Below are 60,704 nucleotides of genomic sequence, written 5' to 3' on the forward strand. Positions count from 1 at the left end.
AGGGTATATCATAGGATTCTGGTTATATTAAATATCCCGAATAGGCAAATCTACAGAGATGGAAAGAAGATTAATGGTTGTCATGGACTGTGGAGAGGAGGGAATAGGGAATGACTTCTTAATGAGCACATGGTTTTCTGTTTGGGGGGATGAAAAAGTTTTGGAACCAGACAGTGATGATGACTGCACAACATAATGAATGTACATACCACCGCTAAATGGTACACTTTAAAATGATCAAAATGGTAACCATTTTATGTGTAAATCTCAGCTGTAAGTAAAATGAAATGATGGGGAAATAATAAAATGTGCATATATATCTGCTCATTTGAGTATAAAGAACTACAAGAATAATAAATCAGAAACTAATGAGTTTGAAATTGACTCCCCACCCCATTCTTTTGAGTATGCTCTCTTATCTCTTGATGATGGCTCAGGAACTTCTCCTCGCCTTCCTGAGTCTACTCTTTCCTTATCGTCAGAACTTTTAGTTACAAACCCAGAGAAGCTGATTTTAGCAGATGTGGGCATTTCTTCAAATACAGAAAGAGTATTTAAAAGATACAAATATCATATGTTTGCACATACAGGAGGATTGGGAGGAAATTAATGGAGGACCATGGGAGAGAAGAAGGGGAGAAATGGTGGGGGAAAGAGAGAGAGGCACACCATGAGAGACTCTTGCCATCTGGAGTTGGATCCTAGAACATAAAAAAAAAAAAAAAAAAAAAAAAAAAAAAAAAAAAAAAAAAAAAAAAAAAAAAAAAAAAAAAAAAAAAAAAAAAAAAAAAAAAAAAAAAAAAAAAAAAAAAAAAAAAAAAAAAAAAAAGGGCATTAGTGGAAAAACTGGTAAAATCCAAAACAGTTTGTAGTTTAGTTAGTGGTAATCTATCAATGCTAATGTCTTAGTTGTGCTGATATACCATGGACGTGTAAGATGTTAACAACAAGAGAAACTGGGTGAAGCACATAGGAAGTCTCTACTACTTTTGTGACTTTTCTAGGTGTCTAAGGTTATTCCACAATAAAATGTTTACTAAAAATAATAACCTAGTGAGTTTGGTTAGCTACAATGGGTGGGCAGAAATGAGGTGGAAAAGTTGAGAAGATGAGCACACCTGTTTGTATAGTTTTGACTATGCTATCTTTCAATTTCTCAGATAAATAAGCAGGAATGAACAAGGCAAAGTAGAATGAAAATAAAACAATTAATCTAACATTTCAAATGACATGGTCAGACTGAAAGGGAAGATCAAATAACTCAATTAATTCCAGATACAAGCCTATTGGGTGGTTGCTTATGAATGAGCCATCATTTTTATTTTTTTGATGTAGTAGGTACTTTTATTGGTCACAACGTAATTATGAGTACAACATAATTATAAGTTCTCAATTGACATTAGAATTCCATATTTCAAATAATATTTATTAAACTGAAAAAATACTAAGAGTAAGTTACATGTGAGTGGCTTTTTGGGGAGGTAGTAAAATATTAATAAAAATACTACATTTAAAATTATTTAGGAATAATAATTTTACAAGAGAATATCGGAGGAGAGGTAACATGTTTTTGAGTTCTGATTCCTGTTAGGTAGTATGCTACGTAACCCCACAGAAGTATTATATGTGATAGCTCTTAGGTTTATTAAGAAAAATTAGGCTACACATCATAGTACATACAGCTAGTAGGATAATATTGGTCTAAAAGCATGTTGCCATTTTTGCTGATAGGTTATTAATTCTACTCTTTTTTTTTAACTTAATTCCAGAGATACATTAAATCTCTAATGCAAACAATTTAAGGGTCGGGCCTGGTTAGTACTTGGATGGGAGAGCCATCATTTTTAAAGAGAGGGAAAGGGAGAGAGAGACAGAGAGACAAAGAGCAGCCACTGTATGGTGTATGAGGTCTGCATTCCCAAGAATAGTCAGGATATCTCACCAGATCCTAAAATACCACTGCCACTGCCTCTATGGCAATAAAAACCCTGATCCTGAGGGTTATAAAGGAAAATATCCATTGCGTCCCATGGCACAAACAATTATGTAACATGGTCCCGAAGGCCTCTTACCTATTCCCAGAACTTGTTCCTCAAAATACCAGGCCAATATTGAAAGGGCAATGGAAGCCTAATGTAAGGATGCATACAATAAATCTCCTTTGGAATTAGTTTATCTACAAATGATGCCAATATAGCAGCATTTTTTCTGGCTCATTGAGTCCCTCATTTTTCAACTACATTTATACATTTCTGTGAGTCCTCAACCAACAAGGTTTTATGCCTTGAAGTGCTAACGTCAGCCCAAGATAATTGTAAACCCAGTGATATCCATGACCTCACCCTCAACCAATGCCATGACAGCCTGACGGGCCATTGGATGACATCAGACCCACAGCTGGACTCATCCCTGATGATGGCATCAGACCCATAGCTGGACTTACTTGTGATGGTGATCTTGATCTACCCACTGGACTCATCCAGGTGGAAGCTTCCATGAGCTCAAGTCCCTTGCATATCTCCTATGCAATGCTCCCCTCACCCTCTAAACACTGTCCTGCTTTCCATATCCTTTCTTTCCCAATTCAACCTTAACCATCACAAGCTACTCTCCCCTCTCCTTCCATCCTTCCACTCTCTGCTTTTTCTTCAGATGTCTGCACTTCTAGCCCCCATCTCTGATATACAACCAGCACTGAAGGATGCATTATAAAATAATTGTTATGTATGCCTTACTGAGTGAATAGCCATGTTTTAAAGGATACAAATTGTTGGGTATGCCATAAAGCACCCCCTCAACTGCTCGGCCATGTTGTAGACTGTCCAAATGATCTTAAAGAAACCTTCACAATAACACAACCCAGCTCCTATCTATCTGGTGGACCACATCTCTGAACCTAAACCTTGTTTTTCTCCTGGTCTTCCCTTTAAAATACTAACTCAGCTATTCAGAATAGTCCCATATTATGTCTTGATAAAAACGCTTACTGGAAATTTAGTAGTTCTTGGTTGTTCATGCCAAATACTCAGTCTAAGATTCTATCTAGCCCATGAGGGTTATTCTCTTCTTCAATATACCTTACTCCTGTACTAACTTATTCCTCTCTTACTCAGGCTTCTCTACGTAATTTGATTTTTACTATCTGCATTTTGGGCTCATACTCCAAAACAAAACTCACCAATTTTTTTCTCACCACCAGGTGCATTATATTGTTGTCAAGTGTCCTCATTCTGCTGACAATGGAGGTCACTGGTGCTGCCTTGGAAGCCACCATATTATACAACCTAATAAAAGAATTAATGCCAATCAGGAAATGTCTAAAATAATATCCATATATAATTCAAACTGCCACAGCCCTGTAAGCCCTGAATGAGAGACAATCCTCCCCAGCAGCAATGATTGCTAATAATTGCCTAGTCTTAGATTATCTGATGGCCAGCCAAGGGGACATTTGTTCCCATAAGGGCACTTATTGTTGCATGCTGATAAATAACACAGACAAAAGTTCTCAGATAGCACAACACATAGTCTGCTTCTCCAGCATAAACTTTTCTCCATTCCTACCCTTTTACTACTACAAAGTCCCAAACCCTCTCTCTGCTTTGTCCAAGGCAACTTGTAGCTTGTACTCACCCAGCTTCCCCAGGAGTCGTTTGTGGCTCAGTCTTTCTTTTAAATTCTCTTCCTATGTGAAGTGTTATCAGCCCCTGACCTCTGAACCAAAGTATGTGCCCCCTGATAATATGCACTGTGGTGTGCTTATGAAAGGTCTATAGCCAGAATCCCAGAATCTTTAACATACACACACACACACACACACACACACACACACACACACACACACGGTAAAATGTTAATTTTTGTGAAAGACTGTGGGTGAAGGGCATATGAGAATTCATTCTATCATCTTTATAATTTTTTTCTAAGCATGAAGTCAAAGCTGAATCCCACTGGAACCAAGCCCCCAAAAAGTCTGAGCTTGGAACTATGCCCAAGAAAAAATAAGTCCAAGACATCCCTGGCATTAGAGACACTGTCCCTTGTGACTCCAGTCCCCTCTGGTTCCTGGACATGTTGTTCTCTATATGGCAGGAAGAAATTGGCCAATTAACCAACAATGGCTCCTCCTTTATTCTGAAGAGAAGCAGAGAATTTGGCAACAGTCTGGAGGAAGTGTTTGAACTCACCAACGATGAGCACAGGTCAGAAGGAGCTGGAAAGCTGCACTTGGCGATGGATCTGCCTATGTACTTGTGGGTTTGTATATGAGCATCTCTGTCTTCATGAGTGTGTGTGTGTCTGCATGCATTGTATATGCTTGTGTTCCTGTTGTTTGGTAGTTGTGTTTGTATGTGTACTATGTAACTGATTCACAGCCTGATTCTTTTCCCCAGTTAGACCCAATCTGGGCTGAGTTTTAGTGCATGTAGACCAAGTTATCAGCCTCCAACACATGATTAGGGACTTCTGATTCATGTTTATGATCTTTAATATTTGCCTCTGTTGTTATGACAGTGGTATTTCTCCCAATGGGACAAGGGGCATCACAGCTGTGATGAGAGCTCAGCATTAGAGGTAAGACTGTTGTCTCCACTGCTGGGGATAAGGACATCCAACCTCATCAAGGAACCAAAGTCAGAGAGGGCTCAAATCTGTCCTCAGCAGCATGTGGTACTGTGTGTGCAAGCTGCTTGTGAGTGACACACATGAATATAAGAGCAGGAATGTGTGTTGTTTCCTTTTGTCTGTGTGTCTGTTACTATGTGTATGTTGCCATGTGCATGGGTTGGTGGGGTGGTTTAATGACAGTACCTGTCCCTGAATAGGCTTAATTGCCCCTACAATGACTACTTTTGCTGGGAAGGGCCTGAAGCACACTTTTCAGTGATGGGAAGGTGTGTGCTGCTGGTAGGGAGAGTGACTAAGTGTGCATATGTGTGGTTGGTGCCTGTTTCTTGTGAGATTTTGATATTGTGTATGGCCTTCTTTGTTTTTGGTGATGTGTATATATAGTGATGAGTTATGCATATGTGAGCTGTGTATTTTACCAGGTATTATATGCTTGTATTTTAACGGTGCATTGTGAATGTATTTGTGGGTGATACATTATTGCATATTGTGTAGATCCTGCCTTGTGTGTTTTTTATTCATAACTTGTATGTATATTGGTATTTATGAAATAAACCACATACTGGCTATCTTTCCCTTATGGATGGGGCTCAGACACAGGTGATTGAAATCTTCAAATCAGCAGTGTGTGTGTGTGTGTGTGTGTGTGTGTGTGTGTGTGTGTGTGTGGGGTGTGTCTGTATGTGTGTTTGGAGGCTTCTGATTTGCACACGTGACTTAAAATAGTGCCTTAAGTGACCTCCTTCTGGGGTAACATAAACAGAGATAACCAGTTGCTATAAGTGACTATTTCCAAGAAAGGGTCTGTTATCATTTTCATATACCTGAATGACTGAGTGGCTCAGTTTTGCAACTCTTGCACATTGACTTAACGTCCCAGGCAAAAACATGTTAGGCGTGTTGTTGAGAGAAGTTAGAGCACAGAGCTTCACCAAATGGCAGCAAGACCTTGGGAAAGTCACTCAACCTTTTGTCCTCAGTTTACATATCTACAAAATGGAGGCTTACAGGCCCTCAGTATGTTTTTATGACTTGAATAGAAGTTAATGTATGTGAGAGCCTTTTGTCAACTGGAAGATATATAAATATAAATGACAGGAATTATCTAGAGAGGGCACCGAGAAAATTTTGGACANTGTGTGTGTGGTGTGTCTGTATGTGTGTTTGGAGGCTTCTGATTTGCACACGTGACTTAAAATAGTGCCTTAAGTGACCTCCTTCTGGGGTAACATAAACAGAGATAACCAGTTGCTATAAGTGACTATTTCCAAGAAAGGGTCTGTTATCATTTTCATATACCTGAATGACTGAGTGGCTCAGTTTTGCAACTCTTGCACATTGACTTAACGTCCCAGGCAAAAACATGTTAGGCGTGTTGTTGAGAGAAGTTAGAGCACAGAGCTTCACCAAATGGCAGCAAGACCTTGGGAAAGTCACTCAACCTTTTGTCCTCAGTTTACATATCTACAAAATGGAGGCTTACAGGCCCTCAGTATGTTTTTATGACTTGAATAGAAGTTAATGTATGTGAGAGCCTTTTGTCAACTGGAAGATATATAAATATAAATGACAGGAATTATCTAGAGAGGGCACCGAGAAAATTTTGGACAACTTCAGACTCCTTGCAGCCCTAAAATAACATAGTGTGTCTGGCACTCACAACCAGTGAAATGGGAGATTTCCTTGTTAAAAGTATGGATGCTGATCACACAATATTAAGTTGTACTATATGAGCTAACCAATATTTGATCTACAGAAAATGGCAATTATACATATAGGACTATAGTTAAATATGTATTTATTAATAGGGATATATACATGCACAGTATGCATATGGATATCCATACATATGGTGTATATATATATATATATATATGTATGTACACATATATAAATTGGCCTTTAAACTTGGGTTTGAACTGCACAAGTCCACTTATACATGGATATACATGGATTTTTTTTGACAAATGCAATGTACAATATTATAAATGTGCTTTCTCATCCCTATGGTTTTCTTAATAAGTTTCTTTTTTCTAGCTTACTTTATTGTAAAAATACAGTAGATAATACATATACAAAGTATGTATTAACTGACTATGTTATTGGTAAGGTTTCTGGTCAGCAGTAGGCTATTTATTAGTAATTAAGTTTTGGGGGAGTCATAAGTTATATGTAGATTTTTGACTGTGTAGGGGAGTCAGTGTCCCATCCCCCATGTTATTTAAGGGTTAACTGTATATTTCATATATGTGTGTGTATAGATATATCTATATTCCATATGTATGTCTACATATATTCCACCTAAGTATACGTATATGCACAGATGGAATATAGGGATAGACATATATATATGTATATAAACATTCCCATCTGTGTATGTGTGTCTCCCCTTATGTATATATGGACATATATGTATCTTACTTCTAACAGCTACTTGTTACCTATGAAATTTATATAATTTATGTTTCTATTTCCTAATGGCTTAAATGAGAAAATAACCCTAATTCTTAGTGAAACAGCGAAGATTTTATCTGGTAATGGGAGGGTGATGTATATATTTAATTAGGAAACATAAATAAAGCTCTTAAGCATAGTGCCTGGCATATAGTACAATCTCCCAAATGTGTATCATTATTATGGAAGACTGTGAGGTATTCTGGTTTAGGAGTTATTCTGGTATCAGGTGGGTTTTAAATGACCCCCCCATTTCTAGAGTGCTGGCGAGCTTACAGCTATAGGTCAATGCGATTCAGCCAGGTGCACAGGAAGAATGTGATAACACTCCAACAAGGCCACCTCAGTGATGGCATCACATGTCACTTTAAGGCAGAAACAACTGATAGTAGTTTGCCAAGGGTCATCTACTACTTCTGCCACAGCGAACTGTTTGGTTTGGTTCTGTCTCAGTGTCATAAATTATGCCAATATATGCATAAAACACATTCATAGAAAGAAGGAACCTTGCTTTTCCTTTCCACCATTGCATTCTCAGTCCTTAGTAGAGGACCAGGTTCAGTCTCAATGTTCAGCAATTAATGGGCAAATAAAAAGGTGAATGTTGGGGCACCTGGGTGGCTCAGTTGGTTAAGCGTCCGACATCAGCTCAGGTCATGATCTCACAGTTCGTGGGTTCGAGTCCCGCGTTGGGTTCTGTGCTGACAGCTCAGAGCCTGGAGCCTGCTTTAGGTTCTGTGTCTCCTTCTCTCTCTCTGCCCCTTCACCACTCGCGTTCTGTCTCTCTGTGTCGCAAAAATGAATAAACGTAAAAATTTTTAAAAAGAAAAGGAAAGGTGAATGTCCTCTTGCTTCTGTACAATGAGGTCTTGTTGGCTGCTTTTGGTTTTAAGGTTTTCTTACAGCCAGACTGGGAGTGAAGATGCATGTATCCACAGGTGTGAGAAATTAATAGGAATGTAGTTTAAAATGCATTGTCTTCTCAGAATATTACAGTATGGATTGTGTTCCTATCATTCTCCTGATATTCCCAACCCTTCTTTATCCTCAGCATAAAAGTACAGCATGAGGCCTGGGAACCAGAGCAGCGAGTTCCTCCTCCTGGGGCTGCCCATCCGGCCAGAGCAGCAGGGCGTGTTCTTCGCCCTGTTCCTGGGCATGTACCTGACCACGGTGCTGGGGAACCTGCTCATCATCCTGCTCATCAGGCTGGACTCTCGCCTCCACACCCCCATGTACTTCTTCCTCAGCCACTTGGCCTTCTCTGACATTTCCCTTTCATCTGTCACAGTTCCAAAGATGCTCATGAATATGCAGACTCAGCAACATTCCATCCCCTATGTGGGGTGCATTTCACAGGTGTATTTCTTTATATTTTTTGGTTGCCTTGACAGCTTTCTTCTCACAGTGATGGCGTATGACAGGTATGTGGCCATCTGTCACCCTCTCCACTACACCAAAATCATGAGGGAGGAGCTTTGTATCATCCTAGTGGCTGGCTCCTGGTTCTTCTCTTGTGTCCAAGCTCTTTTGCACACCCTCCTGGTGGACCAGTTGTCCTTCTGTGCAGGCACTGTCATCCCACACTTCTTTTGTGATCTTGCTGTTATGCTCAAGTCTTCCTGCTCAGACACCTCCCTCAATGAGCTGCTTATCCTCACTGAAGGAGGATTGATCTTCATTCTGCCATTGAGTGGTATCTTGGGCTCATATATCCACATGGCAGGGATCATTCTAAAGGTCCCCTCTTTCAAAAGAATCTCCAAAGCCTTGTCTACATGTGGCTCCCACCTCTTTGTGGTGTGTTTATACTATGGGACAATTGCATGGGTTTACTTTTTCTCTTCATCAGGCAACTCCAAAGACAAGGAGATAATTGCTTCTGTGATGTACATGGTGGTCACCCCTATGCTGAACCCCTTCATCTACAGCCTGAGGAACAGGGACATGAAACATGCTCTTCAGAAAATTTTTAGAGCCAAGAACCCTCGCTAATATGGTTAATTTAAACCCATTGTCATGAGCACTCGTTGGGCTATAAACATATCTCTTTTAAAAGTTGTGACTTGGGTACCCCAATGTTCATAGCAGCACTCTCAACAATAGCCAAAACATGGAAAGAGCCTAAGTGTCCATCAACGGACGAATGGATCAAGAAGATGTGGTTTATCTATACCATGGAATACTACATGGCAATGAGAAACAATGAAATCTGGCCATGTGTAGCAACATGGATGGACCTTGAGGGTGTTATGCTGAGCGAAATAAGTCAGACAGAGAAGGACNTTCAGATTCTGTGTCTCCCTCTCTCTCTGGCCCTCCCCTGATCATGCTCTCTCTCTCTCTCTCTCTCTCTCGCTCGCTCGCTCGCTCGCTCTCTCTATCTATCTCTATCTCTCAGAAATAAATAAAAAACATTAAAAAATTTTTAATAAAAAAATAAAAATAAAAGTTGTGACTTGGACAGCTCTTACTGCTGACATCATTTTTCATCTTATCTCATTTTATGTTTCCTATCATCTTTTTCTTCACCTGATTTTTCATCTTATCTCATTTTACATTTCCTATCATCTTTCTCTTCACCTGATTTTTCCCCCTACCAGTTCTCTGAATTCTGTGTACTAATGTTTCTATAAGAAAATCCCTATGATATTCACAGCAAGTTTGTGAGACTTTTGAGCCCACTTCACTGGGCTTTAAGAACTTTTCTTATCTTCCATCTTTTTCTTCAGTAAGTCTCTTTATCTGGTACTGATATTGACATATATTTATATGAATTTTCTTAATACCACCATTTTCTTAATGTGTGAAGAATTCAGAAGAATTACCAAACTGCTTAACTACTGAATGGTGTGTATCACAGCTGACATTAATTAAGCATTTAAATATGTCTTTTATTTAATCCTCCCTACAAGCCTCTTATGAGAGCACTAATATTTTATACAGAGAGCAAAACAAAGCCCAGAGAGATCAAGTAAACTACTGCCCTAAGACTTAATACCAGACATGCATGACTTGAAAACGATATCTTTAACCATATTACTTTATTGCCATTATCTTGATCTGTAACACCATTGACCAGTTTGGACATTTTTTATCCTAATATATAGCATACAATAAGTACTCTTTTGTATTCACTTTTTATTCAGTATAGTAATGGTTAAATCATCACATTTGAATATTATAATTTTCAAATGTGTCTATACATTCTTAATATATTCATCCACTCTAGTTTTGACTGACATTTGAGTTGTTTCCATTTTGGGACTTGTGTATATACTAGAGAAAGGGATTTGGGGGCCACAATGTATGTGTATTTTCAGCATTAATAGATAATACCAGAAAGTTAGATAAAGTGCTTGTTTTTTTACAAGTCATTTCTGTAACATATAGAAAACTGTGGTTCACTTCCTCACCAACACTTGTACTATCCATCTTTTCCACTGTACACATTCTTATGGGTATGTAGAAATAGTGTGCAGTGGCTTTAATTTACATTTGTCTGATAACTCATGTAGTTTATATCTTTTGCCTATACTTACCGAATATTTGGCTAGTTTTTCTTGTAAAGAACCTGTTCCCAATGTTTTGCTGATATTTTATTGGGTAGTCTGCTTTTTAACATTGATTTATAAAAAATTCTTTGTATATTCTACATTTTCGTTCCTTGCTAAGTATACATATCAAGGATTTTTTTCATTATGTGGCTTGCTTTTTCAATATATTGTCTATTTTAAGTTAATTTTGTGTATTTAACACACAAAAAAGTCAATGTCATTCATTTGCATGTAGATATTCAGTTTTCCCAGAGCCATTTGTTCAAAAGATTTATTTCTCCTATTGATTTGTCCTGACATCTTACAAAATTTCAGCTGTATACAAATTTGAGGGATTACTTCTGGACTTTCAACTCTGTTCTATTGGCCGATATCTATCTTCATGCCTATATCATACTAGCTTGATTACTGTAGTTTTGTAGTAAGATTTGAAATCAGGACATATGGATCCTAAAACTCTGTTCTTTTTTTTTCCTTTTATATATTTCTTTTTTTAAAAATAGTTTATTGTCAAGTTGGTTTCCATATAACACCCAGCGCTCATCCCCACAAGTGCCTTCCTCCATGCCCATCACCCTGAATGCGCCCGATCTCCTCTGAAACTCTGTTCTATTCCTTCGAGATTGCTTTTGTTAGTTGGGATCCCTTAAATTTCTATAGGTAGTTTAAAATCAGCTTGTCAATTTCTACAAAGACTACAGCTGGGATTTTGGTAGCAATTATGCTGAATATATAGATCAATTTCAAAAGTATTATTATCTTAACAGTATGAAGTATCTCAAGCCATGAATATGGGATGTATTTCCGTTCATTTACATCTGTAATTTCTTTCAACAATATTTTGGTTTTTTTATACTATTAATTTCCACTTATTTTGATGAATTTATTCTTAAGTATGCTATTCTTGACATTATTATAAGTAGAATTGTTAATTTCATTTTCAGATTGTTCCTTTTTAGTGTGTGAAACGCCACTGATTTTTGTATATCGACCTTATACTTTGCCATCTTTGAACCCATTTGTTCATTCTAGTAGTTTGTTTTTTGATTCCTTAATATCTTTTACAGTTGACCCTTGACCAGTCCACTGACTGCCCCCCTCCCACACACATGCAGTTGAAAATCCACGTATAACTTTTGACTCCCCCAAAACTTAACATACTAATAGCCTATTGTTAGGCTTAGATAATTGTTATTGTTGCCAATAACAGAAACAGTTGATTAAAATATATTTTGTATGCTGATGCATAGGAGCACATGTACCCCAATGTTCATAGCAGCACTCTCCACAATAGCCAANTTAAAAAAATATTTTGTATGTTATATGTATCATATATTGTATTCTTACAATAAAGTAAGCTAGAGAGAAGAAAATGTTAAGAAAATCAGAAGGAAGAGAAAATACATTTATAGTACTGTGTTGTGTGTATATATATAACATATAAGTGGACCCATGCAGCTCAAACATGTATTGTTCAATGGTCATATAAAATCATCAGAAAATAAATGTAGTTTTGCTCCTTCCTTTCTAATCTAGATGCCTTTTATTTTCTTTTCTTTCTTGACTGCCCTGGCTAGAAACTTCAGTAAACCTTGAATAGAAGTGATATTGTTCCTAAAATTAAAGGGGAAGCCTAGATATGATGGCTGCACAACACTGTAAATATACTGAATGCCACTAACTTGTGCACTTTAAAATGGTTATCCAAGAGATACAGGAGTGCTGATTCATAGGGACACATGTACCCCAATGTTTATAGCAGTGTGTTCAACAATAGTTGAGTTATGGAAAGAGCCTAAATGTCCATCAACTGATGAATAATAAAGAAGATGTGGTTTATATATACAATGGAATATTACATGGCAATGAGAAAGAATGAGATCATGCCATTTGTAGCAATGTGGGTGGAATTGGAAGGTAGTATGCTGAATGAAGTAAGTCAGTCAGAGAAGGACAGATATCATATGTTTTCACTCATATGTGGATCTTAACAGAAGACCATGGAGGAAAGGAAGGGTAAAAAATAGTTACAGAGAGGTAGGGAGGCAAGCCATAAGAGATTCTTAAATACAGAGAACAAACTAAGGGTGGATGGGGGGTGGGGGAGAGGGGGAAATGGGTGATGGGCACTGAGGAAGGCACTTGTTGGAACGAGCACTGGGTGTTGTATGTAAGCAGTGAACCATGGGAATCTACCCCAGAAACCAAGAGCACCCTTTACACACTGGATGTTAGCCAATTTGACAATAGATTATATTAAATAAACAAAATTGTTAAAATGGTAAATTTTATGCTATGTGTATTTTAGCACAATAAAAAATAATCAAACAATGCAATTTATCCCCTAAGCAAAATAAAAGAAGGATTAATGTAAAAAAGAGAGAGCCAAGCCATAAAACAGACTCTTAACTATAGAGAACAAACTGAGGGTTGCTGAAGGGGAGGTGAGTGGGGAATTGGTTAAATGGCTGATGGGCATTAAGACGGGCACTTTTTGTGATGAACCCTGGGTGTTTTATGTAAGTGATGAAACACTAAATCCTACTCCTGAAACTAATATTACACTGTATGATAACTAACTGGAATTTAAATAAAAACTTGAAACTACCATATATATAATATGAATTCATAATATGATATAATATTCACTAATTCAACATTCATAATACTTTAAAATTTTTACACACAATTTTGAATGCTTTCTATGTATAGAATGTATGCTAGGCAACCTAAGATCTTCATACATCTGTTTCATTAATTATATATAACACATATATAATTCATATTACATATAATATGAATCCCAGAAGAATAAAAAATAAAATTGAGAATATTCAGAAAAATAATGGAGGCAAATTATTCAAATATAAATGACCTCAGATTTCAAAACTCTATAGAGTGATAAAAAGGAGAGAAAAAGAAAAGGCCCATACCTCCGTAGATTTAATAAATTTCAAAGTCAAAGAGAAAATTCTAAAAGAAAGGGAAGTTTGCCTACACAAAAACAGTAATCATACTCACATCAGCTTTTGCAAGCTATGCTGGATGTAAAAAGACAATGAAATATTTTTAATGAATAGAAGGAATATGGCTTTAAAATCAATATTTTATATCCAGCAAAGGTGTCACTTAAATGTAGAGATATATTACAAATATTCGTAGATATATAAAGCCTCAGAAGTTTTGCCACACAGAGATTTGTGGAGGAAACATTCAAATTAAAAAATAAATATTTTTAGGAAGTGCTGCAAGATGTTTAGAAATTAAGGATGATTAAATATCTTGATATAGCTTGGGTTTTTTTAGGGCTTAAACTAAAGGAAAAATAAGAAAGTATATCCATTATAAATCAGAATTAAAATGCCTACAAATCATTATCAAAAGACAACCAACCCATGGAGGAGGGCACTTGTGGGGATGAGCACTAGGTGTTATATGGAAACCAACTTGACAATAAACTATTAAAAAAAAAAAAAAAGACAACCAACCCAATAAAAATGGGCAAATTCTTCATAAAAAGATCTAAGAATTGTCAATAAGTACATGGAAATGTGCTCAACATCATTAAGAATTGGGGAAATGCAAATTAAAATCACAATGAGCTATCACTTCAAATGGCAAAAATGTGAACTCTAAGATTTTTATTGTGAGAGAATATTTTGTTTACTGACTTATTTACCCGAGAAAACCAAAGTCCAGAGAGGATAACTGAACTTCACAAAGTCACAGAGAAGTTCATTTCAAGTTCATTTCAACTGAGCAACAGACCAAGTTTTTTGCCACAACGAATACTTCAGAGACTGGTGTTCCCAGATGTCTCAGTAACTTCCAGTAGGGAGCTCTGGGGATAATTCCAGAAACTGCAGGGAGATAGCTTCTTCTTTTTTTCTTTCTTCCTTTCTTTTTTTTTTTTTTTCTGAGTTTCTAGTCAGTTTGGCTGACTCAGGATCAAGGATGGCCTGCTCTCATTTCTCCATCCCTGGAGTAGATGAGGGGTCCATGTCCCAGGAGCCATTTAAGCCTTAAACATAGGGGAAGTGGTGTCATTTCTTCTGATCATCAAATATGGTTTCTCCACCCTTGACGAGTAACATCCCAGAAGAGAAGAGACAAATCTTGACCTTCACATGAAAAAATGAGGAGCTCTTCTGGGCCTGACTCAAGACTGAGAGTAAGTCATTGACCATGTTTCCCCTTTTCCAGTAAGTCAAGAGAAGCAGATTAGTCCCTTGGAAATTGTTTCAGGAATCCTGTTTCTAGTACCAGTTGTAGCGGAGAACACCTGAGGTCTCACCAGGTAGAGAGAAGGGGGAGGCACCCAAGGTGAAATGGCTAAATAGCAAAGGCACGCAGGCAGGACATGTTAGTTGGTTGAGGACTGTGAGCAGTTTCATAGGTGAAACTGGGGTGGCATAGCATGACGGGGAAGTGTCACTGAACAGACAGATGGAGACAGACTCAGGAAGGGCTAATAATGTGTTGATAAGAAAAAGTCTGGATATTATCCTGATGGTGACAAGGAGACTCAACAATGATCTATTACATCAATTCAGTTATCCTTCTTCACAGAGGAGGAAACTGAAGTCCAAGAGGTTAAATGAATTATTCAAAGCCCTATTACTAGGTTTGATCAGGTGAGTCAAAATTTCCTTCGTACAAACTGCTGTGTTTTTTTGTTTTTTGTTTTTTGTTTTTTTTGGTCTACACTATACAGCCTAAATATCCTTCCTGGAGAAAAATAAATGAGTCTAATATAGAAGTTTTCAGTGTACAGATATAGTAGGGATCCCACTTTCAGAAGTAAAGGAAATGCCCCCACATGGTTTTGACACCCTTCCGCAGCATGCACCACTAGCCAGGGTGTTAAACCATCTGTCATAATAAAGTCAAAACCAGAGAATGTATCATTTTTCCAAAAGTCAATTGTTTTAAGTTGTATTAGTTTATTTTCCCAGAATATCAGAAGAATTTTGAGAATATTCATTTACTTTTGTAAATTTTTCATTTGGTATCAATGGAACCATTTATGATAGACTATGCTTCTAGTAAATGACTAGATTCCTGAAGGTTGATTACTTGTGCAAGAAAAGTGGAAAATTGTAATATTCAGTTTTTTCTAATTCTGACTATAAAGATGATATGACTAAATGAATACAATGAATTATATCACTGTACTTCCTGCTGTTTGCTAAGCGCCTGAATCTGGAATTAGTTGAAGTTGGTGGTAAGAGAGAGAGATACCAGGAAGAAAAAAATCTGAGATTCTCAGAGTAATAATCACGGTCTGAAGCCATTAGCTTTGTTTAGAAGTATAGAAAAGTATAGAAAGTATAGAAACTGGATCATATCCAAGCATTGGGTTAAATGGAAATGGACTGACTTACATTAATCACACTCACAAGAGACTGATGCATAAACCAAAAATATCAATATCTTCATTTGTCATGAGAACTGTAGCTACCAAATTGAATGGATATTTACATTCTCCAAAGTGATAGATGTGTGAATTAACTTGATTGTGGTAATCATTTTACAATGTATATGTATATTAAAACATCACATTGTATATCATACATATATACAGATTTTATCTGCCAACTTTATCTTGATAAGTTGAAATGAATGAATGAGTTTATTTGTTAAGTTTCTAATGGCGCATTTTCTCATGAAAATATACAGGAAGCTGAACTAGAGTCAGAAAGTCATTTAGTAAACACTGAAAAGCAGCATAGCAGAATTCAGAACTTAGACTTTTGACTTAGATAAACTTTATGTCAAACCCTAAATGTGTAGCTTTGGCAATTTTCTTAACCCTCCTGAACCTCAGTTCTAATACCTTTAAAATAAAGATAATCATAGCATCACTGCACAGGGTTACCACTTAAGAAAATCCAGTGGCTGGCACATGGGTAGTGTTCAGCCAGTGTTAGCTATTGTTACCCTGACTTTTCCACTGAGTTAGAGCCAGGAATATGGATTGGATAAATTCAATGTCCAATGTTATCTAGTAATGAGATTCCTTGTGTAGCCTCACTGTGACCGCTGTGGAACAGAAAGATATTAAAGTCTCAAATCAAAACACTCTCTTCTCAGAACTGAGAGAAACAAACTGAAGTGTAGTTTCAGTGGGGGTGGGGGGTGCAAGCTAAGGATTTGACTCTCTCCAATTAGGTTTGCAATATATGAATCTAAAAAACAAATATAAGAGGCCCAGTTACAGCAAAAAAAAAGGGGGGGAGGGGAGAAAAAAAGGAAAAAAGAAAAGAGAGGGGGAGTCAGGAGCTAGAATACACAGTCTAAAACTAAGATTTTAAATCCAAGGGGACAAAGAAGAAATTCAGAACTAGGTAGAGGAGTATCGGTAGGTGAGGAACATCAAAATTTCAGAGGAAAGGCACAAATAGTTCCCAGACACGCTGGGGGGAATTGGAGCAGAATGCTCTTCTACAGCCTCTTCTGTAAAAAAGCTGGGAAATTTAGGGGCACCTGGGTGACTCAGTAAGTTAAGCATCCAACTTCAGCTCAGGCCATGATCTCGTGGTCCATGAGCTCAAGCCCTGCATCGGGTTCTATGCTGACAGCTCAGAGCCTGGAGCCCGCTTCAGATTCTGTCTCCCTTTCTTTCTGCCCTTCCCCCATTCTCTCTTTCTCTCTCTCTCTCAAAAATGCACAATCATTAAAAAATTTTTTTAAAAAGCTGAGAAATTTAAAAAGGGCCTAAATGGAAGAAACTAAACATAAAACATTTATGTTTTAATTTTAACAAAGATAGAATTATACATATATATGCTGTGCTAAAATTATGCCTTAAAAATCTTAGATTGATTATAAAATAATTTATAATTATAATTATTATATATAATATTAATTGATTTCATTTCATTTAATTAACTTTTCATGTAAGTAAAATATTATTTATTTATTACATTATTCTTCAATGAAAAAATAGTATATGCTGATGAGGTCTGTGTAATCAGAGTGCGTTTCTTTTTTACATTGTATGTCCATATTTCATGGAGACAGCTGGGATAGTTTGAAGGCACCTTGGATAGCTGGTCAAGTACTGACACCAATCTATAACTTTACAAATAGTTTGATCCGAACTGTCTTTTTAACATGCACAATTATAAAGTCGAGCTTTGCCAAACCAGAATTGTCTAATGATTTTTCTAATAGAACTATGAAATACTTTTCAACATAGTATTATTTTACTTTTTGCTGTTTATAACAAAATTTGTTTCATACAGAACTCAAGACATGAACAGAAGAAACCAGACCAGCATTTATGAATTTCTTCTCATGGGCCTCTCTGAGTGGCCAGGGCACCAGCCTCTCCTGTTCGGACTCTTCCTGGGCATGTACCTGGTCACCGTGGTGGGGAACCTACTCATCATCCTGGCCATCGGTTCTGACCAGCACCTCCACACCCCCATGTACCTCTTTCTAGCCAACCTGTCCTTTTCTGACATTGGTTTCATCTCTACAATAATTCCCAAGATGCTAGATAATATTGGCTCAGGAAGTAAAAGGATTTCTTATGGTGGGTGTCTGACACAGCTTTATTTCTTTGGCCTATTTGCAGATCTGGACAACTTTCTCCTGGCTGTGATGGCACTTGACCGCTATGTGGCCATCAGCCACCCCCTCCATTATGCCATGACCATGAACTCCCAATGCTGTGTCCTATTAGTGGCTGGGTCATGGGTGGTCACTACCTTCCACGCCCTAGTACATACCCTCCTGGTGACTAGGCTTTCTTTCTGTGGCCCCAATATCATCCCCCATTTCTTCTGTGATCTGGTCCCACTCCTGAATCTGGCCTGCTCCAGTACTTATGTTAATGACCTGGTACTCATCCTTGTGGCAGGAACATTGCTAATTGGACCCTTCATCTGCATCCTTACATCTTATTTTTACATTGCATTGGCTATCTTAAGAATCAATTCCCCAAAGGGTAAGCAAAGGGCCTTCTCCAACTGTACCTCCCACCTCTCTGTGGTCTCTCTGTTTTACAGCACAGCTATTGGGGTCTATTTATGTCCTCCATCATCCCCCTCAGGTGGAAAGGATAGAGTCTTCTCAATAATGTACACAGTGGTAACCCCCATGCTGAACCCCTTCATCTACAGCCTAAGAAACAGGGATATGAAGGGGGCTCTAGGAAAACTACTCAGAAGAGAAACACTCTAACATTCTTTCCCAGGACCTCAGGGTCCTGACTCCCAAGACTCAGAGCTGGGAGTTGAAATTGGCCTCCTGAGAGTTTAACCACTGTAGCTTCCCTGAACCTGAAGCTTCTTTTTTTTCTTATGTCTATATTTCAAAGTACTGATTGACACTGAGGACAGGGAGGCACCAGTGATATCGGTAACCTCAGATCATCACTGTGACGTGCCCATGCTCTGAGTAGCTTATTATCCACTCTCCAAATGGCTCTTGTTATTTTTACTGGTGCCTAAGAGAAGTCTGTGGGTGGGGGGATTTGCATACTTATAAAATGAAAATGAAAGTCCAAACTTTTGTTTAGCTCAACTTATAACAGAACTATGGAAGATCTCTTTAGCTCAAGAATATGGGATTCATTATTTCTGGCAGCAAGAAATATAAAGGAAATAATCTGGTACTTTATATTTAAACAGGCAGTGTTCTAAGAAATACCAGAACGGGGTTTTAGTTTAAGTTCTGGGGTGGCTTTGGCATAAATGAACTGTGTGACAGCTGGATAATCATTTGATGTCTCTGAGCCTTGGTTTCCCAGAATATTTATAAAATAAAGTGATTTAATTATGTTAGTCTAAGACCCTTACAGGCATATACTCCAGCTCCAATAATATTTAGTGTTATTGTGACAAGAACTAAAGATTTGAAGTCAGAAGTTACTAATCAGGACCAAAAATCCTCCACTTTCACACTATGTAATTCAGGGAACATTCTTCCTCTTTGAGTTCTGGTTTCTTTATCTGTAAAGCTGGTAAAACACCTATATAATAAGAGTAACAAATAATAAATAATACATAAACTTACTTGGATCACAGTAAGTACTCAATAAATGTTTATGGAATCTAAATCTTTGGTTCTGTTATTTACCTTAATCAATCTTAGGACCTCCCTCTCTCTGTTAGGACAACCCTCAATTACTCACACTCTGGAAGCCCTGTTTCCAATCTTCATGTAATTTATGAAGGATCTTCTAGGTAACTGCTTTCCCTGGTAAATATTTGGGAGGTCTCTAAATACGCAGGAGGAAAATGCAGTAACTATGTAATTTATATTTGCTTCACATTGATCACCAAAGGTTGATTTAATGTAGGTTGAAGGGTGCACTAGTGTTGGGGAGGAATATTTCTTCACCTGGCTTGACCTCCTCCAAGTGGATGAGATTCAGTTTGCAAAACAACTGCCCTAGTTTGTTCCTTCATTCACTCTGCCCCAGAACAGAAATTTGGCACACTCAGCCCAGATCATCCCTGTTTCTTATTGAGAACCAGTCCTGTTTGGTTAGGGAGCATGTACTCTGCTATGTACCTTCAATGGCAAAGCAGCCCCCTATACACCTGGGAAACCTCCCTAATCCAGCAATACCTGCTTCTGGAGTTGGTCAGAAAAGCATGTAGGTTCTCACCTCAAGTCATGTTTCCAACCTAGACATCATCTGTAGTAAAGGGGTGATTTGGCCCTGTCTGTTCTTTGTCCTTGTATTATTCATTAGTTGATTTAGAACCCAACTGGGAAAGTAGTAGCCCATTTATTGAGTTTCCCCAAACACCCTCAACAATCTGAAAATCATAGCTCCAGCACATAAGAGCTGGGTGACTCTACAGTAAGTTATTTAACACCTCTGAATCTCCTTGTTTGTAATAATGAGGTAATAATATGAGTTTTTATAATTTTGAAAAATAGTAAATAACTGAAAAAATGTAATTAAAGCACTTATTATGACCCTTAACATATAGAAGGGACTCAGAAAATAGCTGTTGCCCCTGTTGTCATGCAGCTGCTGCTGTTTTCATAGCTGCTTTTGGCATTGTTGTAGGTCTTGTTAGCTTGACCCCTCCCCTGCTGATTAATAGTCATCCAATTGAATCATATACTTTATAATGGTTGTTGTTCTTTGCATTTAAAAATGTAAACATGTCTTAAAAATAAGACATGTTAGAATTTGGCAAGCATATCTGAGGCCATTTTATTGCCATAGCATCCACCATGAAATGAAAGATTCAGAATGTCCTGGCCCAATTCTTACTAAGAGAGGTAGACCTTTATAACAGGTGTTTTTAAGCCATAATGTGAGAATGCATCTTGGTTTGGGTTCACTTAGAAACAGGTCATGAGACAAGAGTTTGAATGCAAGTAGTTCCTTTGGGAGATGATTCCAGGAAACAGCAGGAGGACGTGGGGAACTAAGACAGAAAAGGGAAGGTAGGCAACGAAGAGACACCACCCAAGTGAAATACCACGCTGAATAATTGGCCCTTCCTGTTATGGATTGGGAACTCTTGAACTAGTGCAGAACAACACTTCTAAGTTATCCTGCCTGAGGGAATCTAAGTTACCCTGACTCCCACCAGCTGAGACTGAAGGCTACTCCTAAGGAGCATTACCTCCTCAGCACTTCTTTTCTGCTATGCATATATATCTGGAACTCAGGGGACTCCCTGGGACACCTCCAGCTGCCAGAGAAAACCCTCAGACATAGATGGAGATGCTGGCATCTGAAAGTATGTGGTGGAAAGTCACATACTTCCTGTCAGCGTCATTGCAATCATAAGACTTGAGGATACATGGATGGGCAACAACTGTCTGCTACTGCTCACCCCTTGCACCACTCAGACCCTCTTTTCCCCCACATCAAGTTCATTACACCCTATCACTATTCTTTTAAAGTGGTAGCTGGTTGCCATTTTTCCTTTACAAAAGGCAATAGGAGGGGTAGTAGAACAAGCTGTAGTCCCCACTGCTGCATTTGCCCTAAGATCATAATTGGCAAGTCACCTCCTCTACCAGGTCTCCCTTCTAGTTGTTCAGCACTTCTGTTGATCTAGGTTGGTTGTTCAGGGGTGTCTTTCAGATCTGACTTCAGGTTCTCTGACTCTGCTTGCTATGCCCTTGTTAGCTATGCTTGGTGTAGTTTTCTGTGGTTGCAGAACATTATTACAATTTTAAAGATCTTTGTGCAATTACCTGACAGAGGAAATCTGTGGATTGAAGTGAATCTAAATTCCAGTAATGCTGGGTGTCCTCCAATTAAAACAGCTGTTTCTCTTATCTTCCGGGTATAAATTACGCCCTCCCTAAGCATCTTAAGCAGAGACTGTGTGGGGACGACACCCCTGGAGAGTCACAAGCACATAAGCCTAATCACCAATTATGTCACCGTGTTTATGGAATTTATCCAATAATGACTTTTCACAATGACTACTTTCTTCTTCTACAATACTTATTTTATCACTTGGAAAATCCATACCTGAGCTATATCATAGCTTTGGGTCCCCAGATGAACTACTGGAATCAGGATTCTCTGCCCACGACACCCATAATAGGTCTAATTCATTACGACCATTCATGGAAGCACCTGCTGGTGTCCCAGGGAAACCCATGAGCTCCAAACATACACCCCACTGCCCCCATTAAATAGCAACAAACTTACTTCTTCCTAGTAATTTGGATCAAGCACTGCTATGGTTTGAATGTGTCTTCTCCCAAAATTCCTTTTGCCTTAATTGCTTTCTCCTTCTCTTCTTCTCCCTAAGGCTCATTCATTCTTTAGATCTTAGCCGTCATTTGCATCTTAGCATCATTTGCTCAGGAAGGTTAGGTGAGAACTTTGTAATTTATATGTTCCAAACTACCTGTTTCTTTTTCTTTATCAAAAATTTATTTTCTTTATTTTTTAATTTACATACAAGTTAGTTAGCATATAGTGCAATAATGATTTCAGGAGTACAATCCAGTGATTCATCCTCTACATATAACACCCAGTGCTCATCCCAACAAACGTCTTCCTTAATGACCCTTGACCATTAAGCCCATCGCCCTAGTCATAACCCCTCCAGCAATCCTCAGTTTGTTCTCTGTACTTAAGAGTCTCTTATGTTTTTGTCCCCCTCCTTGTTTTTATATTATTTTAGCTTCCCTTTCCCTATGTTCATCTGTTTTATATCTTAAATTTCACATATGAGTGAAGTCATATGATATTTGTCTTTCTCTGACTAATTTTTCATAGTACAATACCCTCTAGTTCCATCCACATTGTTGTCAATGACAAGATTTCATTCTTTTTGATTGCCGAGTAATACTCCATTGTGTGTATGTGTGTGTGTGTGTGTGATGTGTGTATACATAGCCAAAGTATGTATTCCAGATATATATATACCACATCTTCCTAATCCATTCATATGTCGAGGGACATTTAGGCTCTTTCCATACTTTGGCTATTGCAGATAGCACTGCTATAAATATTGGGGTACATGAGTCCCTTTGAAACAGCACATCTGTATCCTTTGAATAAATAAATGCCTAGTAATGCAATTGCTGGGTCATAGGGTAGTTCTATTTTTAATTTTTAAAGGAACCTCCATATGATTGTCCAGAGTGGTGGCACCAGTTTGCATTCCCACCAGCAGTGCAAAGGAGTTCCCCTTTCTCTGCATCCTCCCCAACATCTGTTGTTGCCTGAGTTGCTAATTTTAGCCATTCTGACTGGTGTGAGATGGTATTTCATTGTGGTTTTGATTTATATTTCCCTGATGATGAATGAACAAAACCCCAAACCAGCAAAAGACAGGAAATAAAGATTAGAGCAGAAATCAATGCTATCAAAATGAAAAAAGAAACAAACCCACAACAACAACAGTAGAACAGATCAATGAAACCAGGAGCTGGTTCTTTGAAAGAATGAAGAAAATTGATAAACTCCTAGCCAGTTTGATCAAAAAGAAAAGAGAAAGGACCCAAATAAATAAAATTAAGAATGAAAGAGGATAAATTACAACCAACACTGCAGAAATACAAACAATAATAAAAGAATATTGTAAGCAATTATATACCAATAAAATAGGCAATCTGGAAGAAATGAACAAATTCCTAGAAACATATGAACTACCAAAACTGAAATAGGAAGAAATAGAAAATTTGAACAGATCAATAACCAGTAAAGAAATAGAATTAGTAATAAAAAAAATCTCCCAAAAAACAAGAGTCCAGGGCTGGATGGATTTCCAGGGGAATTCTACCAAATATTTAAAGAGAAATTAACACTTATTCCTTTTAGGCTGTTCCAAAAAATAAAAATGAAAGGAAAACTTGTTAGCTATAGTCACCATGCTTGACATTATATTCTAGAACTTATTCATCTTTTTTTAAAAAATATTTTTATTTATTTCTAGGAGAGAGAGAGAGACAGCGTGAGCAGGGGAGGGTCAGAGAGAGAGGGAGACACAGACTCTGAAACAGGCTCCAGGCTCCGACCTGGCAGTCAGCACAGAGCCCGACGCGGGGCTCGAACCCACTAACCGCGAGACCATGACCCAAGCGAAAGTCGGACGCTTAACCGACTAAGCCACCCATGCGCCCCTAGAACTTATTCATCTTAATAACTAGAAATATATATGTTTCGACCAATGTACTTCTCCCCATTTCTCCCCCTTACCCCTGCCACAGCCCCTGGAAACCATTAATCTACTCTTGATTTCTACGAGTTTGACTTTTTTAGATTCTATATATAAGCAAGATCATATAATATTTGTCTTCTCTGTCTGACTTTTTTTTTACTCAGCATAATACCCTCGAGCTTCATCCATGTTGTCACAAACGGAAAAATTTCCTTCTTTTGTATGGCTGAGTAATATTCCATTGGGTGCACTGATATCATATATTTTTAATCTTTCGTCTGTTGACAACACTTAGGTTTTTTCGATATCTTGGCTATGGTGAATAATGGTGCAAGGAACATTGGGGTAACTCATATGGCACCTGGAAGGACTGACACAAAAGCATCTGAGCACTTTTTTTTTCGTTCTATAAAGCTTTTTTAAATTTAAATCCCAATTACTTAACATACAGAGTAATAATGATTTCAGGAATAGAATTTAGTGATTCATCACTTGCATCTGAGCACTTTAAATAGAATGCCTGACACACAGTAAACACTCAACATATGTAACCTATTATGATTGCCGACTCTGTGCATTCGATGCTCTCTGTGTCCATGTGATTTCAGATGTTTGAGAACAGCCTGACATGAGAGCTGATTAGAATGTCCCATTTCTCTTTCTAGGGATTGTGTTGTTCCCAGAATGGGGAGAACCTAAGTAAAAGGGAAATAGCTCTCTGAGCTGCATACTAAGAACAGTTAGAGACTTATGAGTCAGATCAGGAAGGAAAACATAACAGAATATTTCTTTTTTTTCTTTTTTTTCTTTTTTAATATTTTTATTTATTTCTAGGAGAGAGAGAGACAGCGTGAGCAGGGGAGGGTCAGAGAGAGAGGGAGTCACAGACTGAAACAGGCTCCAGGCTCTGAGCTGGCCGTCAGCACAGAGCCCGACGCGGGGCTCGAACCCACGAACTGCGAGATCATGACCTAAGCGAAAGTCGGACGCTTAACCGACTAAGCCACTCAGGCGCCCCAAGGAAAACATAACAGAATATTTCTTAAGCGCACTATAATCCCTACAAATTCATAATAAACTCAGAGCAACCACAGAGAAAAAATGGGCAAGGATATAGTGGGAAAACTCAAAGAAGAGAAACCTGAAAATGGTCCAAAAATTTTTAAAAAATCCCTCAGTAATTAGAAAAATAAAAAGTAAATCTATAATAAAGTATTGTTTCTTTTTCCATCATCAGACTGGGAGACAGTAAAGAGTTTGCACACAGGCTAAAATGAGCAAATCAGAGAACTCTAGATGCTGGCGAGGATGTGGAGAAACGGGCACCCCCCTACACTGTTGGTGGGAATGTAAACTGGTACAGCCCCTCTGNTTTGCACACAGTGTATTAGGCTGTGTGGAAAAGGATACTTTCCTATGCTCTTGGAAGCTGTATAATTGGCTCCAACCTTTTGGAGGACAATCTGATGGTACCAATTGAAATTAAAAATTCACATATACTTTCATCTAGCACTTTTATTTCTAGAAAAATATATGTGCACACAGATATCTGTAAAAGAATGTCCATGTAGCATTGTTTATTTAATAGTGCCCCCCAAAATGAGATACCTGGCATGAATAAGGAATGTCTATAACTTGTGCTCCACCAAATAATCTATTAAATACTTTAAAAAGTTATGAGGTAAGGGGGTACCCAGTGGCTCAGTCACTAAGTGTCCACAGACTGTGGGTTCGAGCCCACGTTGGGCTCTCTGCTGACAGCGCAGAGCCTGAAGCCTCCTTCACATTCTGTGTCTCCCTCTCTCTCTGCCCCTGCCCCACTCACACTCTGTCTCTGTCTCTTTTTCAAAAATAAACATTTTTAAAAAAGGTTTTTTTTAATAACAAGGTAGGTCCGATGGTGACATAGGATGTCTATGATATATTGATGAGAGAAACAAAGAAAACTTTAGAACAAATGATCCCATTTTTGTAAAAACAAAATTGTCCATATGCACATATGAATGGGAAAGTGTTTGGATGGGTACATGTCAAAACATTAACAGCAATTACTCCTAGAGAGGAAGGTGGAAGGTGGGAAACAGACTCTCAGTTTTCCCTTGATACATCCATCATTCACTGCTAAATACTTTTGAAGGAGGGTGTATCATTTAAATAAAATGTAAAACAAGAGGCTACATTTTCAAGCACTCAGCATAGGGAGATACCCCATCCATGCCTTGGCCATATCTAAGTTTTTATGGGCTTTCTTCTCAGAGTCCAATTTTGGAGCCCTTGTCAGAGAACCTCATGTCCAGGCTGGTCTCTTGGGTCCTGGCCACTCCCAGGACCATCTGCCAAGTCACAGGCAGTCACCAGTGCTAATAGCGGAAGCACTGCCTTGTGAGCCCCACTCCCCAGAGATGGCAGCAAATTTGGACGATGACACACTTGGGGCTCTGTGCCAGTGAGAACCATGGAATCATGTAGAAGCATGGATAAAACCTCCCAGTCTCTTTCCCAGACATGCCTTCCTACCCCTGACCAGCAAAGCACCCCCAGAAACCTAGCCGCTCTTCACCTTCAACTCCTTTCTGATGCTTTCCTCACTTCCATGTTTGGCAACTTCCTCTGTCCTCCCTGAGTGGATAGCTGTGTGTTACCGTCAAAACAAGACATCATGACACATGCTGCCTGAGGGAGGAAGGAAGTGCCAAGCCCAACCCACTCCAGTCCAGTCGGAGGCTCCCAATAAGGTGAGTCTCTGCACTCTGGACCGCACACCCAACAGCAGTTTATGAGCACTTGAGGCAATTCCTCTATAGGCTCTCTGCAATTTCTGTGGGGACAGCCACCTTTCCCAAACTGGATCCTCTGCAGCGGTGTGCACGTTGTGAGGTTTGTTGTTGACTTTCTAAATTTTCTTCTCTTTTTCCCTTTCTTTCTTTTCACAATGCCTCTTCCTTATGCCACAATCACACATACTATGGCTTCATGGACTCTCCCCTTCCCTTATGAAAACCTAGCCACAAACAAACAAACAACCCAAATGATTTTCACAGTCAAGAGTATTTTTATTCAGGGATATTTTCCTGAGTCAAAGAGACAATATGTGATGGAATTCCAGAAAGTTGCAATCACTTGGGGAGGTATTCATGGATAGTCAGGATTGGATGACCCTACAATGAACCCCTGGACATGGTTATTATCTTTGTCTTCTCTTAAAAATGGACCCGGGTTTTTTCTTTCCACTTCTAGGAATTAATGGTCAAACTGAGAAACTCAGAGAATAGACTGACTCATGTTATCCAAGTGTTTCTTCTATTTATAAGGGTCACTTTGGAAACAGACAACTCTTATTATCAGGAAAGTCTGTGATCTGACTGTCAGGAGTTGTGGGGACCAATTCTGTGATAGAATTCCTACAGGAATTTAAAAGAAACTTCTCTACATTGTTTCATAGAATAGGTTTTTTTTTTTATAGGTCCTTTGTATTTCCATTTCTTTTTTTTTTTTTTTGATGCATTAGTTTTCCTTTATTTTTTTCTTCCTTAAATGGTTTATTGTTAAGTTGGTTTACATATAACATCCAGTGCTCATCCCAACAAGTGCCCTCCCCCATGCCCATCACCCTCCTTCCCCTCTCCCCCACCCCCATCAGCCCTCAGTTTGTTCTCAGCATTCAAGAGTCTCTCATGGTTTGCCTCCCTCCCTTTTCCCGACTATCTTCCCCCTTCTTCTCCCTCATAGTCCTCCTTTAGCTTCTTCCTAATCCACCTATATGTGCAAACATATGGTATCTGTCCTTCTCTGCCTGACTTATCATAGAACTTCTTAATAGAGCATCTATGTCCATGGTCCCTTCTGGTTTTTGTTGTTGTTGTTTTACCATGGCTCTGAAAGCAGGTATTATTTTTTCCATTTCCCAGATGAAGAAACTGAGGCACTCAAGAATGAAGTGATTTTCCTAAGGCCTCCAGGAAAATTTTCATGGCCAATCTGGGACCAAAGCCCAAATATTCTGGTTCCTGGATTAAGACCATTCTCACACACTACATTACTTTTTCTCCATCCACATCCTTTATAAAGCAAGAGTCTTGGGGTGCCTGAGTGGCTTAGTTCATTAAGCTTCAAACTCTTGATTTTGACTCAGGTCATGATCTCATGGCTTGTGAGATCAAACTCCACATCAGGCCCTGTGCTGACAGCAGAGAGCCTGCTTGGGATTCTCTCCCTCTCTCTTTGTCCCTCCCCTTCTTGTTCTCTCTCTTTCTTTCTCTCTCTCTCTCAAAATAAATAAATAAATAAACTAAAAAACCCCCAAGATTCTTCTCTGGTAGCTTGCCATTCCTGGCTTCCCACCCCCTTCCCCACACCATATTATTCTCATCTGCCCATAAGGAGCTGATATGCTGTACTATCAATCAGGCAGGATAATCTCCAGCAGCTATGATGAAAATGAGGAAGACTCCAAGGTTCCAGGCAGCCCGCCCTCCAAATGCTTCTGGGGCTTTCTCCATTCTTATGGGCAGTTTGGTCCCAGGAGCTTCAAGGGCATTGTCCCAGGTAGCAGCCATAGCCTGCTAACTGTCCGGTAGAGGTCATTCCCTTCTTACAACCTCCCTAAGAACTGAGAGGAAACATCTCACGTTTCCTAAACCATAAACTCAGGGCGACCTGCTCCAATTTGGAGGGTCCAGTTACAATTACAGACAAGTAAGGGGAAGGAAGTGCAAGACAAGAATGAAACACAGATCCTAAATGGGTGAGCTGGGACAGAAAGAGCATGACTTCTGAGTTAGCTCTGTGATCCAACCCTATGCTCAGTGGCCCTGGGGAAGTTAATCCATCCTTCTGGTTCTTTTTTTTTTTTTAATGTTTTTATTTATTTCTAGGAGAGAGAGAGACAGCGTGAGCAGGGGAGGGTCAGGGAGAGAGGGAGAGACAGACTCTGAAACAGGCTCCAGGCTCTGAGCTGGCAGTCAGCACAGAGCCCGACGTGGGGCTCAAACCCACGAACCTCGAGATCATAACCTAAGCGAAAGTCGGACGCTTAACCGACTAAGCCACCCAGGCGCCCCATTCTGGTTCTTAATTTAATGATCTGAAAATGAGAATAATATCTACTCTCCAATCTAAAATGAGAATTAACCTAAAAAGAAATGTGGTAGACACTTATTACTGGATAAAGTCACATGATAGCACAGTGGAAAAGGAAGAAAAAAAGAGAAAAGTAGAAACTGGAATAGTTAGGGAATGCTTAAGAGATAGCATAGCCCAGTGGTTAAGAGCATGGACACTGAGGTTATATGGAACTGAATTCAAATTCCAGTTCTACCACTTGTTAATTCTGTGGCTTCGAGGATGTCACAGAACCCCTTTGAGCTTCAATTTTTTCATCTGTAAAATGGAAATAATAATACTGATGTCACATAATTTCTGTGGTCACCAAATTAAAAGCACATAGGTAAAGCTCTTAGAACAATATCTGGTTTATAGAAAGGGCTCGATACATGAGTGGCTACAACTTTTAGATCTGATGCATCATCATACCATAATGAAACCAATTCAGAATAATTCAAGAGCATATTATGAATTTCCACATTTTTATAACTGAAAAGCCTTATGGTCATTCTCTTGAGTTGTATCATGGTGACATCCTTTAGTTGGAAATATAAAAACAGATAGGCCAGCAGAGGTGAATAAATCCATTTCTAAGGGGCAAGAAGCGAAGTGAGCTAAATGGGCAGTGTGATATAGTTGGACGTTTGGAGAACTCAAGGTGACCACTTAACATGGTATTATCCTCAGCAAATCACTCCCCTAAGCTTTGGTTCCTCATCTGTGAGATGTAAATAGTAAGTGGTTGTTGCAGCTCAAGTGTCTCAGAATAGCTCTGATGATAATATGAGATAATGCATGTGCAAGTGCCTTACAGAGAGGCTGTTCTTAATTAGTTCATACTTTTTCTCCCAACAATCTAATTGTGAAGTTTAAGATTTCTTGGGTTTAGACATGGACACAGCTCACTTGTACACTGACCACTCTTGATCTTTTCCTGAAAAGGTATGACTTATGACCACCCAGATCATTATGATGACCCTGTGAAGAAAGGTCAGACACACAGAACTTTGCCTAGGTCTGGGAACCACATTTTAATGATAGTGACAGTGTGGAGTAGGTTCACTGTAGAGAGACCTGGATGACAAACACTCACTCCCAGAAAAACCTAGAGACCAGTAGAATAGGACTGAAAAACATTAATAGGTATAACTGCTAGAATTTACTGAGCGCACACCAAGAACCAAGCACTCTCATTTCATCCTCATAAACACAACTTCATGAGTGATGAACATCCCCCTTCCATTTTAGAGATGAGGAAACCGAGACTCAAAGAGGATAAGTGACTTTCTCAAGATCATATGACTATTAAGTGAAAAAGCCGGGATCCTAGGCCAATGTCTGGGTTTTTGACTACTGCACAGTCTGCCATTTTTGACTGATGTTTAGATTCTTAAGGGCTTTCATGTTGAAGAATGACAAACTTGTTCTGTGAGATTCCAAAGGGCCAAACACTGTCCAAGTAATAGGACTGAAGTTAGTGTTGCATATTATCAAAAATTGTTTTTAATGGTGTGCTAACAACTAGATTAGGTCTCCTTCAATTTTTTTGAGAGCAAAAGATTAGAAACTGCTTACTTAAAAAAAGGATTTGTTATTGGTTATTAAGGTCATTCATTTTCTTCATATTCTGATTGTCCCATCATTTGACTCCTTTGAGGTTTTTCTATCTTGAGCCAGTGCATCTAGTAAGATTTGGGATGGATGAAAGTATGTCTTTTATTTGTTAGGCAAAAGACAGGATAATGCATAAGATTCCAACATATTGATGACAAAATGATTTCAGAAAAGAGACACATAGAAACTGAGAATCTGAAAACTGTTTCTCCTAAAACGTGTCTGTATATTCTTTGAGAAGTTTTTGGTATCACCAGGGGTATACATTCCACAAAATACAAACTGTTGGACCAAATAACCTCTGAAGCCCCTTTTTATAGGTGGATTCCTTGGTTATGTAGCCCATCAAGAGTCTTATTACCATGTATAAGGTGCCTTGGTTTTAATTTGAGGAGTCATCTTATACAGTATCACTAACATAGTCTTTGGAGCCCAATAAACATGGCTTTAAACTCAGATTTTGCCCTTTATGGGCAAAAACAAAAGAAAACAAAAGGCTTAAATTTCCATGCCTTCATTTTCTAATTTGTAAAACTGGTGAGTCTGTACAATTTGTAATAGTGGTGATGTTGATAATGAAAAATCCATACCTCACTATTTTGGAAAAGAATTAAGTCCTTGATCTCTTTATCAACATCGTGTGTAGTTTATATTGGAACACAAAAGTGATAGTAACTAACTGCCTGCTCAAATGTTCAAGTCTATAATAATAATCCTTTTTTAGAAAACAGTATAGGCTTCCTCAAAAAATAAGATTACAACTACCATATGGTCCTGCAATTCTACTTCTGGGTATTTATTCACAGGAAACAAAAGCACTAATTCATAAAGATACATGTACGATTATGTTCGTTGCAGCATTATTTACAATAACCATGACATGAAAACAGCCTAAGTGTCTGTGGATGGATAAATGGTTTAAGAAGATGTGGCATGTACACACACACACACACACACACACACACACACACACACACTAGAATTCTATCCAGCCATTAAAAAAAAAAAGAGAATGAAATCTTGCCATTTGCAATGACATGGATGGGCCTTGAGGGCATTATGCTAAGTGAAATAAATCCGATAGAGAAAACAAATACTATATGATCTCACTTATATGAGGAATATAAAGCAGGAAAAAAGCTCATAAGTACAGAGAAGAGAGTGGTGGTTGCCAGAGGCAGAGGGCAGAGAGTGAGTGAAATGAGTGAACAGGGTTCAAAGGTATAGACTTCCAGTTGTAAAATAAATAAATCATGAGAATGTAATGTACGGCATTTTGAACATAGTTCATAATATTGTACTGCATATTTGAGAGTTGCTAATAGAGTGTATCTTAAAAGTCTTCACCATAAGAAAAAGAACTTCTAATTATGTATGGGGATGGACATTAACTAGAATTATTGTGGCAATCATTTTGCAATTTATACAAATATTGAATCATTATGGTGTATACCTGAAACTAATATAATGTTATATGGCAATTATATATCTCAATAAAAAATAATGATCCTGTCTGTTCTTACGGCAACAGATGGTCAATACCAACTGGACCAGTATATCCCATTTTGTTCTCTTGGGCATATCTACCCACCTCGAAGAGCAGATCCCACTCTTCTTTCTTTTTCTACTGATGTATGCCATCAACATTTTTGGGAACTTTGCCATCATCATATTGATTATCTCTACTCCAGGTCTCCACACCCCCATGTACATCTTCCTCAGTAATTTGGCTTTGGCAGACATCTGTTTCACCTCCACCACAGTCCCCAAGATGCTACAGAACATTTTCTCACCTACAAAGGCCATTTCTTACATGGGCTGCATAGCCCAGACTTATTTCTTCATTTGCTTTGCAGCCATGGAAAACTTCCTTCTGGCTGTGATGGCCTATGATAGATACATCGCCATCTGCTACCCTTTCCGCTACCCTAGGATCCTGACCAGAAAGCTGTGTTCACAGATGGTGGCTCTGTGCCATATCCTCTCCCATCTTCATGCCCTGCTGCACACCTTTCTTATGGGCCAATTAATCTTCTGTGCAGATAACAAGATCCCCCATTTCTTCTGTGACCTCTACCCTCTGATGAAGATTTCCTGCTCCAGCCCCTACCTCAACACCCTGATGATTCACACGGAGGGTGTTATTGTCATCAATGGAGCTCTGGCTTTCATCATTGCCTCCTATGCCCGCATCATCTCAGTGGTCCTCCAGATCCCCTCAGCCAAGAGCAAATGGAGAGCCTTTTCTACCTGTGGCTCCCACCTCACTGTGGTGGCTATCTTCTATGGCACACTCACAGGGGTCTACTTCCGTCCTCTTTCCAGCTATTCGGTGACTGAGGGTCGCATTCTGACAGTCATGTACACAGTGGTGACCCCCATGTTGAACCCCTTCATTTACAGCCTGAGGAATGGGGATGTCAAGGGAGCCTTCAGGAAATGGATGAGAAGAATATGGACTTCTTTCTTTAGATAAAAACCCAAAACACAGGTCCTAGTTTTATCTATAATCCTGGGAAACAGTTTTGCCCCTCATGTATCTGCTTCCTTTAGAACTTCTCAGAAATATCTAAATTAGGAACATATGGATTTTCCCACTGAATATTGTCCTGAGCTATACCTTAATTCCAAAGCACATGAAACTATGTATTGAGTGTAAGCCACTTGCATAACTTTAATTATAATTGAGAACGTTTTCTGGGCCTGTCATTAAACAACAGGGTTGTAACATTCTTAGATGCAGGTAACAGAAACCAATTCTGGTTGATTCATGGAGGAAATGAGTTTAAAGAAAGAGTATGTGAAAATTATGAATTTCCATGAAGTCTAAGCAACCAGGCTCAATAAAATGGACAAGACTAAGAAGATAATATAGTCAGAAGAACAGTCAAAATCATATCCTAGAATTGGTCTGATGAGGTTACTGCTGTAGACACCAAACTCTTTTCACTGCCACTTATACCATCTCCAACACTACCAGTACTAGCCATTGGGCATAGCCCCCAGAGGCCTGACAACCAGACATGATCACCTCCGGAAAAAAAACCTGCCCACTTCTTGTTCTTTGCACCAACACATCTAGATTCAAAATAAGATGGTACATGTGGCTGGCCAAGACTTGGTCATTGAATCCATGCTCTAGTTCTCAAGGAAGCTGGGCAAGCCATATGGCTTCTTTTATTTTCTATAAGTTCCACCAAGACAAGTGAAGTGGTGGAACTACTCCAGTATGGGAAGAGAGACATAATGACAAATGTCTACTGTATAGGGTCAGGAGTTATAGATGTTCTGGAATTAAGCACTGTCATAGCTCTCCAACTTGCATTTTCTTAACCTTTATTAGCTGTACCATTCAGGGATAACTTAAACTCCTTTTGTCTCAGCATGCTCCTAATCTTCTCTATAGCTGATATGTGGAACTTACCTATGCTACTGGGTATTTGCCAACCAATCAGTTCTAGAAATGAGAAATAGGTCCAAGAGCCAAGATGTCTATTAAAATGTCAATTCTTTTAGTTTCATGGGTGTTTCAAGTTTCTTTTTGAAAGGAAAAGGTGAGAAGGACCTCCCAAGACATAGGGCAGAAATCACAAGTGCAGGCTGATTTATAGGCCATCTGATTGTAGAAAGTTTTATTATAGGATATGAGCAGTTATGGCACTGGATTGAGAAGGAGCTAACATTGTGGTAATTTTGTAATGGGCTAGAAGAAGGCTTTCTTGGAACCTATATGTAAGTCTTGGTCACCATTGAAACTAGTTTGAGGAGCTACACTCCTTAAGTCTTTGGCTGCATAAGGATAATAAATTCTTCCAAGGTAAAGAGGGCCCTGACACTTATAAAATGATAATAACAAACTTATAAAATGATAAGAACAACTTTTGGTTACCTAACTGGTTCTTCACACTTTCCAGAAAGTATTTAACATACCAAATATTTTTCTTCTGCATTCTTCTGTCTTCTCTTTGTCTTTCCTGCCTACCTTCCTCCTTTCTGTGTCTTTAGGTGGCTCTTCCATGGCTGATCTCCTTTATGCTTTACCAAATGATTTTCATAACCTGTTAGCACTGTAGCCTCTTCTAAGAAACTCCAAATGCCCCCACTGAAAGAATTTTCTTCAGGTAAAGAAATAGACAAGGTAGTAAATTAATACATTAATAACTGAAGAGCAATTGGGAAATGCTATGGAAAATTTTGTATTTAGATGATACACTTCCACTTCTAGGAGTTTCTCTCACAGAATGGATATATACAATAAATGAATATATTCTATGTTAAATACACTCTTGCTTATGATAGTGAAAAATTAGAAATCATCTACATGTATACTAATGGAATTCTGGTTCATTTTGTTTGGTAGTTAGATAGACAGTATTATCTGTTCACAATTCTTCCTTCATTTTCTGTCTTCACCATGGCTTTGCTAGGGCAGAATCCACATCTCCGTCCCATTGACTTTGGCTGGCATTAGCTAGTGGTTTATGAACAGGCATAACAAATGTTGCTTCCAATAAAAAGCTTTGAAAGAGTTTAGATCATTTGGTTTGCCCTCTTGAGCTCTGGCCTTGAGCTTATCTCATGAAGCTAAAGTCCCTTAGCTTGAGTCTCAGAATGTGAAACACATAGAGCAGTCCTGAACTTGACCCAGGACTGATGCACAGTTGCCTCTTCTAACCTTCAGATTTCTTACTAAAAAATAAACATCTGTTGTTATAAGTCACTGAGGTTTGGGGAGTGTCTCTTATTTAACACTTTGAAGGAAATCTCAACCAATCCAATACACACAAACTATGAACTGCTGTGCAGTCAATTAAAAAAATGAGGCAGATTAATTCCTAGCCTTACTCTCAATAGCCTTTAGGTACATACAGATATTCAAACATCTAACTACCAGCTCTTTGTTCTTTTCTCTCATTATTTTTTCACTTGTATGCTATTGATAATGATGATCATGATGATCATCATGATCATGATGATATGCACACACATATGGTGCTCATAAGCTGGTCTCTATCATAAGCACTTTACATATATTTTACTCATAAAATCCTTTCAGCAACCCTAAGTTACAGATACGATTTCTCTCTACTTTACTGGATAACTGAGGCAGAGAGTAGTTGAATCATTGTGAAAGACCACTATAGTGTAAGCCCTACAGTTGGCTTTTCTTTCTGTAACCCAAGTGCCCGACTTAACTTTGATTTTGGAGGGATCCACTACAAAGGATATCTCAAACAAATACATTGCCAGCCACACAACTAGTAAAGAACCATAACCTTCTCCTGGCCACTTCCTATACACCTATCCCTGCCCCTGCAACTAATTTGTTTTGGAGATCTTGGTTGATTTAGATTAACTGACTATTTGGACTGGTTTTTTTTTTCTCTTCCCACACTTTAAACTTCTGCTCTTATATTTTATTTTTATGTGTGTGTGTGTCTCATGTTTTATTATAGTTTTTCAGATACAGTATGTTAAAAGGTGTATATTTGGGGACTGTTCTGATCATTTTATTTTTTTTTTCTTTCATAGTTTATTGTCAAGTTGGATTCCATACAATACCCAGTGCTCATCCCAACAAGAGCCTTCCTCCATGCCCATCACCTCCCTTTCCCTCCCCCCCCCCCGCATCAGCCCTCAGTTTGTTCTCAGTATTCAAGAGTCTCTCATGGTTTGCCTCCCTCCCTCTCCCCAAATATTTTTCCCCTTCCTTTTCCCCATGGTTCTCCCCAATCTGGAGAAGGAAACAGACATTAAAATCCAAGAGGCACAGAGAACTCCCCTCAGACGTAACTTGAATCGATCTTCTGCACGACATATCATAGTGAAACTGGCAAAATATAAGGACAAAGAGAGAATTCTGAAAGCAGCTAGGGATAAAAGGGCCCTAACATACAAAGGGAGACCTATCAGACTGCTTGCAGACCTATCTACTGAAACTTGGCAGGCCAGAAAGGAATGGCAGGANACAAGAAATCCTAAGGGGGCCTCTATGAGGGAAATGTTGCGAGGAACACAAGGTACCGGAGACACCACCACCAAGCATGAATGCTCTTATGTTTTAAATCCACCCATAAAATGAATTTGTGAAACCCTAGGCCCCCTCACTTTACCTCAATAAAAGCAGACACCAAGCCCATGCTCTCTCACACTCTCTCTACCTGTGAACCTGCTGTGTGGCCCCAGGTGTGCAGTATGCTTCCCAGGACCTGTAAGTAATAAACTTTTTTTCCCCCAAAGTTTCTTGGTGGTTACTACTGAGAGCCTCTTGCAATTATACTAAGAACCACAGGGGAAGATCCAGCTATAACACTAGTTACTTACTTGCTACTTACTTCTATTGTTCCAGAGTAATTATAAATATTGTCCCCTTATCTCCCAAAAGTGTGTGTTTCTTTACACACAATTAACTATCTGAAAAGGAAATCAAGAAAAAAAATCCCATTTGCAAGAGCATCAAAAAGAATAAAATATTTAGGAATAAATTGAACCAAGGAGATGAAAGATCTGTATGCTAAAAATGGCAAAACACTGAGGGAATAAATTAAAGTAAACACATATAAATAGATATTCCATGTGCATGGATAGGAAGAATTAATATTGCTAAAATATCCATACTACCCAAGATGATATTCAGATTCAATACAATCCCTATAAAAAATTCAAAGGTAATTTTCACAGAAAAAAATTCTAAAATCCATATATAACAACAGAAGACCCCAAATAGCCAAAGCAACTTGAAAAAGAACAAGGCTGGAGATATCACATTTTCTGATTTTGAACTGTATTACAAAGCTACAGTAATCAAAACAGTATGCTACTAGTATAAAAATAGACACATAGGCCAATGAAACAGAATAGAGAGCCCAGAAGTAAACCTAAGCAATTTATCCTTGACAAAGGTGCCAAGAACACACAATGGGGAAAAGACAGTCTCTGAATGCATGATGTTGGAAATACTGGATATCCACATGCTAAAGAATGAAACTGGACTCCTACCTTACACCAGTCACAAAAATTAACTTGAAATGAATTAGAGATTTGAAATGTAAGACATTAAACCATAAAACTCCTAGAGGAAAACATAAGAGAAAAACCTTCTTGATATTGATCTTGACAATCTTTTTTTAAAAAAATTAAGTTTATATTTGAGATGGAGTGTGTGTGAGAAGGGGAGGGGCAGAGGAAGAGGGAGACACAGAATCTGAAGCAGATTGCAGGCTCTGAGCTGTCATCACAGAGCCTGACACAGGGCTCAAACTCACAAATTGTGAGATCATGACCTGAGCCGAAGTTGGACACTTAACCAACTGAGCCACCCAGGTACCCTTTGGCAATCTTTTTTTAAAAATATGTCATTAAAAGTATGGACAAAAACATCAAAACTAGACAAGTGGGACTACATAAAATAAAAAGTATCTGCACAACAAAAGAATAAAAAAAAATGAAAGGCAATGTATGGAATGGAAGAGGATGATCGCAAACCATATATTTGATAAGGGTTACTATCCAAAATATATAAAGAACTCATACAATTCAATAGCAATAACAAAACAAACAAAACCATATAACCCTATTGAAATGAGCAAAGGGCCACAATAGACATTTTTCCAAGAAGACATACAAGTGACTAACAGGTATATGAAAAATTGCTCAATATCATTCATCATTAGGGAAATGCAAATCAAGCCACAATAAGATATTACCTCATACCTATTCGAATGCCTATTATCAAAAAGACAAGAAATAACAAGTGTTGGCAAGGATGAGGAGAAACTGAAACTCTTCTACACTGTTGATGAGAATGTAAAATGATACAGCTGCTATGGAAAATACAGTATGAAAACTTCCTCAAAAAAGTAAAAATAGACCTACCACATGATCCAGCAAGTCCACTTCTAGGTATATACCCAAAGGAAAGAAACTAGTGCCTAGAAGAGATATCTGCACTCCCATGTTCATTGCAGAATTATTCACAATAGTCAAGATATGGAAACCAACTATGTGTCTGTCAACAGATGAATGGATAAAGAAATTTGGATATGTATATACAATGAAATATTATTCAGGTTTAAAAGATTATATCTCATCATTTGCAACAACGTGGATGAACTTGGAGGACCTTAGGCTAAGTGATATAAACCAGACACAGAAAGGAAACAAAACTGCATGATATCTCCTATATGCAGAATCTAAAACAATCATATACATAAGAAGCAGAGAGTAGAACAGAAGTTACCAGTGGCAGAGAGTTGGGGGGAAATGCGGAGATATTGCTTAAAGATACAAAGTTGCAGTTATGTAAGATAAATATGTCTAGAGATCTAATGTACAGTATGATAAACATAGTTACTAATATTTCATTGACTACTGGAAATTTGCTAAGAGATTGTATTCCAGATGATCTAAGCATACACACACAAAAATTGTAACTATGTGAGATGATATGTTAATTAGCTTGAATATAGTAATCACATCACTATGTATGTGTATATCAAACCATCATGTTGTACACCTTAAATATATAAAATTCTTATTTAAAAAATAAAATAAAGTAAAATAAAAAATCTTTCTAGTGTTTCTTCCTCACTCCTTGATGACTTCAGCATCTGATTCTGTCTCCACCACTATTTAATTCTCAAACTTGGAAATACCAATATCCATACAAATGGTTTATCTAACAACTTGGATTCTCAGTTCCTACCCTGTTTAGCTTCAGCAATCTTTTCCTTCACCTCATCTCAGCCACCCACTCATATGGCTATATTTTAGACTTTGCTATTATAAGCTCTTTCACCTGACTTAATTCAGATCTCCAACTCCACCCATCCTCTGACACTGCTGAGATTCATCATTCCTTGAGATTGTTTTTCATTACCCTTCACTTCATTCCTGCTATTCCTTTCCACCTTAACAAGAATATATTTTATGGTCTAGAACTGTAATCACCTTCCTGTAAACACTCTTAGTTCTTCTGTCTCATTTTGCTCTACCTGGCAAAATTCCAGCCCTAGGTAAACCCAACATTTTGTTTATTCATGACTCCACTGGATTACTTGAATATCTTTGGAGAACATCACCCAATCATGCTGATTTAATATTAAGCTTCCGAACAAAACATCCAAATGGCCACGCAATATCAGCAGAGCTGGAGCTTAACATAACCTCTCCTAGCGCCTCACTTTCCCAAACTTTAGCATATTCCACATATTTCTTCCTATAATTCTCTAAAACAACCCCACCCCCACGACTCTCTATTGAAGTCCCTTCAAATATATGACATCTTCCTGCCATCAAATCCACCAGCCCACCTACATCTGAACCCATATATGCTGAGTTTATTTTTGTTACAGGAGAAAATGGGGCTCAGCCCCTTGATAAAACCATCCTCTAGTGATCTGATATGAATCCTCTTTTGAGGCCTTTATTCTTGCAATTAAATATTTCTTCTCTTGAATTATTTTTAATTACATACTGGATCATTTCTATCAGCAAGTAAAAAAAACTTAATGTCTTTACTCTTTACAGAAATTAGGAAGAAATTCTCCCTTGACTCATGTCCTCCTCAAACTACACACCACTTTTTGTCTACCTTCTCAAAAAAGAAACAACCTATACTTCAGAAGTATCTATCATCACAACCTCAACTTTCAGTTGCAATTTTATTATAAAGGACTGTAATTAGACTTTTTCCCTTAACACTTCACTTAAGTGCTCTTTTCAAAGTTTCCAGTAATCCAAATCTTGCCAAATCTAATAATTGATTACCTGTATCCTTTAATGACCTCTCAACTACATTTGAGTGAGTGAGACTCCTGTATTCTGGATATACTTTCTTAGGATTATTATATACTAAATTTACCTGCTTTCTTCCTACTAATGGCCACTTATCAGTTTCCTTTGCTACCTCCACTCCCAGACCTTTAAATGTCAGGTGTGCACCCATCTCAGGGCTCTTTTCTTTTCTATATTCTTTTACTATGTGATTCTATCCAGTGCTATGGCTTGCATATGATCTACATTTGGTTGTGACATTTCTATCTCAAAACAAGATGTCTCCATGAGCCTCAAGAATTATATATTCAACTGCCTATGAAGTATCTCCACTTGGATAGAGATCACAAAATTAACATGGCCATACAGACCTAGTGATTTTCCCTCCCAATCAAATCTGCATGACTTCTACCTCCACAGAGACTGTCACATATATTAAAAATTGGCAAAATGAGGGGCGCCTGGGTGGCTTAGTCGGTTAAGCGTCCGACTTTCGCTTAGGTCATGATCTCGCCGTTCGTGGGTTTGAGCCCCGCGTCGGGCTCTGTGCTGACTGCCAGCTCAGAGCCTGGAGCCTGTTTCAGTCTGTGACTCCCTCTCTCTCTGACCCTCCCCTGCTCACGCTGTCTCTCTCTCTCCTAGAAATAAATAAAACATTAAAAAAAAAATTGGCAAATGATTGCACCCATTTCCACAGTCCATCCTTGATTCTTCTTCTTCCCTTAAATATTACATCAAGTCTATCAGTGTGTTTAAACAGCTCCACTTACCTATGTCCCAAATCAGACCATGTACTTCTGGTGTTAGAGCCACTCTGAAGACTCTCCCTCCCAGTCCCTATTATCAGTGGCCTATATTGTCTTTTATGAAGTGACATGAAAGCTCAGATGGAATAATTCAGTCAGTATAAATACTGAACTTATCATTACTGTGAGTTGAAAACAATGGGAGACTATAAAATTACTACTATTTTAAAAGAGGTTTAGGCTGGGGGGGAGGAGGGATGGGCATGGAGGAGGACACTTGTGGGGATGAGCACTGAGTGTTATGTGGAAACTAATTTGACAAAAAACTATTTGTAAAAAAAAAAAAAAAAGAAAACAATCCTGTTTACAAATGCACTAAAATGAATACCTAGGAATAAACTTATCCAAGGAGGTTAAAGTCCTGTCCTCTGTAAACTGTAATACACTACGAAATAAATGGAAGATAACACAAATAAAAAGATATTCCATGCTCATAAAAAAAAATAAATAAAAATAAAAATAAAAGAGGTTTAGGCTACTCCATGGTCTACTCAAAAATCACTCTCCTGGGTGAAACACCTGTACTCTGAAAACTATAAAACACTGATGAGAGAAACTGAAGATCACACAAATAAATGGAAAGATATTCCATGCTCATGGATTGGGAGAACAAATATTGCTAAAATGTTCACGCTACCAAAAGCAATCTAACGATTTAATGCAATCCCTCTCAAAATATCAACAGCATATTTCAAAGACCTAGAACACATAATCCTAAAATTTGTATGAAACCACTGAAGACCCTGAATAGCCAAAGCAATCCTGAAAAACAAGAACAAAAGTGGAGACATCACACTCCCAGGCACAAAAATAGACTTAGATCAATGGAACATAATAAAGAGCCCATAAATAAATCCACTGTTATATGGTCAATTAATCTTTGACAAAGGAGGCAGAATATGCAATGGGAAAAAGTCTCGTCAAGAAACGGTATTGGGAAACTGGACAGTAACATGCAAAGGAATGAAACTGGACCACTTTCTTGCACCATACATAAACATAAACTCAAAATGGATTAATAACCTAAATGTGAGACCTGAAACCACAAAAATCCTAGATGAGAACACAGTCAGTAATTTCTCTGACATTGGCCATAGCAACATTTTTCTACATATGGCTCCCAAGGCAAGGGAAACAAAAGCTAAAATAAACTATTGAAACTACATTAAAATAAAAAGCTTCTGCACAGCAAAGAAAACAAGCAATAACACAAAAATACAACCTACTGAATGGGAGAAGATATTTGATAATGATATATCTGATACAGGGTTAATATCCTAAATATACAAAGAACTTATGCAACTCAACATCAAAAAACCCCACCAATAATCCAATTAAAAATAGGCAGAAAGGGGTGCCTGGGTGGCTCAGTCAGTTAAGCATCTAACTTCGGCTCAGGTCATGATCGCATGGTTCGTGGGTTCGAGACCCGCGTAGGGCTCTGTGCTGACTGCCAGCTCAGAGCCTGGAGCCTGTTTCAGATTCTGTGCCTCCCACTCTCTCTGACCCTCCCCTGCTCATGCTGTCTCTCTCTCTCAGAAATAAATAAAACATTTTTAAAAATGGGCAGAAGACATGAACAGACATTTCACCAAAGAAGACATATAGATGGCCAAGGGACACATGAAAAGATGCCCAACATCACTCATCATTAGGAAAATGCAAATCAAAAACACAAGAAATGACAAACATTGGTGAGGATATGGAGAAAAAGAATTCTTGTGCACTGTTGGTGGGAATGCAAACTGGTGTACCCACTGTGGAAAACACTACGGAGGTTCCTCAAACAACTGAAAACAGAATAACCATATGATCAAGTAACCCCACTACTGTGTATTTACCCAAAGAAAACAAAATCATGAATTAAAAATATACATTTATATGCACCCGTATGTTTACTGCACCATTATTTACAATAGCCAAGATATGGTAGCAACCCAAGTGTCCATTGATAGATGAATGGATAAAGAAGATGTGATACACACACATACCTCTACACACACACACACACACACACACACACACACTGGGATATTACTTACCCATAAAAAAAGAATGAAACCTTTCCATTTGCAACAATGTGCATGGATCTAGAGGGTATAATGCTAAGTGAAATAAGTCAGTCAGAGAAAGACAAAACCATATGATTTCATTCAAATGTGGAATTTAAGAAACAAAACAAATGAGCAAAGGAAAAAGAGACAAACAAAACAACAGACTCTTAAATGTAAAGAACAAGCTGGTGGTTACCAGAGGAAAGATGGGTGGGAGGATGGGTAAAATTGGTGAAGGGGATTAAGAGTATACTTACCATGACAAGCACTGAGTAATGTATAAAATTGATGAATCACTATAATGTACACCTAAAACTAATACAACATTGTAAATTAATTTTACTGGAATTATAGGTAGATACTTACATACATACATACATACATATATACATTCATACAAAAACACTTTCCTATATAATGGTATCGTAACTCACTTTGACTTCTCTCTGGAAAACAGTACATGCCACAACATCACTAAAATGATCAAAGTTCTGGGGGAGGGGCAAGATGGCGGAGAAGTAGGGGGCTCCGTACTTGCACTCGCGCCCATACATCACATGGAAAAGATCTGAAGCCACTGGAAACCTTACAAAACCTGAGAGATTGGGAGAAAAAGGACGCAGAATCCACTGAGAAAGCCTTCTAACGTGAGTGCGAACTGGGGAAGATAAAATCGGGCCGGGATCGGAGACTCCAGGGTCGGAGGCGCTCCCCCTCTATGGGGAGTGAGAGGGGTAAAAGAGAGAGTCCGAAACAGAAAAACCTCCGCTCGGGGGGAAAACCTCTGCTCAGGGGGAAAAAACCTCCGCTCGGGGCATAGAAACACCCTGCACGCCAAATACCTGCACGGCTGGTCCCCTTGCGCCAACTGGTCCCGGAGGGGCTGAGCGCACAGACTGCTGCTTTGTGCGGGCTCCTGGTGGCTGCACTTCAGAGCGGCGGCGCGCCTGCCGCCATTGTCCTCCCTGGCGGCTGGGGCCCCTGGAAGAGCCGCGCGCGGACACCAGGCGTCCGCGCTCCTGGCTGGCCGGAACTCGAGAGGGAAGGCAAAGAGCTAAAAACTGGGAAATTTGCCTGTGAGTTCATGTTTCGGGTGACGAGCCATAGAGGGACCCGGTTTTCCTCACTCCAGGGGGCTCGGCACACCCGGCAGGCAAGCCCCCGCGCATGCGCGCCAGCCCGACCCAGAGACGGAAGCAGCGATTCTGACTCCGCCCCCAGAGCGAGGCGGGAGGCCTGGAATTGCCCCGAGGGTGTTGCCTGGGAAGTTGTGTCTAAGGCAATTTCAGTGGGGCGTCCAGATTGGGATTTGGAGACTGGGACTGGCCTGAGCTGAAGAGTGCAACCAACTTCGGCTGCACCCCTGGTACGGAGAGTTTACACGCCCAAAAAGCGAGGAGCAGCACTTGCTTCAAGAAGGGACTGGAGCACCGTCACTCTCCTCCCCACAACCGCCAAGGCAGAGCTCCCGCCTGAGGCATTGGATCNTGGAATACTACATGGCAATGAGAAAGAATGAAATCTGGCCATGTGTAGCAACATGGATGGACCTTGAGGGTGTTATGCTGAGCGAAATAAATCAGGCAGAAAAGGACAGATACCATATGTTTGCACGTATAGGAGGATTAGGAGGAACTTAACAGAGGACCACAGGGGAGAAGAAGGGGGAAAATAGTGGGGGAAAGGGAGAGAGGGAAACCATGAAAGAGTCTTGAATGCTGACAAAAACTGAGGACTGATGGATGTGGGGGGAGGGGGTGGGCATGGAGGAGGGCACTCGTGGGAATGAGCACTGGGTGTTTTGTGGAAACTAATTTGACAATAAACTATTTGTAAAAAAATAAAATAAAATAAAATATTTGTTACAAAAAAATGATCAAAGTTCTGCATGCCTTACTATGTGTAATAATTTGGTTTAGCAACCCCCTATGCCCTATATTAGATCTGAAATATGAGAGGTTCAGATATTTAGATCTAAAAACACTGTTCAGTTCCAATACAATGAGATTCTAGGTCAGTCAATGGTGACCAGAACTATTTATTCATGAACTCACTTCTTCCCAAATCCAAACAAGAGGGAGCTAACAAGGAAGATTATTCCACAGGAATGTGAATGATACCAGTTATTAGGAATGTAACTCATATATTTGAGGTATTTTCAAGTTAGATCTTCACTCCTTGTGCTCAGGAAATGTTCTGCCATCCCCCATTTACCTGGGAACCAGGTTGGAAGTTTCCTGAGATGCAGAGTTTCTTGAAAAGCCTTCGCAGAGCTCCCTTAACCTCTTGGTTCCTCAGGCTGTAGATCAGTGGGTTTAGCATAGGAGTAACTACTGTGTAAAAGATGGCGACTTGGCGATCCTGCTCCAAGTCATAGTTGGAAGATGGCCGGAGATACATGCGGATCACAGAGCCATACAGGAGCAGCACAACCAGAATGTGGGAGCTACATGTGGACAGGGCTTTGCGCAGGGCAGCAACTGAGTGCATGTGGGCTATGGCAACACCAATGCGGGCATATGAACCTAAAATGAAGAAGAAGGGGCTGACCACCACAGCTACACCCTCAGTAAATATTAGCATTTCATTGACCACTGGTCGGGTGCAGGAGAGTTTTAGCAAGGGTGTGATGTCACAGAAGAAGTGAGTGAGCTGGTTGCCACAAAAGGTTAAGCGGGTGACCAACACACTATAAAGCAGACTGTTGAGGCTGACGACCACCCAGGAGGTCAAGGTTATACGTAGACAGAGGTGACGGCTGATGATGGCAGAGTATCTTAATGGGTCACAGATGGCAACACAACGGTCATAGGCCATGGCAGCCAGCAAGTGGCCTTCCATGCTTCCCACAGCCATAAAAAAGAAGAGCTGGATTAGGCAGCAATTAAAGGAGATGATTCTATTGACAGACAGTGTGTGCACCAGCATCTGGGGAACAGTGATGGTTGTCAGAAACATGTCAATAAAGGAAAGCTGACTGAGCAGAAAATACATTGGAGTCTGAAGCTTGGGGTCTGAGAGGGCAACAATTACTAATAGGCTGTTACCCATAAGTGACACCAGGTACATGGCAAGGACAATCCCAAAAATAACTGGCTGCATCTCTGTCCAGCTGGACAGGCCCAATAAGAAAAATTCAGTTACTTCTGTCTTGTTCCTAGTGGCCATAACACATGATCTATATCACCTTTTACAAAGAGCAAGTGTTAGTATCAAATAATGCTGAAATCTACTCAGAGATAGCTTTTAGGAAACATCTTTTCTTGTACAGATGCCCCTGGTTTCCAAAAGAGTTTTTTTCTTTCACTTTTTTCCCTTGTCATTATCTTTCTATCCATCCACTGGAGTACCCTCCCATTATTTAGTTTATTCCAGGTTCATTTATTGACCATTTTATAATCTCTCAATGTGACATATATTAAGGTCATCAGGGTAAATCACATATGGTTCCTGCATTTACAAAATTCCCTGTATAACAAACAAGGGATCACTAAACACAAAATCTCTTTGGTGTTTGCTCTGCACTAAACAGCATACTAAATATCATACATTTAATTGTCACAACAATTCCATATAGTACAAGCTACTTTTATATTACAGATAAGAAGACTAAAGCAAAGAAACTACTTTGTTGAAGGTCTTATAGGATTTAAGAAACAAAACCTAGATTCAACCCTGTATAGTTTTATTAGACATAAGCACCACGTTTTGCTGATTGTCAGAGTTGGAAAGAAAAGGAAACTATGTCAAGGCCCCAGGCAGATGTCCAAGTCTCTACATCTCCGATGGGCACTGGAGTGAAGACCTGGTCCTAACTTTGTATGTCCAGAAGCTATTGTTCTTTTGGTAGGGGAGGTCTTCTTCCATTAAGTCAATTGAACTTACCTGGGATGAGAGTAGAAATGATTAACATCATCATTTCTTTTATTAATGATTAATTTTCAATAAATAATGTAAATTGCCAATGGATGGGAGTGTTTCTTTTCAGTTCAGGTTTTCCCTATAGGAAGATGTACATGGTACACCAAAGAGGTAACATTTTGAGACTACTATATGGATTAGGATATTTTGATGATACTATATTTCATCATGAATGTGAGAAAAATTGTTTTAAAATAGTAAGATATAAAAGAACATACAATAAAAAGCATCAGTCTCTGACCCTAATTTTGCTCCATGTTTAGTTTTATCTCTTCTAAGGTTCATACCTTTATGCCTTTAAATAAAATACTACTTGCTTATGCATCTATGTACCAGTTTTATCAATTTACCTCTTGGCTTTCTACTATGCAAGGTGGTTTATCTTGTTTAAATAAACCTCCATTCTTCTTGCTTCCTTTCCCCAATTTTTTGATGATTATGTTAGTTCTTAAATTCATTGCTTTTCTGCTTTCAAGCATTATACTTAAATCTTTATTTTTTATTCCATCACTGAAGACTCCTCTTCTCTTCTTCATCCCTGCACTCTCCAAACATTTGGAAAGCTATACCTTGATCTGTATATTGTCAAAATTGAAAACATATAAATTATGAGTTGGACCCACAGTTAGCTCCTCCAGGTAAAATCTATAAATTAGTAGACAACATTTACACTAGTATAACTACATAAATCATTTTCACTGTAGAGCCAAATGATGAGCTGTGGTTGCATTTATTCTTTGATGAGTTCAGTGTTCCACGCCACTAAAGGAGAGTATCCCAAATATTCAGAGAAAGAATCAAAACGTTTCACTTGTTGGGATGAGCACTGGGTGTTATATGGAAACCAACTTGACAATAAACTATTTAAGAAAAAATAAATAAATAAAATATTAATTGTTAAAAAAAAAACAACCATTTCTCTTAGTGATTTTCTTTCCTCTAAAGACTATGGAGGGGCACCTAGGTGGCCCAGTTGGTTGAGCATCCAACATCAGCTCAGGTCATGATCTCACGGTTTCTGAGTTCAAGTCCCATATCAGGCTCACTGCTGCCAGCCTGTCAGTGCAGAGACCACTTTGGATCCTCTCGCCCCTTCTTTCTGCCCCTCCCCCACTTGTGCTCCCTGAAAAATAAATAAATATTAGGGGGAAAAAAGATCATGGAACAAGAGCTTACATGATAACAAGAATTTAAATTTTCCAGTGTCTGTTAGTCTTTATATCTTCCTGTATCTTTCTCTATGTCTGTGGATATAGATCAAGCGATACCCTCTTGTGATCCTACTACCCATTCAAGGCAGTGGTGACACAGAGGCATCAACATGAAGATATAAATGAAGGTGAAAAAAGAGATGGGAAGCAAGAGGGATAGGATAAGTCCCTTCATGGGGATAGGGTGAAAGAAAATGATCTTCAAGAAGGAAAACGTGTCAAAGGTATAGATTTATCCATTATGAAGAGAATGTAATAACATAGAGTCCATGTTCTTCCAATAAAAGCAAAATTTTGTATTTTTTAACTAATTATATGCAAAAGGAGTAATAAGCAGTGGTAGTACTCTTGTTGGTTGACTACTTCAAGACTCATTTCTGTATATTTTCTATTTCCCCAAATCTCAACATCAGTCTTGTCAGAGCTCTGTAGGTCCTGTTTAGAAAATTTGAGGGATTGAGGATGCTGATGCTTTGGAGGAGTCCATTTAGGAAAAGTATGAAGACATACTCATATACAGATTTGAACATCTCAAGACAGTAAACTAAACTAAAATCAGCAAGAGAGAAAAAGGAAGAATCCTTGGAATGAATCAGAAAAGCATCTCAGGTTTACCCATTCTCACCTGGTATTTCAGTGACATCTAAAGTCATGAAGAAAGAACAGTGTCAAACTACAGTGTCAAGCCTGAATCCTCCTTATTCTTGTCTTTCTTCTTTGATGGAAAAACCAAGAGATATCAGGTAATTCACTGTTTTATTAATATCTAAATATTTAGGAATCTGGTCTATTAAATGCCTTCATGGTCTAAATTCTGTTTCTAGTCTATTCCCCTGTGTTGGTTAATCACAAAGTTTGAATCTGAGATGTATAAATCAGAATTTCCTTTGCTTTGTCTCAAAACTGTATCTTCCAAATTCTCACAAAATAAATTACGTCCTCTGTCACATATTTCTTGCACCTGGGAACTGTGGAATGTCTTTCCATACCTCCCTGACTGCATGACTATATTCTCCATCTAAGCCTTCATATTTTCACTCAAAATCCCTTTTTTTTCGTGTTACAACTGACAATTCTCCCATTGCATTGCTTTCCCTGACTATAATATTTGTTTCTGATTTTATTCTTTGATCTTCTTAGTACCAATATCACACCATTTTCTAAAAGAGGTTATGATTTATTATTTCCTCTTTCCTTTCTATTTGCCATTAGGACGGAATATAACCTTAATCTCACCTTTTCTCTGTATATACCACCATACACTCAAGATAGAAATGGGGGGTAGAGATGTGCTCCCTCTTCGCCACAATCTTACAAAATTAAGGATTCTCTTTTCATCATTTTCCATAAAAGCCTTTTTATATAGGAGCTCATTCCAATGAAGTGTCACTTATACACACTCACCCTGGACTCTACCAACCCCAGGAGCCTATGTGTTCATATGAAATATTAATTATAATGGGCTGAGCCCATCTACCTTCCATTATCAGCTGGGACTGGAGAGTCTGATTCTTCTGCTTCCTTACACCTAGATCTCATCATAAAACTTCTGAAAAAACAATTGTGTCTATAGGGAAGGCCTACTCTTTGGGGGACACCACAGCTTTCCTTGCATAATATCAACAGTTGAGCAAGAAAAAAACCCCAGAGGAAATTGATTCCCATTTCATCATTTCAAGAAGCCAGCTTTCCTAATCTATTCTTTCCTTAATTGAGTGTTATTAAACCAAACATTGTAACTCAGCTGAATTAGCTGCAAGGCATAAGGAAGGCTTTATGAAATACCAGGGGGATGACTCTGACCACTGCTGTTTCCATTCTGCTCTCCAATAACTTTTGCATTTCCTGCCCTCACTCAACTGCATCCTTTGCTGAATTTCATCTGCCCATTTTGCTTATCTATTTTAGAATTATAATCCTCAGAATACCTGATTTGAACAAGTCTTTGAGTATAAGAGAGGCAGTAAGTGGAGCACCACATCGAAAAAATCTGAGATTATATGCAAATTAGAGATATTCTTGGTCTCACTATAAAATAATGAGCATAGCTTATTGATATAGATTACATATTGTGGAAATGACCATGAAATGGATACAACCAGTATTTTCCATGATTAACCTACAAAAGTAGCTCAGTCACAAACTAGAAAACCAAATTATTAACTGATGAATATAATCAAAATTCAGTGCAAGCAGAAAGATACTTTAAATATTATCAATTTCCTCAAAAAATATAATACATTTACTTTTGTTTGCAGAGGATCTATTTGACTTTATAATGGCCCTTCTAACTTTGGGAAAGTGATTTCTTCCCCCAGACGATACAGGCTGATGGCATTGTCAAATGGCTGTGATTCATCTCTACCAGTCTCATTCTGAGCAGACAGTTCTGGATTTTTAGACTGTTCTTTCCTCCCAACACCTGATTTCCCACCCCATCCATACATGTACACCTCTTTTTTAATTACTGGTTTAATAAATAGATCTAGACATTGAATAGCAACAGCTGCTAATTTCACCAAAAAAGTGACATAAATAGACATTACATCTCCCATACCACCCATTAAGTAGTCTCTCTTTGCTGAAAGCCAAACATGAATCTGATAAACCTTCTACATCCAACTTCCAACTTATGGAAAATATACAGTCCAGATGAACACGTTAAACTACAATTTAGTGATTAACTCACACAAAACCAGACTGCAGGGAATTCTGTGAGAAAATTACTTGATGTCTTCTATACATATAAATTGATAGAGATAGAGGAGAGGGGAAAAAGAGGAAGAAAGAAAGGAGGTAAAGGGAGAAAGAAAAAAGAAAGAGACTGAAAAGACAAAATAACAAATTACAATATGTAAAACTTACTTGGGTCTTAATTTTAAAAACTATAAAAGTATTTTATTATATTTATAAAAACAATTAGAAATTTCAATACTGGCTAGGCATTTCAGAATACTGAAAGAATTATTTGCATTTCAGATATGATAATAACATTGAGATTGTGTGTGTGTGTGTGTGTGTGTGTGTGTGTATAAGTTCTTATCCTGGGGCGCCTGAGTGACTCAGTAGTTAAGCAACCAACTCTTGATTTCATCTCAGGTAATGATCTTACGGTTCGTAAGTTTGAGCCCCACATTGAGTTCTGTGCTGACACCACGGAACCTTCATGGGACTCTGTCTCCCTTTCTCTCTGCTCCTCCCCGACTTGCTCTCTATCTCTCTCTTAAAATAAATAAAAATAAACTTTTAAAAAGTTCGTAACCTTTAGAAATTAGTATTGAAATATATACGGATGAAATGATATCAGATCTGGGATTTGTTTCAAAGTTAATAAGGAGAAGTGGGTAGAAGTAGAAAAGATGCAACATTAGCAATGACTTGACAATAAAGTTAGGTAATGTATAATATTCTGTTACAGTTATTTGTGTCAGAAATATTTCTTCATTAAAAATACCAGAAGAAATGTGCAGAAGATATGAACAGGCACTTCTCCAAAGAGGACACCCAGATGGCCAACAGACACATGAAACGATGCTCAGCATCCCTCCTTATCAGGGAAATACAAATCAAAACCACACTGAGATAACACCTCATGCCAGTCAGAGTGGCTAAAATGAGCAAATCAGAGGATTGTAGATGCTGGCGAGGATGTGGAGAAACGGGCACCCTCCTACGCTGTTGGTGGGAATGTAAACTGGTGCAGCCCTTCTGGAAAACAGTGTGGAGATTTCTCGAAAAATTAACAATAGAACTGCCCTATGGCCCAGGAATAGCACTGTTAGGAATTTACCCAAGGCGGGGCGCCTGGGTGGGTTAGTTGGTTAAGCGTCCGACTTTCGCTTAGGTCATGATCTCACGGTTCGTGGGTTCGAGCCCCACGTCGGGCTCTGTGCTGACTGCCAGCTCAGAGCCTGGAGCCTGTTTCAGAGTCTGCATCTCCCTCTCTCTCTGATCCTCCCCTGCTCACGCTGTCTCTTTCTCTCTCTCCTAGAAATAAATAAAACATTAAAAAAATTTTTAAAAAAGGAATTTACCCAAGGGATACAGGAGTGCTGATGCATAGGGGCACATGTACTCCAATGTTCATAGCAGCACTCTCAACAATAGCCAAAACGTGAAAAGAGCCTAAGTGTCCATCAACGGACGAATGGATCAAGAAGATGTGGTTTATCTATACGATGGAATACTACATGGCAATGAGAAAGAATGAAATCTGGCCATGTGTAGCAACATGGATGGAACCTGAGGGTGTTACGCTGAGCGAAATAAGTCAGGCAGAGAAGGACAGATACCATATGTTTGCACATATAGGAGGATTAGGAGGAACTTAACGGAGGACCACGGGGGAGAAGAAGGGGAAAAATAGTGGGGGAGAGGGAGGGAGGCAAACCATGAGAGACTCTTGAATGCTGAGAACAAACTGAGGGCTGATGTGGGTAGGGGAGAGGGGAAGGGGGTGATGGGCATAGAGGAGGGCAGTTGTTGGGATGAGCACTGGGTATTATATGGAAACCAACTTGACAATAAACTCTTTAAGAAAAATAAATAAATAAATGTTTAAAAAAGAATACTCAGGGGGGAAAGAATAATCTCCTTAACAAATGGTGCTGGAGAAACTGGATGATCACATATGCAGAAATGAAATTGAACCCCCATCTTATACCATAACAAAAATTAGCTTGAAATGGACTAAAGACAGAAACATAAGGCCTGGCAATGTAAAATTTCTAGAAGAAAATGGGGAAGAATTTCCTTCACATTGTTCTAGGCAATGGTATCTGGATATGATACCAAAAGCACAAACAACAAAAGCATACTCAAGTGGGACTACATCAAACTAAAAAGCTTCTGCACAGCAAAAGAGACAATGAAAAGGCCACCTAGGGAACAGGAGAAAATATTTGCAAACCATATATCTGATGAGGGGTTAATGTCCAAAATATATAAGGAACACAGATAAATCAACAGCAAAAATAAAACTCACAAATAACCCAATTAAGAAAGTTGCAAGGGATTTTTAATAGACATTTCTTCAAAAAAGACAATCAAACAGCCGACAGGTATATGAAAAAGTACTCTACTTTAGTAATTAGCAGTGAAATGCAAATCAAAACTATGATGAAATATTACCTCACAACTGTTACACAATAGCTGTCATCAAAAAGACAAGTGAAGAAAAGGGAATCCTTGAGCACTGATCCTGAAAATGTAGATTGGTGCAGCCACTAGAAAACAGTATGGAGGTTCCTCAAAAAATTAAAACTATAACCACCATATGAACCAGAAACACGACCTCTGGGTATACATGCAAAAGAAATGAAAGATGGATATCAAAAAAAATATTTGCAGCATTATTCACAATAGCAAAGACAATGGAACAACCTAAGTGTCTTCCAGACAAGTTTTTATTAAATTCCAGGTGGTTAACATACAGTGTAATATTAGTTTCAACTGTAGATTTTAGTGATTCATCACTTGCATACAATACCCAGTGCTCATCACAAGTGTCCTCCTTCATACCCACCACCTATTTAACCCATCCCCCTGACACCTCCCCTCTATTTGTTTGTTCTGTATTGTTAAGAGTCTGTTTCCTGGCTTGCCTCTCTTTTGCCCCCTATGTTCATATGTTTTGTTTCTTAAATTCCACATATGAGTGAAATCTAACTGACTTATTTCTCCTAGCATAATACCTTCCAGCTCCATCCATGTCGTTGCAAATGGCAAGATTTCATTCTGTTTTATGGCTGAGTAATATTCCATTTATATACAATTGAATATTATTCAACCATGAGAAAGAAGGAAATTCTACCATTTGTGACCACATGAATGGATCTTGAAGGTATTAGGCTAAGTGAGATAAGTCAGACAGAGAAAGACAAATACTGTATGATCTCACTTTTTATGTAGAACCTAAAATAACTGAATTTATAAAAACAGAGTAAAATGGTAGTCCAGAGACTGAGGAGTAGGGGAGTTGGGGAGATGTCATTTAAGGGTACAGACCTGCAACAAGTAGATAAGTAAGTCCTGGAGATCTAATGCACAGCATAGTGATTATAGGCAACAATACTGTATTACAAACTTCAAACTTGCTAAGAGACAAGATCGTCATTTTTCCTATACAAGAAGAAATAATTACATGGCATGACAGATGTGCTAGCTAACACTTGGCTGGGTGCCACAGTTCCCCCTTATCTGTGGTTTCATTTTCTGCAGTTTCAGTTAATTGCAGTCATCTGTAGTCCAAAAGCAGATGATCCTCCTTCTGACGTACTGTCAGAAGGTCAGTAGCTGCCTAATGCTTTATCACATTGTCTGTGTCAGTGATCTCACTGCATCTCATCACATAAGCATTTTATTATCTTGCACCATTGCAAGAAGAGTGAGCACCATATAATAAAAGACTCTGAGAGAGAACACATTCACATAACTTCTATTACAGTGTATTGTTATAATTGTTCCATTTTATTATTGATTTTGTTAATTTCTTATCCTGCCTAATTTGTAAATTAAACTTTATCATATTATGTATCTATAGGGAAAAGCATAGCATATGTAGGATTCAGTACTATCTGCTGTTTCATGCATCCACTGGGGATTTTGGACAATATCCCCTGAGGTTAAGGGGGGGAACTATTGTAATAATATTACAATACAAAAATGTATCAAACCAACAATTTATATACCTTAAACTTACAGTGTTATATTTCAATTATATTTTAAAAAGTAGTCGATGGTACGCTAATAGCATTGTGTGGTGACAGATGGTCTCTACACTTTTGGTGAGCACAGCATAACATACGGACTTATCAAACTACCATGTTGTACACCTGAAACTAATGTAACATTGTGTCTCAACTATATTTCAATAAAAAAAGGACTCAAAATATTTTTAATTATCACTCTAAATCTCATAGGAGCTAATAAAATAGAAGTGAAGTCTACTTCCCAACAAGCTAAGCACAGCCATTTTGTTTTCTTTGTTGTTGAAATAGTTTGCAGTTCTTTGTTTTATGCAGCAAACTATTAAAATTTACATTTTCTCTCTGTCTTACTTTAAAACTTAAAAAAATTAATTTAAAATATAAAAATAGAAATCATACACATTAGAATAAGATGTTCATACCACAGCAGGCCCATGGAAACTGAGGCTAAGGTATGGAATAGCAGAATCATGGCCCCCATTTCACACTGGATTCTAGGCATATATTTGCTCACTGAATGGAATAGGTGTAAAATTGCCACCCCTATCTACTTAAATTGTTCCCTTTCCCTAACTTCCTGATACACGCCGGCACACTTCCCACAAGCAAGCACACCAAGTTAAACATGGTCATAAATAACTTCACTGTCTCTGCTTTAGTTCAGATTTCACAGTAATATTATCATATTTCTTCAAAACTATGGGATTAAATATCTTAGGCCTAGTGACTCATTTATATCCACTTTGATAACTGAAGATAAGTGTTCTGAGGAAGGGGTTCCTGCGGTATACTGAGGAGGAAGCCCTGAGCACATGTGGCATGAATGTAGAATGTTCACAGCTGTCAGAGCACCATATTAACAAGAGCTGAATCTGGAGTTCCATAGGTTGTCCAGGCCATCTTTCCCTCATCTTTCCAAAACCAGTCATGCTCAAATCTCCCCACTTCTTTCCTCAACTAACCAAAATAGCTCTTAGGCAGGCTAATCAGGAGTCCACTTTCCCCCATCCAAGCAGCCTGTGAAGTGCACTCTTGACATCCTTGTTGCGGAGGCTGTACACAAAAGGGTTGGCCAAAGGTGTAATGGCAGTGTACATCACAGAAGCCACCATGTCCTGTTCCTGAGAGTTCTGGGAAGGAGGCTGGAAGTAGACCCAAATAATGGTGCCATAGAGGAAGCCAACCATGGTGAGGTGGGATCCACACGTGGAAACCGCACGATGGCGACCAGCAGCTGAAGGCAAACGTAGGATGGTGGCTCCAATGCGAACATAGGAGAGGACAATGAGGGCACAGGGACCCAGCATGAGGAAACCACCCTCCAAGAATATGGCCAGCTCATTGGAATGTATGTCAGAGCAAGAAGCTCGCAGAAGTGGTCGGTGATCACAAAAGAAGTGGGGAAGGTTAACGTTGCCCTTGGCATCCCCAGCCCAGTATAGAGGCAAGAGAAGTCCCACGTGCAGCATGGTGTGCACTATGGACACCATCCAGCTCAAGGCCAGTAAGCGGGCACAGAGTCGGCGATTCATCACTGAATGGTAATGCAGGGGGTCACAGATGGCCACATAGCGATCCAGAGCCATGACAGAAATAACAAGTGTATCCGTAACTCCAAACACGTAGAAGAAAAAGAACTGGGCCAAGCAGCGGGCAGCAGGAATGGCTGGGTAACTAGAGACCAGATGGGCCAGCAACTGGGGCAGGGTGACTGTGGACAGCCCCATGTCTATCACGGAGAGACCACGGAGCAGATAATACATAGGTGAGTGGAGCCTGGAGTCCCTGGAGATTAGCAGCACTAGAGTCACGTTCCCCATTATGGTGGCCAGGTAAATAGCCAGGAACAGGAGGAAAAGGAGACTTGGGGAGGTTCTAGCTCTCGAGAATCCAAGAAGCAAGAAGACTGGGGAATGTGAAGCATTAGGGGTGCAGCCCATGATAAATGAAAACGAGCTTGCCTGAAAGAGAGTTTGTATCAAACAGCAAGTCATAGGTGGTAGGCTGAGGATCATAATAGTTCTAGCTGATTTATGTATGTTATTCAAGCTCCTTAAAGACCTAAATTCAACTGACCACCATGGCCCTTCTACTAGGTCTATGACTTTACTCCCTTAATTTATTATAGCATTTTCTCCCTTATTTATTCCTTTTCATCTACTCTAGTGGCTCCTTTTCTATAATCCAACAACCCTGATAAAGCCCCTCAGTTATAAATCCTTCATTCAGTATTGTCTTTTCATTCTACTATTGCTCGTCTCCTTCCAAAGGCAAATTTGGTGACAAAATTCCTATATTCACTGGTTCTAACTCCTCATCTTCAATTCACACCTCATCCCACTGCAATCCTCATGATCTCTTCTCTCTGATGCTATAAAGAAATAATATATCATTTAATATGTAACATATAAAAATGGTTTATTATCAGTAGTTGGTTTTTATAGTGAAATTGCTTCAGGTTGTCATGAAATAACTTATATATACTCTTTATTCCATTTTGTTGGTTAATGGCATCACCATTATCATCCATCTGGTTGCCTAAAACTGGGGTCAATCTCTCTCTCATCTCCTCATATCCAATCACTCCTTGACTTCTACATTTTTTCTCATATTCATCCTTTGCCCTTAATGCACTTACACTATTTAAGCTTCAGCATCTCTGACCAATGCTAATTTCATAACTAATGACAAGTTTCTCTACTTATTTCCCTTGATATATCTTCCATACTGGTTTGAGAAGAAAAGTTTCAACATGTGATTTCCTATTTAAAGAGTCAGAGCCTTCAGGATAGGATCCAAATAGCTTGATCTGGCTTGTAAAGAACCTTCATTGTCAATAAGTAAACTATCTTACCAACTTCATGCTGAGTTACCTACCCAGTTTTTTTTTTTTTTTTTTAATTCTCAAGGTAGTTAACATACAGTGCAGTCTTTGCTTTAGGAGTAGAACCCAGTGATTCATCACTTATTTAATCACCCAGTGCTCATCCCAACAAGTGCCCTCCTTAATGCCCATCACCCACTTACCCCACCCCCAGCTATCAACAATAGCAAAATTATGCAAAGAGCCCAAATGTCCATCAACTGATGAATGGATAAAGAAGATGTGGTATATATACACAACGGAATACTACTTGGTAATCAAAAAGAATGACACCTTGACATTTGCAACAATGTGGATGGAACTGGAGGGTATTATGCTAGTGAAATAAGTCAGTCAGAGAAAAACAGGTATCATGTGATTTCATTCATATGTGAAATTTGAGAAACCTACCCAGTATTTTTAAAACTAGACAGTTCTTTCCCAGTTTTCTGAACATGGTAAGCTGTAACATTTCTGTAGATCTTGATATTTTATTTTGAAAGCTTCAGGATCCTGAAATATAAGGTACTAAGCACTTCCCACTCAACACAGGTAGAAATTTTGAAAAAATATAATTATCTCTTTAAACTTATAAATAAGTTTTCAAGAATGTAAAGGAAATACAATGGTTGATAATCAAGTAGGTTTATGAAAAACTAATATCTAAATTGTCCATGACGGTGTAGGTGGTTCTGGTAACAGGTATAGTATCTGGGAGGGGTATAGTGTCAGTCTTGGTTGTCCAGAGGCTCAAGTAACAACTCCCATGTGGAACTGGAGGTGAGAGTATAGGCCTGTGTGAGCCAAAAGATAGACAACATCACATTAATTCCGGACATTCAAAAAAGTTAAGCTTTCAAAGAAAGAATATATACAAACATGCAAATGTATATATACCAGTGGCTACAGGACACCCAAAGAAAACTCTTCTCTCTCAGCCTGTACTACATGGAGAAGGAGTGTCTCCCATGAGAATGCAGGTATGGGTCTGCACAGCACATGGAATGGGTAAGCTGATTTACAGAACACATAAGATCCCACACCCCTCAAACTGACAAGCTAACATAAAAATCATTCCCAGACTGCTACTTACAGAAGCAAACACAAAACTTCTCCTCAAAGACTTGCAGATCCCAGACTGTGCAGGAATCCCACAGGTAAAAACCGACCAAAAAGATGAGTTCACAATTCAGAATTACTAAAACAAGACTTATTTATTATGAAGACAATCAGCAATCAATAAATAATAGATTTGTCTCCTTCTAAACATTATAAAATTAACTAATCTTTCAGGTTTTATAAATTATGTTTAAAATTCTTTGTGTCTCTTCTCCAAAGAGGACATCCAGATGGCAAACAGACATGAAACGATGCTCATCATCCCTCCTCATCAGGGAAATACAAATCAAAACCACACTGAGATACCACCTCACGCCAGTCAGAGTGGCTAAAATGAGCAAATCAGAGAACTCTAGATGGTGGCGAGGATGTGGAGAAACGAGCACCTTCTACACTGTTGGTGGGAATGTAAACTGGTGCAGCCCCTCTGGAAAACAGTGTGGAGATTCCTCAAAAAAATTAACAATAGAACTTCCCTATGGCCCAGCAATAGCTAGGGATTTACCCAAGGGAGACAGGAGTGCTGATGCATAGGGGCACATGGACTCCAATGTTCATAGCAGCACTCTCAACAACAGCCAAAACATGGGAAGAGCCTAAGTGTCCATCAACGGACGAATGGATCAAGAAGATGTGGTTTATCTATACGATGGAATACTACATGGCAATGAGAAAGAATGAAATATGGCCATTTGTAACAATGTGGATGGAACTTGGGGGTGTTATGCTGAGCAAAAGAAGTCAGGCAGAGAATGACAAATACCATATGTTTGCACATATAGGTGGATTAGGATGAACTTATGGAGCACCATGAGGGAGGAGAAGGGGAAAAATAGTTGGGGAGAGGGCGGGAGGCAAACCATCAGAGACTCTTGAATGCTGAGAACAAACTAAGAGCTGATGGGGGTGGGGGAGAGGGGAAGGGGGGTGATGAACATGGAGGAGGACACTTGTGGGGATGAGCATTGGGTGTTATATGGAAACCAACTTGACAATAAACTATTAAAAAAATAAAATTCTTTGTGTATAAAGGAGGGAATAAAGACTATAAGTAAAATGGTATAAAAATAAAATACAACAGATTTAGCAAAGACTCAAAATGAATTACTAAAAAATACAAATATTCACATTCAAAGTAAAAAGTCAATTGCTGGGTCATACGGGAGTTCTATTGTTAGTTTCCTGAGGAACCTCCACACTGTTTTCCAGAGGGGCTGTACCAGTTTACATTCCCACCAACAGTGTAGGAGGGTGCCCGTTTCTCCACATCCTCGCCAGCATC

General features: G+C 38.8%; 5 protein-coding genes across 5 annotated transcripts; 3 read left to right on the forward strand and 2 right to left on the reverse strand.

The window, feature by feature from the left end:
• The first annotated feature begins 8,148 nt into the window (after nt 1-8,148).
• On the forward strand, nt 8,149-9,078 carry LOC144234999 (olfactory receptor 1J4-like). Its single transcript, XM_077768444.1, has one exon. The coding sequence runs from the start codon at nt 8,149-8,151 to the stop codon at nt 9,076-9,078; it is 930 nt and encodes a 309-aa protein (XP_077624570.1).
• Nucleotides 9,079-17,897: 8,819 nt separating this feature from the next.
• On the forward strand, nt 17,898-19,606 carry LOC144235000 (olfactory receptor 1f45-like). Its single transcript, XM_077768445.1, has 2 exons — nt 17,898-18,801; nt 19,512-19,606. The coding sequence occupies exons 1-2, from the start codon at nt 17,898-17,900 to the stop codon at nt 19,604-19,606; spliced, it is 999 nt and encodes a 332-aa protein (XP_077624571.1).
• A 7,310-nt stretch (nt 19,607-26,916) lies between these two features.
• LOC144234855 (olfactory receptor 1Q1-like) lies at nt 26,917-33,443 on the forward strand. Its single transcript, XM_077768176.1, has 2 exons — nt 26,917-26,985; nt 32,499-33,443. The coding sequence occupies exons 1-2, from the start codon at nt 26,917-26,919 to the stop codon at nt 33,441-33,443; spliced, it is 1,014 nt and encodes a 337-aa protein (XP_077624302.1).
• A 12,342-nt stretch (nt 33,444-45,785) lies between these two features.
• On the reverse strand, nt 45,786-46,769 carry LOC144235001 (olfactory receptor 1f45-like). Its single transcript, XM_077768446.1, has one exon. It carries the CDS (start codon nt 46,767-46,769, stop codon nt 45,786-45,788), a length of 984 nt encoding a protein of 327 aa, XP_077624572.1.
• A 9,657-nt stretch (nt 46,770-56,426) lies between these two features.
• On the reverse strand, nt 56,427-57,380 carry OR1B1 (olfactory receptor family 1 subfamily B member 1). The gene has a single exon (XM_077768178.1). It carries the CDS (start codon nt 57,378-57,380, stop codon nt 56,427-56,429), a length of 954 nt encoding a protein of 317 aa, XP_077624304.1.
• Nucleotides 57,381-60,704: the final 3,324 nt, after the last annotated feature.

Source organism: Crocuta crocuta, unplaced genomic scaffold (genome assembly GCF_008692635.1).
Source record: "Crocuta crocuta isolate KB4526 unplaced genomic scaffold, BGI_CrCroc_1.0 scaffold35, whole genome shotgun sequence".
Classification (NCBI taxonomy): Eukaryota; Metazoa; Chordata; class Mammalia; order Carnivora; family Hyaenidae; genus Crocuta; species Crocuta crocuta.

Excerpts from the sequence above, each read along its gene's own strand:
- LOC144234855 (XM_077768176.1), top strand. The coding sequence starts at position 26,917 with ATGCTGCCTGAGGGAGGAAGGAAGTGCCAAGCCCAACCCACTCCAGTC. Across the intron at positions 26,986-32,498 it reads AGTCGGAGGCTCCCAATAAG|ATGGTCAATACCAACTGGAC; the intron begins GTGAGTCTCTGC and ends TTACGGCAACAG.
- LOC144234999 (XM_077768444.1), top strand. The coding sequence starts at position 8,149 with ATGAGGCCTGGGAACCAGAGCAGCGAGTTCCTCCTCCTGGGGCTGCCC.
- OR1B1 (XM_077768178.1), bottom strand. The coding sequence starts at position 57,380 with ATGGGCTGCACCCCTAATGCTTCACATTCCCCAGTCTTCTTGCTTCTT.
- LOC144235000 (XM_077768445.1), top strand. The coding sequence starts at position 17,898 with ATGAACAGAAGAAACCAGACCAGCATTTATGAATTTCTTCTCATGGGC. Across the intron at positions 18,802-19,511 it reads GGATATGAAGGGGGCTCTAG|AGAAGTTACTAATCAGGACC; the intron begins GAAAACTACTCA and ends AGATTTGAAGTC.
- LOC144235001 (XM_077768446.1), bottom strand. The coding sequence starts at position 46,769 with ATGGCCACTAGGAACAAGACAGAAGTAACTGAATTTTTCTTATTGGGC.